This window comes from Cucumis melo, chromosome 8 (assembly GCF_025177605.1).
Source record: "Cucumis melo cultivar AY chromosome 8, USDA_Cmelo_AY_1.0, whole genome shotgun sequence".
Classification (NCBI taxonomy): domain Eukaryota; kingdom Viridiplantae; phylum Streptophyta; class Magnoliopsida; order Cucurbitales; family Cucurbitaceae; genus Cucumis; species Cucumis melo.
The window spans coordinates 25,409,828-25,478,494 of NC_066864.1; the positions used below are offsets into that span (position 1 = coordinate 25,409,828).

Genomic DNA, 68,667 nt, shown 5'->3' on the forward strand with positions numbered 1-68,667 from the left:
ACCGGATATATATTCAAATATGATTTAAATTCAAGAGAAATGAATATGGATTCATACTCGAGAGGTTAGAATTAGTCAAGACGGGAAAATTAGTAAGTCAACTAAGAAAAGTCAAAGTTTGACTTTAACTTAAGTTGGTCAAATGACCTAAAAACCCCTTTGACTAATTACTTTATTAATTAACATTAATGGGAAATGTGGCAGTTGAATATGAATTGAAGGTCACTAATTTCATTAAAGAGTTAATGAATTGATTAGGTGTTGATTAGATATGAAATAATTTACATGCAATTTGCATGTAAAATTCATATAAAAACTTCTCATTACCGAATGACAAAATGATGAGTTTTTGCTTTGGAAAACACCTAAACGATTGACTCTCATCTCTCTCCAAAATTCTCTTTGCGTAACCGAGTCCCACAACTCCGTTCTTGGTCCTGAGCATAGTAGGTCAACTTGGTGGTTGTCTTTGCTCGTGATTTTCAGGAAGAGAAGAAGTCTTGGACCGAAGAAGAAGTTGAGAACTACAAAGGTAAGTACATTGTTTACCTTCCTCTCTCTTCGTTTAGGTTCATCACATGGTAGATGTATGTTAACTTCTAAATCGTTCAGATGCATATAGAGTAAAGCATGATCCTTTAAATTCCACTGCTGCATGTCTCTGCTTTATTTTTCCATCATGTGGTATCAGAGCATGCTAACTTAGCTTCACTCATATGCATATGGTGGGTTCTTACAATTTATGTGATAAATTGTTATGGTTGAACTAAAATAGATTAGTTTTAGTTTTGGCTCTAAATTAAGTTGTTTATTTGCTTTAATGTTTGTAATAGCCCTGTTGGTGGCTTAATTTATTTTTGCAAAGAGTCTGTAATTTATTAGAGTCATTAGAGTTGAGATTAGGCTGTAATTCTTTCATGGGAGAAGAAGATGATGTTGTTTAAGAAGCTCAAAAGGAGATGAATCAAGCTTATTGCTCACCCTCTCAACGACCGCATATGGTATGCGTATCGCTTGGGCCAGTGAACATCGCGCTTACCAGCTAAACGATTGCGTATGGTATGCATATCGTTTTAAGATGACTCTATCGTTTATATGTTAAACGATCATGCAAGGTACGCGTATGGTACGCGTAAGGTACGTGTAGCGCTAAGCGCTTAAACGATCGTGTACATACTAAGCGATTGCGTATGGTACGCGTGTCGCTGGCACCTATAAACGATCGCATATGGGCTGCTAAGCAATCACGTATGCTTTGCTCAACGATCGCATATGGTATGCGAATTGCCTATGCCCGTGAATGTTGTCTGCCTATTCAACGATCGTGCATAGGTTGTTATGCGATTATTGTACTCCATCAAATTATTATTGTAATAATTTAGTTTTTACTTAATTTAGAGAGCCAAAAATCAATGTATTTTAGGGTGTTTTAATTAATCTTGCATGTGATGTATGGTTTAATTATTACCAAATTGGTATGTGCATATTGTATGACATATAGTTTTAAAAATCCCACCATAGGTTAACATGTACATGCATGTTGAGAAAATTAATATGGAAATTAATTAATATGATTAATTAATGGTTAAATTAATTTGATTAATTTAAAAGATAATTGAATTAATTTTATTAAATATGATTTAACAAAATTATTCAATTATTGAGTCATATTAATTTGTTTTTCTACATGAATGATTATAGGTTAGTCTAAGGGTTTTATAATTGTTATAAAATGAAATTAGACTTTAAAATCTATAATAAAGGTAAGATGCATGCTTACCTATGTTAATACCATATCTTCCAAAATTAGATTTAGGTCGATATCTTGTAAAATTAAGTTACAAGAGGCTCACCTGATTCGATCTTGTCAATAAGTCAGATAAGATGACTAAGGATTGGAGGTTTTTAAGTTGACGGTTTACGAAACACCTCCTACCTGCAGATTATAATCGGTTCTTGAGCCTAGTTAACCTAGTTTTATGAGCATGCTTGAGAGATATAAGGTAATAAAATTGGTTTATCACCTAGACATCGTAGGTTAAAATCCAGTATAAATGTTATACTTGGATGTTTTACCTAGATTTAGGATTTGTTTAAGTTAGCCTAAATTAAATCATGAATAATTTACCCGAATTTTTAGAACACTTCAGCTGGAGAAGAGTATTGTACTTTTAGCTTTAGCGTCCCCAAGAGTTCACACCGTGAGGTTCATACAGGGCTTTGGGCCGTGCATAGGAGCGGACTCCCTTCGGAGAGTGTTTGCATGAGCTATGAACAAGGTGAATAGGGGAAGTAGTTCATAGTAAGTGGGTGAGGGATTTATGACAATACATCCCACGGTCTCTTCCATTGGGTCACACTGTGAGATTCCTATAATGTGCCTGCTTGTCTGCCCTGGAGCGACGTTCTCTTCGAAGGGCTGTATTATAGGATTTGGAACACCGCGAACTCCATATATGGATAGGGTCTCTTAGATAAGTTTTCATATTGTCTTTCCATCTTCGGGAGCATAATGATTCTCATCTCTGAGGATCGAAAATGGAGGGTCACACTTACAAGAATTACTAAAATAGTTAGTATATTCTTGACCGAAATAAACGGTAACTAAATGCTAAGTAAATATAAGATATTTGTGAGTTAGCATTTGGTCAAGATTGTCTTGATTTAAAGGACAAGTAATCGACTACCCTTAGGTAGAGGTTATTTTGAACCTTTGAATTATCGTTGCAAAACATAATAAAAGGGTATATTATTTAAAGTTTTGCTAAAATGATTGGTTTATTCAGATTATAGTTTCTAAATAAAGTATGTTTGTTTTTCAGCATGAATAGCTCGATAGTTCAATTGTTAGCTTCCGAAAAACTTAACGGCAATAACTATGCGGCATGGAAATCAAATCTTAACACAATACTAGTTGTTGATGATTTAAGATTTGTCTTAATTGAGGAATGTCCTCAAACCCCAGCCTTAAATGCAAACTGAGCTAGTCGGAAAGCATATGATGGATGGATAAAAGCAAATGAGAAAGCCCGTGTCTACATTCTTGCTAGCATGTCAAGTGTTTTAGCAAAGAAACATGAATCCTTAGCCACGGCTAAAGAGATTATGGATTCATTAAAAGGAATGTTTGGGCAACCAGAATGGTCCCTAAGACATGAGGCAATCAAATACATTTACACTAAGCATATGAAGGAGGGGACCTCTGTTAGAGAACTTGTCCTGGATATGATGATGCACTTTAATATTGTTGAAGTAAATGGTGGTGCCATCGATGAGGCTAATCAAGTTAGTTTTATCTTAGAGTCTCTTTCGAAGAGCTTCATACCATTCCAAACGGATGTATCCCTGAATAAGATAGAATTTAACCTGACAACCCTTCTGAATGAGCTCCAGCGTTTCCAGAATCTTACCAAGGGTAAGGGAAAAGAAGTAGAAGCAAATGTTGCTACTACAAAAGGAAAATTCAAAAGAGGATCATCCTCTAAATCTAAATCTGGACCATCAAAACCCAATTGAAAGATTAAAAAGAAGAAAAAGTGGAAGACTCCCAAGCAGAACAAGGTAAAGAAGACTACAGAAAAAGGTAAATGTTACCACTGTGGTGAAAATGGACACCGGCTGAGAAACTGCCCAAAATACCTTGCTTAGAAAAAAACAGAGAAAGAAGCACAAGGTAAATATGATTTACTTGTACTTGAAACATGTTTAGTGGAAAATAAAAATTTCACTTGGATATTGGATTCATGAGCCACTAATCATATTTGTTTCTCACTTCAGGAAACTAGTTCTTGGAAAATGCTTTCTGAGGGCGAGTCACTCTCAAAGTTGGAACTGGAGAAATGGTCTCAGCCAAAGCAGTGAGAGATTTGAAGTTGTTTTTTAATGATAAATATATCTTACTCAAGAATGTCTTGTATGCACCTCAAATGAAGAGGAATTTGATATCTATCTCTTGTTTAATAGATATGTATAAAATATCTTTTGAAATTAATGAAGCGTTCATTTTAAGAAAAGATATTCACATTTGTTCTGCTATACTTGAAAACAACTTATATAAGTTAAGACCAACACAAGCAAATTTTGTCTTATATACTGAGATGTTTAGAACAACTGAAACTCAAAATAAAGACAAAAAGTTTCTTCTAATGCCTTCTTATGGAACTTAAGACTTGGTCACATAAATCTCAATATGATTGGGAGATTAGTTAAGAGTGGACTTTTAAATAAGTTAGAAGATAACTCTTTAGCTTCTTGTGATTCCTGTCTTGAAGGAAAGATGACCAAAAGATCTTTTACTGGAAAGGTCTTAGAGCCAAAACCTCTTTAGAGCTCGTACATTTGGACCTGGTGGACCAATGAATGTCAAGGCTCGAGGAGGATACAAGTATTTCATCAGCTTCATTGATGATTATTCTAGGTATGGTCATGTTTACCTAATTCAGAACAAGTCTGATTCTTTTGAAAAGTTCAAAGAATATAAGGTTGAAGTTGAAAATGAATCAGGTAAAATAATAAAGACACTTCGATTAAATCGAGGTGGAGAGTGTATGGATTTGTGATTCCAAGACTATTTGATAGAACATGGAATCCAATCACAACTCTTTACACCTAATATGCCCCAGCAAAACGGTGGATCAGAAAGAAGAAACCGAACTTTGTTAGACATGGTTCGCTCTATGATGAGTTTTGCTCAGTTGCCAGATTCTTTTTGGGAATATGCTTTAGAGACAGCTATCTATATTTTGAATAATGTTCCCTCTAAAAGTGTTTCTGAAACACCTTATGAGCTATGGAAAAGGCGTAAAGGAAGTTTACGTCACTTTAGGATTTAGGGATGTTCAACATATGTGTTGGTACAAAATCCTAAAAAATTGGAACATCGTTCAAAATTATGCCTATTTGTAGGTTATTCAAAAGAATCAAGAGGTGGTTTATTTTATGACCCTCAAGAAACCAAAGTATTTGTATCGAAAAATGCTACGTTCTTAGAGGAAGACCACATAAGAAATCATCAAACTCGCAGTAAACTAGTATTAGAAGAAATTTCCAAGAATGCTACAGATAGACCTAGTTCATCTACTAAAATAGTAGACAAAACTAGGAATATTGGTCAAACACATCCTTCTCAAGAGTTGAGAGAACCTCGTCGTAGTAGAAGGGTTGTACGACAGCCTGATCACTATTTGGGTTTAAGTAAAGCTCAAATCATCATACCTGATGATGGCATAGAGGATCCATTGACCTATAAACAGACAATGAATGATGTGGATTGTGACCAATGGATCAAAGCCATAGATCTCAAAATGGAATCTATGTATTCCAATTCTGTCTGGACTCTAGTAGATCAACTAAGTGAGGTAAGACCTATTGGTTGTAGATGGATCTACAAGAGAAAACGAGATCAAGCTGGTAAAGTACAAACTTTCAAAGCTCGACTTGTAGCAAAAGGTTATACACAAAATGAGGGAATAGATTATGAAGAAACTTTCTCTCCTGTTACCATGATAAAGTCTATTAGAATACTCTTATCCATCGCCACTTTTTATGATTATGAAATTTGGCATATGGATGTCAAGACAGCCTTTTTGAATGGTAATCTTGAAGAGAGTATTTATATGGTCCAATCAGAGGGGTTTATACAAAAGGGTCAAGAACAAAAGGTTTGTAAGCTTCAAAAGTCTATTTATGGATTAAAACAAGCTTCTAGATCTTGGAATATAAGATTTGATACTACGATCAAATCCTATGGTTTTGAACAGAATGTTGATGAACCTTGTGTTTACAAAAGGATCATCAATTCTAATGTAGCATTCTTAGTTCTATATGTAGATGACATTCTACTCATTGGGAATGACGTAGGTCATCTAACTGATATTAAAGAATGGCTAGCTACGCAATTCCAAATGAATGATTTGGAAAATGCACTATACGTTCCTGGTATCCAAATAGTTCGGAACCGAAAGAACAAAACTCTAGCCATATCTCAAACATCTTATATAGACAAAATGTTGTCAAGATATAAGATGCAGAATTCCAAAAAGGGTCTGCTGCCGTACAGATATGGAATTCATTTATCAAAAGAACAATGTCCAAAGACACCTCAAGAAGTTGAGGATATGAGTAACATTCCCTATGCTTCTGCTGTTGGGAGCCTGATGCATGCAATGTTATGTACTAGACCTGACATTTGCTATTCAGTGGAGATTGTTAGTAGATATCAGTCCAATCCTGGACGTGATCATTGGACAACCGTTAAGAATATTCTAAAATATCTTAGAAGAACAAAAGACTACATGCTTGTGTATGGTTCTAAGGATCTGATCCTTACTGGATACACTGACTCCAATTTTCAAACTGATAAAGATGCTAGAAAGTCTACATCAAGATCAGTTTTCACACTGAATGGAGGAGCAGTAGTATAGAGAAGCATAAAACAATCTTCTATTACCGACTCCACTATGGAAGCTGAATATATAGCTGCTTGTGAAGCAGCGAAATAAGCAGTATGGCTTAAAAAGTTCTTAACAGATTGGGAAGTTGTTCCAAATATGCATTTGCCAATCACCTTATACTCTGACAACAGTGGTGCAGTAGCAAACTCATGAGAACCTAGAAGTCATAAATGAGGAAAGCACATTGGACGAAAGTACCATCTAATCAGGGAAATCGTACATTAAGGAGATGTTATAGTAACAAAAATCTCCTCCAAGAAAAACATGGCTGATCCATTTACAAAAGCTCTCACGGTTAAAGTGTTTGAGAGCCACCTACATGGTTTAAGTCTACGTGGTTTGTAAACTAGGACAAGTGGGAGACTTATTGGGACTATGCCCTAGTTTATATATGTGTTTATTGTACTCATGTATATATACTTTTCTCTCATTATAAAATTCTAACTTACTTGGAGTTTTAGTCCAAGTGGGGGTTTGTTGGAATTTGTGTCCTAAAAACTCAGTCTTTGTTATTTGATTTAATAAAATTTATTATTGAATGCTATAATCTTAAAACCAATAAATTTAAGATCCCGAGGCTATTTACTAATTTGTCATATATACTTGAACTTTATGTAAAGACATAAACATGGATTAAGTTCAAGTTAATAGCCCAAATGGTCTATAGTGCATGAATAAGGTTGGGGGCCTTATTCTAGGTAAACACTAAGAATGCAGCCCGCTTCATAGTTAGTACAAATGATGTAAGCTGAATCGTTCATATGGAGACATGGGAGTGAGGGCATCCTATGTATATAGTTTGCATAAGACAGGAACCACGAAGTAGTCACTTTTAGTTATAACACCGTAAACTATAAACTGACTATTTCAATTATGATGGCCAAGGTAACTTGATCTTAATCCTGAGCTAACTATGAACTTCTGTTCATTCGGTAGTATCCTTAGATCTGCATAGGTGAGGGCAGCTCAACATCGCTGGCCCAATAAGCCTCCCATTTCAGGGGTAAGACCGAGTGGATAGCTAGGGACATAGGGTGCAAGATGGAATTTACTCCTACCCATATCTGGGATAGTAGATAGGTTGTTCCCTTAAGGACTGAATCCAAGTCTTGAACAAGGGGTCCCACCTTCTCATTGGCCCGAGAAGGATTCTGGTTTATAGGTTGGACCTTAAACCAATTGTTCAATAGTGGATCAGTGGGTCTTAAGGAGCAAGAAGTAATCTCGGGGGTAAAACGGTATTTTGACCCAACCAAGATTATGAACAACTTGTGAAGGATCGACTTACCCATTATGGTTATATCAGGTGGACAGAAATATATCTATAGTAAGGGGAGTGCAACTAAGAGTCTTTAGTGGAATGACTTTTTAGTTAACGAATGTTGATTAGCTTTGGTTTGGTCTAAAAGAGTTTAGCCAGTTAATCTCGGATCGTTGAAGCCCATGATCTATAGGTCCATTAGGTTCCCCTACTAGCTCATATGGATTCAACTAAGAACAAGTATGTTGAAGTAATTCAAAATTGTTCGAATAAAGATAAGATAGAGAAACCAAAAAATATATAAGATATAAGTCCGTAGAAATAAACTTTAAGCTTTATGTTTAAATATGATTTAAATAAATATGAATATAGATTCATATTTAAAAGCTTGAAAAGCTTAGAAAACGGTCAAAAAGTTAATATGTTGATTTAGAACTTTGACCGGATATATATTCAAATATGATTTAAATTCTAGATAAATGAATACAGATTCATACTCGGAAGGTTAGAATTAGTCAAGACGGAAAAATTAGTAAAAAATCAAAAAGTTGACTTTTAACTAAGAAAAGTCAAAGTTTGACTTTAACTTAAGTTGGTCAAATGACCTAAATATCCCTTTGAGCAATTACTTTATGAATTAACATTAATAGAAAATGTGGCAGTTGATTATGAATTGAAGGACACTAATTTCATTAAAGAGTTAATGAATTGATTAGGTGTTGATTAGATATGAAATAATTTACATGCAATTTGCATGTAAAATTCATATAAAAACTTCTCATTACCTGTAACGCCCCAAAATTTGAGGAATTTAATTTTTATTATCTTAAGTGTAAATTTGAAATTTTGGGTGTTATTTAAATGTTGAAGTATTTTACCTTATGGAGATTTGATCCTATTGGATATTTGAAAAATATCTAATTGTTTTAATGTTTGGAATTGATGATTGTTTTAGTTGGCTTTAGATTATTATGTGTTGGGTACTTAATTAATGGAGTTTAAGAATAAAATAATTATGTTATGAAGGTAATATAATTATTTAATATTTTTGAAAGGGTAAAGGTGATGTGATTTGAAGAGAGGGAGAGTATTTGAATTTAAAGGGAAGATTTGATGGGTTTAAATGAAGAAAGAGAATGAGTGGTTTTTCTAGAGTAAATTAGGGAAGAAGATAAAAGAAAATAATAATTATTATATTATTATTTTTATTATTAAAAGGCCATTGGAAAACGTGAAACACTATTCATCATCTTCCCCAAATTAAACCCTAATCCCAAACTCCTCAAACCCTAGCCGCCGCCGCCCTCCTCCAATCGTTGCCGTCGAGCGTCCGTCGCAGGTCAACCCGAACCGATAGCCCGAGCCAATAGCCACCCTTCCAGCCGTGCGTCAGAGAGCCGTCCGAGCCGTCGTTCTCCATCGTGCGTCGAGCGTCGCCGCAAGCAACCCGCGCTCGCGTCAGCCGCAAGTAACTCGCGCCAGCCGCAAGCAACTCGCGCTCGCGTCCTTTCCTTTGGCCCGCTTCGTTCCGCCGTCGACCACCGGTCAGCGTCGTGTCGTCAAAAGATCGAGCCCCCGTCTCAGCCGTCGCTCAAACCCAGAACCCGACCCGCGTCCCTGTCCACGTTCTGACCCGCGCTCGCTCGATCTGCACCGAGTCGTGCTCGCACAACCCACGTCACGTCGCGTCCGTGCATGCGTCATAGCTGAGCCACACTCACGCCGCACCTGTTCGAGCCGCCTTGCACGCGCGCGAGCCGTCTGTCTGAGTCGCCTTCTGCTTCCTAGCTGAGCCGCCTAGCCGTTTTACCTGTCTTTAAGCCGCCAGCCTACTTTCGGTCCTTTTCACCTAGTTTGGTAAGTTTTGATTGGGTTTTAGAATACCCAACTAAAAATTTGAATTTGTTGGATCTCAAATAATTTAATTTTGGGATTAAATTGAATTATTTCTCTTATGGAACATCTTGGACCAAGTGATTCTGCAGCGTGGGGTTTCTTCAATTGAGGGCTCAAGCGTTGCAACCTCGACCTAGGGTAAGTTATTTCAACTGAATTTTTGGGTCTTTGGTCGTTTGGGGATTAGTGACGAAAGTTGGCGTTTTCTAAACATTTAGGACCTCGCTGCTTGGAAAGCGTGACGTTTCGGTTAGAACTCGTTGAGCTAATCTCTAGGTAAGAGATTTTCCTACTAGCCCTTCGATTTATATTAAAGAGACCGCATGTTTGAATATATGGTTACGTATGAATGGTAGCTAAGTACCTAACTCAAGGTTGTTGAGAGAGAGAGATTGATATTGACATTGTGCTTGCTGATTTACTCTATGGTTAGCGTGAATAGTATGTCGATACTACCGTCTTCGTTCTAACGACATAGTTGTAGTTGAGAATGACTGATATGATATGTTAGGGTTGGTACGCTATGGTTTGTTATGTTATAGCATGAATTGACGTAATTGTGAAATGTATGATACGTTATGATGTGATTGATGCGATGTTGTGTACATGCTATGGGTAGGGGGTATGTTAGCTTCTTATTAGAGTCGTACCCACATGGGTGTCCTTCGGGATCACCACTATTATGACACAGACATGATAGAGAGACTCGACGGGGTCGCTCACACTTATGACTGCGTAATCTGACAGGATTACCAGTCTGACATTGACATTGACATAGACATGACGTGAGTGATCCGACGGGACCGCTCACAGCCCGATCGTCTTAAGTATTCCCTTGGGAATCACCAAAGACCAGCTTGTTGCTGCGAGGCACAGATTGCACGTGTTCGGGGACGTGCCAATTCAGGGGTACCACTTTAAAGACTCTAATAGAAAGTTAACAGACATCTAGTGGGACTAGTAGTGGGTCCCTTACTGAGTATTTTTATGCTCACTCTTTCCATTTCCATTTTCAGGTAGAGGCAGAGGTAAGAACAAGGGCAAGTTGGCGAGTGATCAGAAGTGATCGTGGCAGGCCATAGGGATACGTTTGCTTCCGCTTATGTCAAAATTTGGATTTTAGTATTGCATTTTTAGTTCTTTCTCTATTGGTTAATTTATTTCTTTAAAAGTAGGTAGAGCCCGAGTTAGGACTTTATTTTATACTTATTTCACATTTTTTTGTTTATTTTTTTTATTATTTGAAAATTTGAGGTTTTTGTCTTATTCTATTTTTAAAACTTTACAAACTTATATACCCTTTTTTAAATAGTAATGGCTTCGACTTAGTATAAGGAGTTGGGTCGTTACATTACCGAATGAGAAAATGATGAGTTTTTGCTCTGGAAAACACCTAAAAGATTGACTCCCATCTCTCTCCAAAATTCTCTTCGCATAACCAAGTCCCACAACTCCGTTCTTGGTTCTGAGCATAGTAGGTCAGCTTGGTGGTTTTCCTTGCTCGTGATTTTCAGGAAAAGAAGAAGTCTTGGACCGAAGAAGAAGTTGAGAACTACAAAGGTAAGTACATCGTTTACCTTCCTCTCTCTTCGTTTAGGTTCATCACATGGTAGATGTATGTTAACTTCTAAATCGTTCAGATGCATATAGAGTAAAGCATGATCCTTTAAATTCCGCTGCTGCATGTCTCTGCTTTGTTTTTCCATCATGTGGTATCAGAGCATGCTTAGCTTCACTCATATGCATATGGTAGGTTCTTACAATTTATGTGATAAATTGTTATGGTTGAACTAAAATAGATTGGTTTTGGTTTTGGCTCTAAATTAAGTTGTTTATTTGCTTTAATGTTTATAATAGCCCTGTTGGTGGCTTAATTTATTTTTGCAAAGAGTCTGTAATTTATTGGAGTCATTAGAGTTGAGATTAGGCTGTAATTCTTTCATGCGGGAAGAAGATGATGCTATTTAAGAAGCTCAGAAGAAGATGAATCAAGCTTATTGCTCACCCTCTCAACAATCGCATATGGTATGCGTATCGCTTGGGCCAGTGAACTTCTAAATCGCTTAGATGCATATAGAGTAAAGCATGATCCTTTAAATTCTGCTGCTGCATGTCTCTGATTTGTTTTTTCCATCTGACCTAAATCTGATAAATTTGAAACCACATAAAACTTAATTGGCCTAAATCTAACAAATTTAAAGCCACATTAATTAAAATCATTTCAACGAAAATAGCTCCAACAAAACAAATTTGACAAATACACAATAATCACCAAATTCATTGAAATTAATCAAAGTCAACATTCAAATGGGAAAGGAAAGAAAGGAAATTCATAAAAAAAATACCTTTGAAAACCAATTTGGGAGAAAATTTTCCTTAGTTGTTTTTCAACTCTCAACGTACCATTTTCAAAAAAAAAAATCTAAATGTATTCCCCTCCAAAAAAATCTCATTTTTACAGTAAAGAAAGGAAAATCTAACGTACCCCCTTCAAAAAAAATCTCTTCGTTTTTATAGAGTAGTGAGTTGGTAGTTTTTTCAGAGTGTTGAGAAGGCAGAGGATCGTGTTCTGAAAGTGGAGAAGGTGGGGAGAGTGGTGAAGAGAGAGAGGGAAAAAAATCGTGGAAGAAAATTGGGTGAGTTGTGGAGGGAGTGGTTGAAAGAAAATAAGGAGGAAAAACGTGAGATTCGTATACTTTTGTGTTTTTTTAAAAAAAGTTAAATTCAAATCCAACTTTCTTTTATTAAAATAAAATAAAAATAAAGAGTAAATAAATAAATACAATAAAATAGATAAAGTATTTGGCCAAACTTTTATTTTTTAAAGAGAAAAACAAAACTATCAAATGAGTAAGGATATCAACCTTAGCTCCAAGGCTAGGATTGATAAAGAAAGGACCTAATAGACAGACTTTGACCTCAGATTTAGATCGGGGCTCGATTTAACCAAATTTTAAAAGATATCAACCTTAGCTCTAGGATTAGGTTTGATAAACAAAGGACTTGATATACAAGCTTCGATCTCAGCTTTAGATTTGGACTCGATTTAACAAATTTAAAAGGGCATCAACCTTAGCTCCAAGGCTAGATTTGATAAATAAAGGACCTGATAGATAGGCTTCGACCTCAGCTTCAAATCTTGCTCGATTTAACCAAATTCGAAAAGACATCAACCTTAGCTCCAATGCTAAGTTTGTTAAATAAATGAGCTGATAGACAAGCTTCGACCTCAGCTTCAAATCTAGGTTTGATTTAACCAAATTTGCAAAGATATCAACCTTGGCTCCATGGCTAGATTTGATAAATAAAAGACCTGATAGAGAGACTTTGGCCTCGATTTCAAATTTAGGCTTGATTTAACCAAATTTGAAAAAACATCAACCTTAGCTCCAGGGCTAGGTCTAAAAAATAAAAGAACTAATAGACAGGCTTCGACCTCAGCTTCAGATTTGGGCTCAATTTAACCAAATTCGAATAGACATCAGCTTTAACTTAAGGCTAGGTTTGATGAAAAGTAAACTCGTCCTACTTTTGGACTGGGTAAAAATTTAATTTGAAAATAAAATATTGTGCTTTTCAAAGAAATAAATAGTTCACTGCTCCATTTTACCAATCCTATTAACAATTGATCAGCATGGTCACAGGATAGAAGAAGACACATGTATCATGAAAGCTTTTTAAGCTGCCTAATTTGCCACTCTTCGTATCAAACAAATGAATCAAAACTGTGAAAGATTGCACTATGTTGTAAAGACCACATTTGTTTTAGTCTTGGACTTCACAAAACGTGAATCTCTTTAGGATGTAGACTTCCAATCACAACAACTCACAATCGTAGCAAAATTTGTCTAAACTTGTAGACACCTACATTTCCTTAAGTCTTATCAAAAGAAAATCGTAGTTTTTACTTGGTTTGCAAATACAATAAGTTGTATTGGATCCTTATTAATTTACAACATATAGAATAATAGACTGATGGATCATGGATGTTTACTATAATTTGATAACATTTTAGAAATGATAAAAGAAAATATTGACAAATAAACATATGGTTTGATAAATATAATAAGAAACGAAAAAAAAAAAAAAAAGATGACAATGTTTTTTGGAATAGGAGTACAAAGAGAGGAGGTGAGAGAAAGTTTACACATCTAGACGTAACATTTTAAGAATTAAATGTAAGTTTCCTAGAAATACCTCTAACTTCTTTCAACACTACAAAACCTTCTAAGAAAAGGTCTCATGCATAATATCTTTGAACATAATCTGAATTCACAGGATTTTTTAACTCAACGTCATCCATATAGATTAAAAGCAAAGCTTCTCCTAAAAAAAGCTTTTTTTTTTTCATTACGAATGGACCTTCATAATTAGGAGTCCATTTTCCTCAATGATCCTTTTTAACATCAAATCTCCTTCTCGAAAGTTTTAAGGGTGCACTTTCTTATTATATGCTCGTATTAGTCTTCTTTGGTAAAGTTATCCATGACTTAATGCTACCAATCGTTTTTCTTCAATGAAATTCAACAGCTCATAACGACCTCGTATCCATTTAGCTTCATCTAACTTAGCTTCCATGAGAACTCTCAATGAAGGTATCTAATCAACTTCTAAAGGTAGGACAGCTTCCATACCATAAACCAAAGAAAATGGTGTTGTCCCTGTTGAAGTATAAACTGACGTGCGATATCCATGCAGCACAAATGATAGAATTTCATGCCAATCTTTGTATGTTGTTGTCATTTTCTCAATGATTCTTTTAATATTTTTGTTGGCTGCCTCAACTACCCCGTTCATCTTTGGGTGAGATGGAGTCGAATTTTCATGATTGATCTTGAACTGCTCACAAAGTTCATCCATCATTTTGTTATTAAGGTTTTAGAATTATTCGTAATAATACCCTCTAGGAGACCATAACGACATTGTACATTTAAGCAAAAGACAAGTTCTTATTCATTTCTAAGTTCAATTTAAATATACCATCAGTTCCATATCCTTTCCCCACAAATACATTGTTTTTAGTTAAGGTAAAGAGATTTGATCTTTAATTGTACCGACCATCGCAGCAATAAGCTCCTTCGAAGTGGAATGTTCGGTTGAGTCTGAGGTCATCATGTCACCTTTAATTGTAGCAGTTATCGCAACAAAGCAAACATCTTAAAATTGTTGTTGAACTTCGGTGGAACTAGGCGTTAGAGTAGGAAAACTTGCAAAATAGAAGCATGTTAACAAAATAGCTGAGTCGCAGATCTCGCTCCTTTAAGACGTTTCGCAACTCTGGTCAAATGTGCAAACAGATTTAAAGTCTCCTTGTAACGACCCAACTCTTTAAATTTTAGCTCCAATCTTTAATATACACACCCAAATAATTTAACAATAATAAAAACTTCTTAAAATTTTGGTATATTACATTTTTTTCCCCAATAATTATATTCCAATATATAATTATCAATTTTCCTTTTAAAAAAATCCAATTCCTTCTCTTTTCTTATTTACCCAATTATAACAACTTATTTCCAGAATCAATATTTATCTTTCTCCAAAATAATTAACTATCAAAATTTAAATCTTAAAAAATTAGTCAATTGAACCTTTAAAGAAATCCTAAATAGATCCAAAATTAAATTAATAAATTATTAATTTAATTTTATTAACTTACCAAGGTTACTCAAATGGAGGTTGAAAAATTCTCTTATCCTTGATGGGAAAAATTCATCACTTTAATTTTTCAGGCTTTGCCAAAGAGACCAGTCAAGGTTGAATTGGTTTCAACCCCAATTTTTATAAAGTTAATTAATTTGGGAGAATTTTGGATGTTAGCCAATTGCTAATTTCATTAATTAAGATACTAAAATTTCCTTTTATGATTAAGATCAAATTAATTGGAGAATTTTTACTGTCAACTATGGAGTACTTTGTTTGGCTAAAATCTCAAGGTAAAAGATTCTCCTACTAGACCTACGAATTGATGTCAGAGCTTGCATGTAACTTCTCCATTATGCACTGATGTAGCTAATATGCATATTGCGTTTATGTTTATGATGATTGCTTGTCATGACTAGAGTAGGTTATGATGACTGATAGATCCGACATAGTTATGTTTATGATGATGATATTTAATGTTGATGATGCTCGTGCATGAAGTATTAATCTCATGATTAAGAATGTTTCGATCAATACTCATGTCATGTTTATGATGATGCTATGTTATGCTGCATGCTATGGATAGGGTATACTGTTAGCTTTTTCTATTAGAGTCATACCTACATGGGTGTCCCTCAGGATCACCACCTTTTTATGACTGTGTAGTCCGACGGGATTACCAGTCCAGTATGAGATGATATGTTTACGAGTGGCTCGACAGGGTCACTCACAGCTCGATTGTCTTAGTGTTTCCTTAGAGATTCACTAAAGACCATTTTTTTGTCCTAGGTGTTCCTTTAGGTTCACCGAAGACCAGAGATGTTCCTACGAGATCACAGATTACACGTGTTCGGAACGTGCCAGTTAAGGGTACCACTTTACTGGATTCTAATAGGAAGTTAACAGCCACCTAGCGGAACTAGTAATAGGTTCTTTACTGAGTATATTTTTATACTCACTCTCTTATGTTTAATATTTCAGACGAAGGTAAAGGTAGAGGAAAGCTGGCAAGCGACAAAAAAGGATCTGTGACATGCCATATGTGGACTCAGGATTTCTTCCAGAATATTAATAATCTTAACTAAGTCATTAATTAACTATTTCTTCTTCGAGGATCTTTATCTTTGAGACTCATTTGTTTATCACGCTTTAAGTGTATAGTAGTGACAACTTGTTGCATTGGGGTATCATTCTTAGATGGTGTCTTTGTAACTATTATAACTTGGACACTTTCTTACAATCATAAATGTTCTATAATTGCATTTTGCATTTGTAATATTTTACAAATAAGTTATCTTTTGAATTTTAGTTCAAAGTAATTATATGATTATCAAAATGAGACAATACTTATGCATTTGATTCAATTTATTTTTCCAACTTTTCTTAATTTCTCCCTCTAATGTTGGAAATATTATCTCATTAATAAAATTGTATAGTAAATACATCATTCATTAGAGGTTCAAACTATTTATTAATTGATATGATATTAATTTCAACATAGAGTTTAATTGTTCCATAATTTTAAATATTGGTCTCATACAGGATATAGAAGTTTTGTTATTAGAACATAAGTTACATAATCTTCATCACATATCCTAATTAATAATCAATGTTTAGGATGCAAACTCACTAGCATTCTAAAAAAAAAAACTAATAGGTATATCTAAGACCATCAATAAGATGTGCCAACAAGAAAATTGTAGGAAATTTATGTCCTAAAACTCGTAGTTTTTAGTTAAAATTATATTCTATTCAATAAACTGATTATTGAGAACTTATTAGTGAAAATAGAATTCTATAATCTTGAATCCAGTAAACTAAAGTTTTGAGGTTGTCTAGTGTAGACTTGAACTTTATGTAGAGACTTAAACGTGGATCTAATTCAAGTATATAGCCCAAACAGTATATAGTGCATGGATAAGGTTGAGCGCCTTATTATGGGAACGTTATTGATGTGACCCACTCTGTCATTAGTACAAACGATGTGATCCTAAATCGTTCATGTAGAAACATGGGAGTAGGGCATCCTATGTAAAGAGTTTACATAAGACTAGAACAATGAAATAGTCACTTTTAAGTTATAACATCGTTGGCTATATAAACTGACTATTTTGATTATTATGACCTAGGTAACTTAATTTTAATCTTGAGCTAACTATGAACTTCTATTCACACGAAATTATTCTTAGATATGCATAGGTGAGGGCAGCTCAACAGCGCTGGCCCAACAAGCCTCCCATTTCAAGGATAGGATCGAGTGAATGACTAGGGACATAGGGTGCAAGATGGAAAATTCGCTCCTACCCGCTTTAGGGTTAGTAGATAGGTTCTTCCCTTAAGGACTGAATCCAAGTCCGAAACAAGGGGCTCCACCTTTTCATTGGTCCGAAAGGGATTCGATTTATAGGTTGGACCTTAAACCAATTATTCAATAGTGGACAAGTGGGACTTAAGGAACAAGATGTAGTCTTGGGGGTAAAACAATATTTAAACCCAACCGATGTTACGAACAACCTATGAAAGATTAACTTATTGATCATGATTATATCAGATGGACAGAAATATATCTATAGTGAGGGAAGCACAACTACGGGACTTTAGTGGAATGACCCGTTAGTTAACGAATATTGATTAGCTCGGTCTAAAAAGGTTTAGGTAGTTAATTTTAGATCGTTGGAGTCCATGATCTATAGATTCATTAGGTTCCTCTACTAGCTCATATAGAATTAACTTGGAAACCGATGAATATATGTGATATAGCCGTCGGTTATTAGGTTCAATGTCATGTTGACTTTTGACTTCAAAAATCAAAGTATGACTTTGACTAGAATGGTCAAATGACCATTTTGCCACTTGACTAAAGTTAGTGGGAAAATCAAACATTTTTTTTTATAATCTCACTAACTCTTAGTGGGTTAAGTGGAAGCTCATGGTGATGACTCCAAGCCTACTAAGAGAAATTGGAATGGTGATTAATTCCACTAATTGTAAGTGGAAAGTAAGGTGTCGAATTTGGGTGAACTAATCACATGCAATAGTTGCAAGTAATTAGGTTATTTAAAGCAATTTTTTCAAATATTGAAAGACTTTTGAAATTTTTGTATTTTTTATTTTTACAAAATTATGCCAAAATTTTCTCTCCTAAAATCTCAAACCAAAATCCCACCTCCTTTTTCCCATCTCTCATATTCCTTTACCAAATTGGGTCCCAAAATCCGATTCTAAGTCCAGAGAATAGTGGGTCAACGCTAGTAATGGTCCTCGATTCGAGTTCGTGAGGAGATAACAAAGAAAGAGTCTTCAAAGTTATGTTTTTCTTCAACCCTAATTTAGTTCAATTAGGGTTCTTAATGCATGTTAATCACTAATATAGTTAAGTTACAATTATGGTAAAATTTGTTTCTTTTTCCACTGCACATGTATTGATTTCCATCATGTGGTATCAGAGCATGATTTTACTCAATTCCATATGGTGGGTGTCAATTTATTTGATAAATTGTGTGGTTGAACTAAAATGGATATTATATGGTTTTGGTCCTAAATTAGGTGTTTTTATTTGTATTAACTACGGTTTGTGGCTTAAGTAATTTGTTTAAGGGTATGTAATTTTTATTAGTCTTTAGAGTCCAAAATAGGCTGTAATTACATAAATCAGGAAAGGAAAAAGGGTGAAAATTAGGTTAATTTGGAGGACAAACTTGTTTAGAAGGTACAGACCCGGTTCCTGACCCGAAAAACCAGTTTCGACCCGATTTTCCCCAAGTTTGAGCCGTGCACCCCATGCCAACTTCTCATGAGGCCTAGCCCACTCTCCATCGTGCGGCCCAACATCCAATTCGCCCAAGCGTGTGCCCGCGCGAGCCAGCCTGCCCTGCCTCGCAGCCCACAAACTTCCGGCCGTTTTGTTTGGCCCGTCATCTTCGTCCGAGCGCCCACCCAGATGTCGACCCGACCCGGTTCGCACCTGATGAGCCCGCGCACGACTGAAGCATTTCTGTATTGATTGGGTCGGTTCAACGGATTATTGGACCGACTCAAGGGTTTTTGGGCCGGTTCAAGCTTGATTTGATGGGTTTTCAGCCGGTTTGAAGCATTCAGAGCTCTAATATACTGCACCAACTTATTATTGTAATAATTTAGTATTTATCTTAATTTAGGAGCCAAAAACTAGTTCATTTTAGGGTGTTTTAATTAATTATGTATGTGACGTATGTTTTAATTAAAGTTTAAATTTTTCGTGCATATTGTATGTCATATAAATTTAAAATATCGCAAGGTTAACATGTTATGCATTATTGAAAGTATGTTATAATGGTTATAAAGGTTATAATAAATAGTATACATGTTAATTGAATTAATGTTGATTTAATATAATTAATTAATTAGTAATTTATTTAATTTAATTACAATTAAATTCATATTAATTAATTTCTTTATACAATGGTTATATATTGCTTGAATGTTATAGTATGACCTAGTTCTTTTATAAGTGTTATAAAATGAATTAGACATTTAAAATCTATAACAAAGATAAGTTGCATGATCACCTAGTTATAAGAGACTCACCTGATTCGATCTTGTGAACAAGTTGGATAAGATGACTAAGGTTAGAGGTTCTTAAGTTGGCAGTTTACGAAACACCTACTACCTGGAGATCGTAATCAGTTCTTGAGGTTAGTTAACCTAGTTTTATGAGCATGCGTAAGAGAGGTAAAAATTGGTTTATCACCTAGACATTGTAGGATAAAATCTGGTATAATGGTTATGCTAGGATGTTTCACCTATACTTAGGATATGTTTAACTTAGCCTAAATCTGATCCTATTTTTTTTAGCACCCTTTAAAAACCATCATAGGACACTTTAGCTAGAGAAAAGTAGTAAACTTTTAGCTCCAACATTCCAAAGAGTTCACACCGTGAGGTACATGCAAGACTTTAGGTCGTGCATAGGAGCGGACTCCCTTCGGAGAGTGTTTACATGGTTCGATATCAAGGTGAATAGGGGAAGTAGTTCATAGTAAGTGAGTGAGGGATATGTGACAACACATCCAACGGTCTCTTCCAATAAGTTGCACTGTAAGATTCCGAGAATGTGTTTGCTTGTCTATCCTAGAGCAACGTTTCCTTCGGAGAGCTGTATTATAGGATTCGAAATCCCGCGAACTCCTTATATGGATAAGGTCTCTTAAAAATATTTTGTATGCTTCTCAAAAGTTGAGGAATTTAATATTTATTTCTTGTGTATTTCAAAACAAATGTACATAATATATTTGAAATGAATTGTTCATTTTTTTTATGTGTATTCTGATTTTTTCTACTATACTTATTAACAACTTATATAAGTTAAGACCAATTGGAGCAAAATCTGTCTTTAATACTGAAATGTTTAACATAAAAGATGAAAAGGTTTCTTTTAATACCTATATGGTACTTAAGACTGTTCAGTCAGATAAATCTTAATTCGATTAGGAGATTGGTTAAGAGTATACTTCTAAATTAATTAAAAGATAACTATTTATCTTTATGTGAGTCTCGTCTTAAAAGGAATAATGACCAAGAGATCTTTTAATAGAAAAGATTTTTTTAGCCTAAGTATTTTCAAAGCTCGTACATTTGCACCTCTATGGAACAATGAATGTCAAAGTTTAAGGAGGGTATGAATATTTTATCAATTTTGTTGATTATTATTCATGGTTTGGTCATGTTTACCTACTGCATCAAAAGTCTGATTCTCTTGAAAAGTTCGGAGAATATAAAGCTAAAGTTGAGAATCAATAAGATAAAACTATAAAGACACTTCGATGAGATTGAGGGGGGGAGTATGTAGACTTAAGATTCCTAGGCTACTTGATAGAGCATAAAATCTAGTCACAACTTTTTGCATCTAGTTCGCCTAAGCAGAATAGTGTATCAAAAAGAAGAAAATGAACCTTGTTGGACATGATTTGCTCTACAATTAAATTTTCTCAATGATCCTCTAGAAAATAAAAAATTTGTATTAACAAATACCACATTCTTAGAGGAAAATCAAATTATGAATCATCAAACCACTTAGTAAATTAGTATTAAATAAGATTTCCAAAGACGTTATAGATAAACCTAGTTCATCCACTAAAGTAGTTGATAAAACAATGGAATTTGATTAGTCGCATTCTTCTCAAGAGTTTAGAGTACCTCAAAGTAGTGAAAGGGTTTTTCATCAACCTGATCGTTACTTGATTTTATCAAAAACCAGATCATCATATTTTATGATGGTTTAGAGGATCCATTGACTTAAAAAGGTAATGAATAATGTAGATTATCCATCTGACGTCAAAAAATGACTAGCTATGAACTTTCAAATAAAGATTTGAAAATGCACAATGTGTTCTCAAGATCCAAATTGTTTGGAACTACAAGAACAAAATACTAGCCAATCTCAAGCATCTTATATAGACAAAATGTTGTCTAGATATAACATGCAGAATTTTAAAAGGAATTAATTGTATTTAAGAAAATCCTAAATAGTTTAGGAAAATCAAAAGACTACGTACTTATGTATAGTACTAAGGATCTGATCCTTATTGGATACACTAATTCTGATTTATAAAGATGCTAGAAAGTCTACATCAGAATCAGTATTCACTCTATAGGGAGGAGCAGTAGTGTGAAGAAGCATAAAATAAAACTATACTACTTTATTCGGGTAAATGTGCATCATAGTGACGATGTAGTAACCTCGATACTAGTTGAGCAAAATCATGGTTGTTTGGTTTACAAAGTCCTTCATGGCTAAATTGTTTGAAGGTCACCTAAAGAGTTTAGGTCTACGAAGTTTGTGCACTAGGACAAGTGGGAGAATGTTTGAGTGTATATCCTAGTTTATTGTACTCATATGTTTATTGCACTCATATGAGTAATTCTCTCATGATTAAATTCTTCGTAGGTTGTTTTCGCATATTAGGAGTTTTCGTCCAAGTGGGAGTTTGTTGGAATTTATGTCCTAAAACTCGTAGTTTGTAATTAAGACTATTCTATTAAATAAAGTAGTTATTGATTACTTATTAGTGAAAATAGAATTCTATAATCTTGAATCCAATAAACTAAAGTTCTAAGGCTATCTAGTGTAGACCTGAACTTTATGTAGAGACATAAACGTGGATCAAGTTCGAGTATATAGCCTAGTCTATAGTGTTTGGATAAGGTTGGGCGCCTTATTTTGTGATCGCTATGGATGCGGCCCGTTCTATCATTAGTACAAACGATGTGATCCTGAATCGTTCATGTAGAGACATGAGAGTGGAGGCATCCTATGTAAAGAGTTTACATAAGACTAGAACCATCGTTGACCATATAAATTGATAATTTTGATTATGATGACCTAGGTAACTTAATTAGATTTGCATTGGTGAGAGCAGCTCAACAACGCTGACCCAACAAGCCTCCCATTTCAGGAGTAAGACTGGATGGACGGCTAGGAATATAGGGTAAAAGACAAAATTCACTCTTACCCCCTGTAGGGTTATTAGATAGGTTTTTCCCTTAAGGACTGAATTTAAGTCTTAAACAATGGGCCCTATCTTCTCATTGGACTGAGGAATTTGGTTTATAGGTTGGACTTTAAACCAATTGTTCAATAGTGGATGAGTGGGATTTAAAGAACAAGATGTAGTCTTAGGGGTAGAACGGTATTTTGACCCAGTTGAGGTTATGAACAACCTGTGAAGGATTAACAACGGATTTTAGTGGAATGACTATATCAGATGGACCTTACTGATCATGGTTATATCAGATGGACATAAATATATCTATAGTGAGGGGAGTGCAACTACGGATTTTAGTGGAATGACTCGTTAGTTAACGAATGTTAATTAGCTTGGTCTAAAAGGGTTTAGCTAGTTAATTTTAGATCTTTGGATCCTATAATCTATAGGTTCATTAGGTTACCCTGTTAGCTCATATGGAATTAACTTAGAACAATATGTTGGAATAATTCGAATTGTTTGATTTAAGTAAGAAAGAAACTGACGAATATATGTGATATAACCATCGGTTATAAGTTTGAGATAGAGCTTTATGTTTAAATGTGATATAAGTATCAAAATATGAATACAGATTCATACTCAGAAGCTCGAAAATGATGTAAATGGTCAAAGTTGTAAAAAGTCAAAATGTTGACTTTTGACTTTAAAAAATCGAACTTTAACCGACTTTATATTCAAAGGTGATTTGAATTTCAAAAAAAGTAATTCAGATTCATGCTTGGGAGGTCAGAATTAGTCAAACCGAACGAAATGGTAAAAAGTCAAAATGTTGACTTTTGACTTGAAAAATCAAAGTTTGACTTTGACTAGAATTGTCAAATGACCATTTTGCCCCTTAACTAAAGTTAGTGGAAAATCCAACATTTGTTGGATAATGCCACTAACTCTTAGTGGGCTAAGTGGAAGCTCATGACAATGACACTAAACCCACTAAGAGAAATTGGAATGAAGATTAATTCCACTAATTGTAAGTGGAAAGTGAGGTGTTGAATTTGGGTGAATTAATTACATGCAATAGTTGCATGTAATTAGGTTATTTAAATAGAAATTTTTATAAATATAACAAACTTCTAAAATATTTACAGCCCGTATAACAAAACCTATAAAATTAGTCATTTTTTAAATATTTCATGTTTGTCCTTCCATCTTTCTTCTCCTTTGCGATTTTTTTCTAACGTCTTTCTTTCCTTCCTCTTCTTTTTTTCTCTGCGATTTATTTTCATCGTCTTTCTTCTTTTCCTCTTCTTTTTTTTATGTCGTTTAGATTTGGGTTGTCTTTATTTTTTTTCTTCTTTTTTTTCGTTGCAATTTCTTCCATCGTCTTTCTTCTTTTCCCCCTCTTTTTTTACGTCGTTTACATTAGGGTAACCAAATCCAAAAGATCGTGTATAAAGAATCTTTAAAAATATCGTTTAGATTGAAGTAGCCAAATCTAAACGATCCGTATAAAAAAAATGATCGTGTACCAAAAGAATTAAAAAAAATCGTTTAGCCAAATCTAAACGACCGTGTACCAAAAAATCTTAAAAAAATAAACGATCCTGTAAACAAATCTAAACGATCATGTAACAAAAGAATGTTGAAAAATTTTTTTTAGCCAAGTCTAAACGATCGTGTATTAAATTTCCCAAATCTAAACGACCAAATCTAAAAGATCATGTAACCAAATTAAATAATATAATTGAAAAAATAAATCATTTAGATTTGGCTATCCAAATGAATATCATAAATTTTCCAAATCAAGTTCATGAGGAGATAACGAGGAATAAGAGTCTTCGAAGGTATATTTTTCTTCTACCCTAATTTAGTTCAATTAGGGTTTTTAATACATGTTAGTCACTAAATATATAGTTTAGTTGTAATTAAAGTACAATTTGGTTCTTTTTCCGTTGTGCATGTATTGATTCCCATAAAAAATAAACCACGAATCTCTTCTAAAAGAATGAAAGATTGAATTTAAATTTTCCCTAGTGTGATTTTGATAATTAATCTCTTGAAAGCAAGACACCTTGATAATTTATTACGTGAAAGAACCTTCTAGTTCTTCGATGGATGTCAATATATATTTTCAATGATTAATTTCACTCTTAATCCAAAATGACTCATCATGTCAAATAAAATTATGTTTTAATCAATGAACTTCAGGTTTATTGTTGCATATATTTTAATTACACGAATATGTGTTTAATATAATTTAGAAGTAAAAGTAGATAAATTTTCTATATGCACTTCCTATAGAAGATTAATTATATATATAGTATATGAATATCATATATTATTCTTATTATCAATCTCTAGATGATATGACATATCTTCCAAATTTACTAAATTTTTCTTACAAGATAATAAAGTATATCAATTGTTAATTTTCCAAATCGGGGCAAGATAATATTCTCTTCCAAAATTTTTAACCAAGACTATCAAGTCTTGAGAACTTAAGACTGGACTTAATTTTTCACTTTAAACATTTGAATTTTTGACGTATTATCTGCTTTTAAGTATAATATGGATAGATGTACTATATGCAAAACATAAAAATTAATTATTCTTATTTTCTTCGAAAAATTCAAATGAAATCCAAATATCTCATTCATATACAATTGGGTCAAAAAATAATTATCTCTTTAATAATGAACTTGTAACATCCAAATGTTATCATACACATAAGAGGCTAAAATGAAAGCTATAATCTCTTCGAGACATATAAATAATTTCTCAAAGTTTACTGTTATACACCTTTCTCCTTTTAATCACTAAGAATTTTAATTTTTTTTAAATAGACTCTTAATGTATGACAAGTACAAGATTATCGTATCTTTTGCGTCAAACATTTGGATAATAAAATTCTCGTATAAAAATGTGTGGTTCTAATATTATAAATACTTCTTCTTTATTAACATAATTTCGACCATAATTACTAAACATTGTTACATTCACTTTGGGAAATATTATTAAATTATTTTATTGAAATTTATCTTTTTTTTTTATAGAAACATATGCTCATATGCTCAATAAATACAATGTTTTAAACTTTGTCTCTCAAATGGTTATTGCAAAAGCAAATATGTTTTGATACATGTAAGTACAAGTATAAGACAAAAACAATGAGCACTAACTGATTTATGCAACTTTAGGTGCATTAAATTAAATTTGGGTTTAAGAAGTAATTAATTATTATACACAACTTTCATAAACTTTGACATAAAAATTTAATCAAATACATATAATCATTATATATAAAATTTTTAAAACACACAAAATTCACATGAGAATAATTTAAATATTCAACAATCAAATAAAATTAAAGATAATATTAAATACTTATTCTCATATTTGAAAAATAATATTAACATTATATAATCTTAATGTATAAAAGATAAATATTACCACATTCTTTATCAAGAAAAATGCAAACCAATTAAGAAAACAAATATCCTAATTTAATTTTTCATATATAACAAGTATATTCGAATGTATATAAAATATAAATTAATTAGAAAAACATCTCAATCAAATATTTCAAATATAAGATTAAATTTGAAAATATGATACAATAATTTGCAATTTATGATAGATTTTAATTAAAATGCATGACATTTTGTATGTAACAATTTTAAACATATACCACATACATATATAAATTGATAGTTCTAAGAGATGGAAAATTTAAATTACATCGAATAGAATTTAGATTTCAAACATTTATTATTATTATTATTTACTCAAACTTATATAGCAGCCTAAAAAAAATGTCTTCAACGAATACAAAAAATTGTCTATGGCATAAAGCAATAAACACGCATAATATACATATACTTCAAATAGAATGTAAGTTTGAACATATACTTACCTAACACATTTATGTCACGATTTACATATCTCATGCACCCAAAATTTAGCATCAAAAGTTTTGCCATGAAATGTACATTATATATAATATATAACTTGAAACCAAAAGATTGTTTCTTAGTAACATTGAACTAAATGCAATTGTATTTTTTTTTTTCTATTTAGTCATTCTACCAAAGTATGAGGATAGAGTGCATGCAACTTTTTGTCGAACATATGAGAATATGAGTAAAGTTTTTCAATTTCATCCAATCAAATTTAAAACTAATAACAAATATACCTTAACAAACAATTTCAAAATCTATGTATATTGTATACTTGGTTAATATAAAGTATTCAATTTCTTTGGACTTATATGGTTGAATTCTAAGAAAAATGAATGATGGTGGAGACAAAATCAATGATGAATACATCAAACATATACATATGACCAAATTATCATAACTAAAATACCTATCATATTTGAACAAAATTCTAAATATCTTAAAATTTGTGGAGAAAATTCTTGCAGGTCTTTAGCATGAATCAAAATCAATTTCTACAAAATCTTCAAAGTAGTAGAGGCTCGTGTTAATAATGTGTTATAAAATAAGAACAATATGAAGAATGACAGTAAAGTAAAACAAGAGAGAAAAGTAGAGGAAAGGAAAATAAATAATAACAATTGAAGTTAGTTGTGGTGTATCTTACAAAGGTACCACACACTTCTATTTATAGAACATGTCATGGTATATGTTATAATATGAAATTTAATAGAATGAATGTACCATTGAATTGAATGAGAGTTATATGATAATTGATAATCTATGTATATTATAGATGTCTATATTTATAATATATAATTATATTTACAATATCAATTAATATTTTGACCTATTTTAGACTTAAATACAACCTTAAATTTTGAGTTGAGCATTGAAATATTTGATGTTGTTGATGTGGAAACCCACACGCTTTCATCAATGTCGTGGCCTTTTGCAAAATTATTTACTTGTCTACTTCCTCTAATCTAATCTTGTTTTTCATGAGAGTTCCTCACACTGACCATACTACAAATTTGGGTTTCAACGACGCAAAATATATGTCATAAAGAGTTTCAACAACACAATTTTCGCGTCATTGAAGCCACTGTCAAGAAAGGCTCTTTAACAACACTTTGGAATTGAAGCAACGTCCAAATGGCGAAAAGAGGAAAATTTGATGGGAAGAAGAGAAATCGGAGAGATCAATATTCAACAAAACGAAATTGCAAGAGATGGCATTGCAACAAGGATTCGATGGCAGTGGCTAAGTTGGTGGGTTCGACGGTGTTTGCTTGATGTGGCGTCAATGACGGCAGTGGATGGAGCACCGAATCGACGGCAGTGGGTGGCAGAAAATTGGAAGGCAAGAGTTCAATCGTTTCTCTCTTGCACTGAATCGACGACGGCAGTGGTAGTGTTGGTGTTTTCATTCACCGTTGTTTTGCGCTTTTGGTAGAGAGAGAGAAAATATTCCCATTAAATTATTATCACGCAAAGAGGGAATTGAGAAATTTTGAATTTTGAGATTTTTTTATTTCAAAATTTATTTAATGACACAAAAAATGTATCGTTAATTAACGACACTTTAAATGTGTCAAGAAAAAATAAATTGTGACAATAGAATTATATCAAGAAATATTGTATCACTTCTACTTTTAACTAGGGGTGTAATTGGGTCGGGTCAAAACCGACCCGACCCGAAATGTACGGTTGATTCTAAAACCCGACCCGACCTGATCCACATTCGGGTTGTGCCGAATGGGTCGGGTCGGGGTTTTTTTTTTCTTCTTCTCCTTCTTAGCACTTATCTCCTCTGCAGTAATTAAAAAGTTCACATTGGATAATAATCTTCATTTGGCAAAAGCACTCAACATTTTCATTTCAATTTTAATAAGGAAATGACGTTATTTACTTATCTATCCATGTTTAGGGGCAAGCAAGTAACCAAATTGTTTCTGAAACCTTAAAATCTCAACTCTAAAGTCTAATTCTTGAGAGAGAAAGAGATCCTGCAATAGCTTTAAGGCACTAAATAGATATGCTGGAAATGAATTGAAAAGAGCTTACATATATGATTACATACTAAACTGCAATAGTTTAATGTTTAACATGTCACTAGCTTTAAGGCACTAAATAGATAAATGAAAATAATACTACAAAGTGCAAACAAAAATTCATTAAATCTCATTTGACTTGAGGGTTCAAAATAATCCTGCAACATTAGAATCAATCACAAAGATCCAACTATTATCTTAAAATGAACAGAGTTTACAATTGTGAAGGTATGAATTAATGAACATCTTCACGAGACCACCTTGTTCGTATAACCCAAAGTGCTTCCATCACTGAGCTTCAAGACTCTAAAAAAACAAGATTCGATATTTAACAAGTTAACAATTTTAAAAAAATGTAAATAAAGATTTAAGAGTAGGGATTTAAACCATAGAGTCATTATTCAAATTCTCAAATGCAGCTTCCATCTCCTTTCCTATGTTTATGAATTCTAGATCAAAATGACAAACAGTTAGCTTATATGGGATAATTAAAAATTTTAAATGCGTACTTCAAAAAGAATATTACCTTCATCAATTTCTTTAGCCCCGTCAATTTCTTCAGTCATGTCATCCAAAGGTTTAAACTGAATCCAATTCTGAGCACAAATGAGTGCCTCTGCAGTTTGAGGAGTTAAAGAACTTCGAAAAGAATCTAACACCCGTCCTCCAGTGCTAAAGGCGGACTCAGAAGGCACAGTTGATATAGGAATACTGTGGATGTCCCTAGCTACTTGGCTAATGATCTTAAATCGAGAGGAATTCACCTTCCACCAAGTTAGCAAATCTAAATATTCATCGCCCATACAATCTATACGAGCCTCATCCAGATAACGAGTCACCTCTGTTTTAGCATCATCTAGACATGTTTTGTTACTTTGTTTAAATCTATCATGAACAGTAGCACGTGCCTTATAAAATCCACTAGATGAGATAGAAGGTATTTCACTTTGACTTTGAAAGCCAAATCCTTCGATAGGTATACATGATTGTGTTTGTGAATATTTTTCTTTTGACATTCTCATATAATAATCATCACACAATCGACGAAATGCTTCTTCAACCTTATTCGTTCATATTTTTGCACAATATTTCTCCAAAAATTCATTAAAACAATAATTCACATAAGCTAGCTTGTACCTAGGGTCAAGAACTACAGAAACATACAATAATAAATTGGTCTTCTCACTTGTAATTATACCCCAATACTTGTTGAATTTTGTCTGCATGCTTAATGTCATTTGACTCAATAATGCATTCTCATACGATGAGTATTCACGAATTATTTCTTGGATCAAACAAAGTTCATGAAAAAATATGTTTGAAGTCACAGACATAGATACAGAAAACTTCATTGTTACCTCTGAAAAAGTCTTTAGGAACTTTACAAACACTTTTTCATTATCCCAATCTTCAGTAGTAGGAATATCATCCTTTGGCAAATAACTAGGGTCATGCTCCTCCAATCTTTCAAAAGTCTTTTGACACTTAATTGCTCCATCCAACATAGTAAAAGTAGAATTCCATCGTGTTGGAACATCCATTGTAAGACAATTTTTTGTTGACATCTTATCTTCTTTAGCAAAATCTTTAAATATTTGCAATCTAGCAGGAGATGACCTAACATACTTCACAGCATTTCTGATTCGAATGATAGACACATGCAAATCTTTTAAGGCATCACTAACAATTAAATTAAGAATATGGGCACAACATCTAATGTGAATAAATTCACCATCCAGCACCAACCCATTTCTGCCTTTAAACTTTTTAACCAAGTACGCAATGGTTACATCATTTGAACTCGCATTATCAACCGTTATAGTAAAGAGCCTATCAATACCCCAACCTTCTAAGCACTTTTCAATGGCTCTACCTAGGGTATCTCCTTTATGATTAGCTACTTGACAAAAGTTCAAAATTCTTTTGTGCAAGTTCCAATAATCATCAATGAAATGAGCCGTTATAACCATATAATTAATATTTTGCACAGAAGTCCACGTATCCGTTGTTAAACAAACTCTTTGGCCACTTCGAGTTAATGCATTTTTTAACTTTTTTTTCTCCTTCATATACATTTGAAAACAATCTTTTGCAACGGTTACTCTTGATGGAATCACAAACTTTGGATTTAATGCCCGACAAAATTGGTGAAACCCTTCACTTTCTACGAACTTAAATGGCAATTCATCCAAGATAACCATCCTAGCAAGCATTTTTCTACAATTTTCTTGAGTGAATGATGCAGCCATCAAACTACTTTCAGAATCTCCCTCTCCTTCAACATTATCTTCCAATGGATTTACATACATCTTACATTTCTCTAAATGTCTTTTTAAATTAGTAGTACCATTTCTTTTGGAATCACAAGCATATGAAGTCCCACAATGTTTACAAGCAGCCCTAGGATATTTAGGATCACATCCTTCTACTTTTATAAAATGTTCTCATACCGATGATGGTGGTTTAACCGGTTTTCTTTTTCCTAACACTAGACTAGAACAACTCTGATTTGAAGTCTCATCTACCGAGAATGAAGTCATCCTAATAATCATCAAACAAAACACATAGGAAATAACAACACTCAAATCAATAATTGATTCACACAGAAGCTCATGCATTTTAAACAATGAATAAGGTAAATTATTTACCATTTTAAACAATGAATAAGGTTTGGAGGTCAACACTTGCAGGTTTGAAGTTGGGAATAAAATTGTTGTTAATAACACAGTTTGGCAAGTACTTGGAAGACTTCATTTATTATTTTAGCTTCTTAAACTCTTTGAGTGTATTTTCAATTAACTATTTTAGCTCAATAAACTCTTTTGAGGTGTATTTTCAGTAGGTATAACCAAGCTAGCTATATCTTAATTCATAAGAGTGAAAACTGAAAAAGCCAGAAAGTGACCATGAAGAAGTGGACTTTTGAAATCCAACAAAGTTTGATCTTTGAATGGACATTATTTTCAATTCTAAAATGGTTCACAATTTTATAGTATTTCACAATGAAGTATTTCACAATTCATCTAAAATGGTTCTGGAAATATTTTCAAAATTTACTCTAAACAGTTTTTTTCTCAATAATTGATTTTTTACATTGGCACTTATTCACATTAGCTTAATTAGATATTTTTTTTAGTTAAGAAACTTGTTTTTGAATAACCCAATACTAGAATAAGGAAGATGATAGACTTTACAGCCACCGTAGAAATGAAGGTAATTTGGAAAATTTCTTCAGTCATTAATTTTGGGCTACTTCTTAGTTCTTACGACCAGAAAAAGACCCAAAAATGATACCAAATTGATAGAACCCAAATATGATCAACAGTAATGGAATTACAAGATAAACCAAGAGTACAAGGTACTTAACAATCCCAATCTTGATATTCTCGAGCCTCAATTCATTTAAAAAATATTGTCAATATTCTTTCTTCCCTTCTCATTGTATTCATAACCAAACTTCCCCAACAAACTCCTTAACTAGTTGTTAGTATCCTTAATACTCTAACTCATTTCTAATACCATTCATATCAGATTCTTGATTTGCACATGAAAAATTTTAAACTCAATTACTAACAGGCAGCGATAGAAAATTGAAACCATGAAACCCTCCAAACAGCAAAGATCAAACCAAGAACAGAGAACAGAACAGAGACAGAAAGAAAAACTCGAGGGATTAAACCAAGAAAGAAAAACCCATCACAGAACAGAGACATCTACCGATTATATAGGCAATAACACCAAATAAACAGAAAAAAAAACCCAAAAATACCTGAGAATCTGAAGATCTTGAAGGTTACAAGAAATCTTAAGGAAGATGTAATCAGAGGATGAATACGATGGAGTGGCGAAGAGATGAAGATGAAGAGTTGATGTCGACGTCGATGCAGACGAAGAGAAGATGCCGACGGAGTCTGCAGACGAAGAGGTGAAGAAGATGCCGACGGAGAGGTGAAGAAGTGTCGACGAAGAGGAGAGGAAATGAAATCGCAGGCAAAGAAAAATTTTAACCTATCGGTTAATTTTAAACCCGATCCGACCCGAATCAAATTGGTTCGGTTCGGTTCGGTTCGGACGCTTTTGTTACTAACCGGTCCAACCTAAACCGAATCGGATCGGGTCGGTTTTTTTCACCCCTACTTTTAACAACACATTTTACTCCCACCCACCCCTTTTTTATTTTTAATGACACAATGTTTTGATTAGTAGTGTCGTTAAAATCCAAATTTGTACTAATGTTACATGGTATCGAGTCTATTAAACATTAAGATGTCTTAAGTTATTACATAAAGTGTATAGTTCGAGCACATAAAAGTAAAGTTAGGGCTTTCCTTAAAAAATTACTTACTCATTTCATATGTGAGGTTGTCGAATGGGGCTATTTATAAATCCTTTCCTCTAACACATGTTTGTGGTTATGTATAACTCCTATGATGCTAGGGTAGTTTTGGCGCTCAAGGTTTCAAGGTTCCAGATCAAACTCGAGATGAATTTCTTTCCAAATTGGTAAATGCTCACTCGTTCAGCTAATTGACTAAAAGACGAAAGCTTTGTCTTTTTCTCTTTGGGGGCATGCATTTATGTCTTTTCTCTTTGAGTTTAGGCCCACTCAGGTTCTTTTGACCTTGCCTGGGGAAATCCTCAACACATGTCAATTTCGATATCAAATTTTATAGGTATATATATGGATGGGGAGAGGTATATCAACATATATTTATGTAAATAAACAAATTATAAAAAATATTTAAATAATAACTAAGTTGTTTTTACATTCAAACTAAGTGATAGATTTGATGATTAATGTTTATTTCCATACTGAGATTAATAGATGCTATTTTGTACGATTTATATGCACATATTAAAAATATTTGATATACTTATTAAACTTTAATATTGAAGTTGAACCAATTAATTTATGGATACTATCAACAAATATATCAATATATTTTTATCATATTTTCTTAGGAAAAAGAACAAAAGCAATCGATAAACTTACACATGACACCTCTTCATGTAGAGAGAGGAAACAATCTAGAAAAGCATCTTTTCAAAACAAAGAGCAACATCAAGAAGATACCAAAGACCCTAAAGCTAGCGTGAGTGACTTTGTTCTCCTCTTGAAGAACATGGATAGAAACAAATAATATTAACAATGTTCTTTACGGTCAAATGTCTTCAATGAGTATCTTGATTCTACTTTAAACTTAGTCTTCAATGAGTATGATCTTAGATCCTACTTTAAACTTAGTAGAACCGTAGATCTAGAAGCTTGACATTTTCTCACTTGTCCATTACAATAAAATAACATTATGTGTGTCAATTTAGTTATATAAATGGGCCTAAAGTTGTCCTTGCTCAACCTTTTGGTCTCCTTCGGAAAAGTTTTTGTTTCATAGGAGTAAGTATAGGATCCTCATATTGGAACATTCAAGGCCACATGTCTAACTTCATTGATTAGTTGGATATAGTGGGAGTAGGTGCAAAAATGAGTTTCCCTATCGTGAACTTGCTCCTTTTGTTGTCTTCTCGTTATCCAATTACATACAAATACATCAAGACAATGTATTTCAATCAAATCCCATCCATAGAAAAAGAAATCATTTTCTCTCTCTTATCTTTCTACTTTCTAGGCATGATCCTTACATTTTTTTTCAAATTTAGATCCAATTTTAGGTCAAGTTTACCCCTTTTGCCTTCTGCATAAGATTTATTTTCTTTTGCACACTATTTGTGTTCTCTTAAGAACAGTTTAGGGTCCTAAGTTGAGTTTTAGAGTTTTACGTTAACAATAGAAGTTAGGGAGTATATGTTTTAGGATGCATAGTTGTTTGATCTTGAGTTAGAAAACATTAGATAAAGGGAGAGAGAAAAAGGAAAATATGAAAGTTTTTCAATAAATGTATAAATTTCAATAGTGAACATTACTAAAATGTATAGAGTTGAGTTATTTACCACTAAGTTATAATATCCTTAGACCAACTATTTTTTCTATTTTTTTAATACTATTTTGGTTTTTATATTTTGGATTCCATTTAAAAGGATAAGAGATTTTTGCATTGGATATGTTAATTGGAAGGACAGTAAAAAAGGTAGGCCAGAGGGGTAAACTCTAATTTGACGGGTTTACTATAAGAAAGAGTTAAAAATTAAGGATAAGATATTTATTGGTTTTATGTTTACGAGGTTCACAATTATATCTTTAAGCATTTACTTTTAAACTTAAACTCTCAGACTTACATGGTATTAAAATGGGGTCAAATTGAATTTCAAACAATTTGATTTTGTAATTTTTTGTTACAATTATTATGAGCTTAAGGGTTCAAATTTAATTCTAGTGAAAGTTGATGAACCTAATTTTTTAACATGGAAAGTTTTCTGAAGTAACAGCAGTTTTTATAATTTGTCATTTATTTTATTACTATTGTTGTAAAGATATTTGGTGGTTTTAAATCATATATATTGTGTTTTATACGTTGGTTTTAGCATAATTTACATGAATATAAAGAAACTCAAAAATATTTACGGCTCGTGTAACAAAAAACAAAAGTTCATGAAGCCGGTAAAATATTTTTATAATTTTCAAATTTGTCCTTGAATATTGTGGAAGATTTGTCACTTCTCTTTTTTCTCTTCTTTGCGATTTATTCATTTTCGCTTCCAGATTTCTTCATCTCTTCTTCCAGATTTCCTTTCTTATATTTTTGAACAATTTATTTTTTTGTTTAAATCTCCTATTTCATCTTCACCATTTCTGGCAAGATTCTTTAAAGTTACCTCATCTTCCTCATATTCGAGAATATCAATATCGTTTAAATATCCTTTTGACATGATCTAAATGATCGCTTACCATTGTCAATACGATTGTTTAAATTTGAAGTCCTTTTTTTATCGTTTAAAAAGAACTACACGATCATGTTGATATGATCTAAATAATTGATTACCATAGTTAACACGGTCGTTTAGCATGGACAATGATCGTTAGATTTAAAGTTTTTAATGATCATTTACATTGGATTACATGATCGCTTACCATAATGAACTCGATTGTTTTCCATTATCGATATGATCATTTGTCATGATCAACGTTCAGAAGAAGGTTACTCGTGCACATGTGTGGCCGATTAATCGCGTGTTAACTGAGGCATTTTTTATATTTTCCATTGTGGGCCTGTGGGCTTTTTTCGTTTACAGAATTGTTTTATACGGTGTAAATATTTTACCATTTTGTTATATTTTTTAAAAAACCCTTTTATTTTATACTAAAGATATAATTGTAAATTCAATTGAGAATCTAGTGTAAACTATCAAAGAGTTTTTTGTATGAATAGTATATTACCTCACAATAAGAGTGAAGGGCTTCATTTATAAGGAAGATTTAATACAAAGAAGTTGGTTACTAAGTAAATACCTAAACCATCTTTAACTACGTACAGGAACTAACAATCAATGTTTAACTATAGTAACTAAACAATACGACTTTGTTTACACCATAATCCATCTCCCTAAAACTAGGCTCGACCTCAAGCTGGGTCAACAAGTTTGAATACGTTTAGGGCGTGACATTTCTTTAAGTCAACCACATTAAAAACAGGGTTGATATTCAGTTCTTTCAGTAGTTCAATTTTATTGGCATTAGGATCATATTTTGCTATCACTTTGCATAGGTCATTCTATTTATCCTTTAGCTTTCCATAAGTTCTTGATGGGAATCTTCTTTTTCTCAAGTATGCCATAACAAGATCTCCTACTAGAAAGTAAACATCTATTCACTTCTTATCTTTCTCTTATTTTTATGATGTTTTTTTTATTAAGTGGTCATGTACTTCTTTATGAAGCTTTTGTATGTGATCTGCCATTTCTTCTGCTTTTATTTTGTATATCCACTCTAGTAGGTAAGTTAGCTATATCAAAAGTGGTTTAGGAGCTTTAGTGTAGACAACGTCAATGGGGCATTTTCCGGTGGTTCTGTTCTTCATATTATTGAAGGCAAATACAACTTGGGCAAGGGCCATATCCCATTGTTTTGGTTGTGTTCCACTCGAGAATCAAATTAAGTTTTCCAAGGATCTAGTAGTAACTTCAGTCTGGTTGTTAGTTTAAGGGTCTGAGGTGGTGCTAAACTTGAGTGTAATGTCAAATTTTTTCCAAAGAGATCTCCAAAAATGGCTTAGAAACTTAACATCCCTATCAGAAACAATAGCCTTACGAATTTTTTGAAGTCTCACAACCTCTCTAAAGAAAAGAGTAGCAACATAAAAAGCATCATTGGTCTTTTTGCAAGCTAGAAGATGGGTCATTTTGTTGAATCGTCCACTACTACAATTAAAACATCGAATCCCCTTTGTTTTTTGGGTGTGAGGTCCTGATTGCATTCTACACTACGTGATGAGATTACACACAACAAGAATTGACTATGCAATGAAGCTGCCATACGACAAAAGTTGGTGATTGGAAAGATTGCAAGGTAACTTGTGTTTTGCGTTCTAAGCTACGCGATGAGTTGTTATGCAATTTAAGTTCCTTCACCAAGAAGTAGTGACGTCATCCTAGTGTAAGAAAGTGGCGATTGATTTGACCTTATCGTCCAATTGAATTCAAGATAAGAAAGTGAGGCGATTTGTATTGGGTAATTCTCAACGCTGAGTATAGGTAATCATCCCTGCATGCGAAGTTTCACATTGTAATTCTTAAAGAAAGAATTGAGAGAATTTCAGGATTTTTTAAAGATTCATCAAGAGAGTGAATCCAGGCAGGGAAGTATAAGGAAATTCTTGGCTAAGGAATTAAGCGAAGAAGCTAGTTGATTGTGAGTGGTTTCTTCTTAAAATGTTTTCAAACCAAAAGGATTTCCATTGCAATTGAATCCTCAAATGTATTTTCACTTAATTCTAAGTTATATGATATCCTAAATTATATGATTTCTTTTATGTTTTCTAATTCTTATAGTGCATTTGATTTATGAATAGATTGAATTTGAAATGAACTAAAATGTGATGATAAAATGACATTTGGTACCTTATGCTATAAGATGTCTCACACTTGTTGTGTGTTCTGGTGTGAGATGTCTTATCATTGCTGTGTGATCTAGGATAAATGCATTCTTGCTATGTGATCTGGAATAGGATGCCTCATACTTGTTGTATGATCTGATATGGGATGTCATTTGCTTGCTGTGTGACTTGGTATTTTATGCGTGATGGAATTGATAGTGAATGCTACTGCATTGAGATTACTCTGCAAAGTTGAAATCAAGAAAAGAGTGTGTTAAATGTTTAAGATGAGGAAAGAGTACAAAGATGTAAATGAATGTGCAGAATGATTCAGCGATACAATCTATGTAATGCATTGTACGAGAGACATGATAGGGCGATAAGAACTTTATTATGACTATTTTGAAAAGAACTATTTTCCATATGTTTTATAAATGATTGTGAATGAGATTTGAGTTGTAGAAATCTCCTAAAGTATTGAGATGATTTGATTTGAACTCAAAACTTTATTCTTGTACCGTGTTATGACAATTATTCATTTATTAAAGGTGTTGGTGTAAAACCCCACTCACTAGACATTTTTGTCTAATCTTTCAAACATTTTGTTTTATCTCCCTCTGAAGGACGACCAGCATTTGACTTGTTGTCTTGATTGCCTATTGTGTCATACTCAAATCGCATCATCTTGGTAGTGCACACTGTCATCTCGTCTTGCATATAGAGTTAGGCGAGTAGAGTCAAGTTCTTGTTTTAAGACTTGTGTATATATTTTCATTGAAGGAACTCTTGTAATTGTTAAGTATACTTTTGATCAATTATCAATGAAATCATTGGTATTCTAATTGAGTTCTCATTTGACATTAAGTGTTCATTTCGCTTACTAGGTGTTCTGCTTGCTATCTCATGAAGAGGTTTGCGTGGAATGTTTAGGCGGTCATGTCTCCACTTGGTCGCATATAGTGACTTTTCGAGTAGGACGAACAAGTTGGTATCATAGCATAAGTTTTTGGAAAAAAAAATTTAATAGAGTCGCATGCATGTAGATAGTCACATAATAGAGTTATGAAAGTTTGTATTGATGTGTTATAGGGAGTTATGGCACCATGAGGAAGATCGAGGCGAGGCAGACAAGTGGCAACTAGTGTGCCAACTACAAGAAGCACTAATAGAGCACAAATATCTAATGAGATGTCTAGTAACCTACATAACACTGTTGTGCCAAATATGGAGAAAAGCATGTTTGACTGCTTTGCCAAAAGATTAGCTGATCATTTTATGCCTACGCACTCCACTATGGACAAGTGGTTTGGAATTGAGAGACTAAAGGTGTTGGGAGCAATGACCTTTGAAGGAACCACTAATCTAGCTGTAGCAAAGAAGTGGTTGAGTTTGATTGAAAGTGTTTTAGGGTGATGGAGTGCCACAAAGAAAAAAAGGTGAAATTTGCAATATTTCTATTAAAAGGTAGTGTTGAAGATTGGTGACTCTTCATGCAACGAGAGCAAGCAAAATGGATTATGTGTCATGGGAAGAGTTCAGAAAAGTGTTTCAAAATAAGCTTTATCCTCGTTTCTTCTATGATGCAAAGAAGAATGAATTTATGAGTCTGGTTCAAGGCAACATGACTGTCGTGGAATATAAGAAAAAGTTTACTAAATTGGCTAAGTATGTTTTAGCCTTTATGACTGATGAGGTAGACAAATATAAGCATTTCAAAGATGGTTAAAGACAAAAATTAGAGCACTTGTGACGACCTGCGAGGACTGGTCCGACTTTTCTAAGTTAGTTAAAGCTGTCATAAGAGTTGAGAGATGCTTAGGGGATGAAAAGAAAAACAAGAATATGAAGGAAGACCTATGTGGCCAAAGTACTAGTGGCATGCAGGGTGGTATGCAACGCGAAAAACACAGGCGTTTATTAGAGAGAATTTAAAATCTCATTTTCATGTCTCGTCTAGATCTAGAACAAGTTATGGTAAGAATTTCATAGGCAAAAAAAGATCCAAAGTAAAGGAAATATTCCAGTATGGGTAGAGAAAACCTCTCAAGGAAGACATATGGTTGGATTAAACTTGAATCATAGAGGAAAACTTCGTTTCCCAAATGTTTGCTTTAACTGTGGCTAACCCGGGTATTTTGTGAAATATTATCCTAACTTGGGGGTTCATAATATCCAAGGAGTTATGCCACAATTAATAAATCTACCTTATCATTCAAGTGGAGCTGAAGAAGGGCCAAGGGGAGTCAAAGGACCTAGGAGACCTAAGTCTCAAGAGTGATCCAAGGTGAGGCGAGGAACAACCTGCATGTGACTACAGGTTTGTTACTAATTTGTAATTCTTTTACTCTTGTGTTGATTTATTTTGGAGTTACACACTCATTCATTTTTGTATCGCATGTTAAGTCTTTAAACCATAAGATAGAACCTTTAGAGAATGGAATGTTGATTAGTACGCCTTGAGGCAAGGTGTTCATGGTAGAATCACTATGTAAGGATTGCGTGCTAAGACTTTAGAATGTCACTTTCCCAATAGATTTAATTCTATTTAAACTTGATGAGTTAGATATGATCTTGGGAATGGATTTTCTCACCAAGTATCATGCAATGTTGGATTGCTCTAAAAAGGAGGTAGTATTGAAAGCACTAGGAGGATTTGAAGTTAAATTTGTAGGTGGCAAGAAAGTGGAGTTAGAAAGTATAATATCAATGTTTTAAGGCAAGAAAATTTATAAAGAAGGGGCATATTGTTATTTGAAAAAGAAGAAGGATGGTTCAATGAGGCTATGTATTGATTACTAACAGTTGAACAAAATGAAAATTAAGAACAAGTATCCTTTGTCACGAATAGATGATCTCTCTGATTAACTAAAAGGAGCCTCAGTATTTTCAAAGATAGACTTACGTTCAAGCTACCATCTACTAAGGATCAAAGAGTTAGACGTACCTAAGACAACCTGCAGAACGCGTTATGGGCATTATGAGTTCTTAATAATGCCTTTTGGTTTGACCGACGATCCAACTGCTTCCATAGATTTGATGAATAGAGTATTTCATCGCTACTTGGATCAATTTTTCATTGTTTTCATTGATGACATTTTAATTTACTCACCAGATGCAGTAAGACATGCAAAACACTTAAGGATTGTGTTACGAACTCTACAAGAAAAACAAATTGTTTGTGAAGTTTAGTAAGTGCAAGTTTTGGTTGAATCAAGTAGTGTTCCTTGGACATATTATGTCTTCAAAGGGATTGAAAGTTGACTTGCAAAAGGTTGAGGCAATAGAGAGTTGGGGACGTCCTAAGACAATTTCTAAAGTTTAAAGTTTCCTTGGTTTGGCGGGTTATTATAGGTGTTTTGTTGAAGGATTTTCAAATTTAGCTCTTTCTTTTACAACACTCACAAAGAAAGCGAGGAGATTTGAGTGGACACATGAATGCGAGAAGAGTTTCCAATAGTTAAAATGCAAACTTACTACTGTTGGCTTTTTAACCCTTAATCTCAAATTAATTAATTAATGTCTTGATGATAACAAATCTAAATCTTTTTATTGACAATTTTATTAATTTAAATAGTCCATAACGTAGAGCTCAAAACAATGATTCTAACGCCTCATGAATCACCCAAATCGAAATTCAAACGAAGAAAATATTGCTGAAAGAAGCTTAAACGAAAAAATACCCGAGATTGTGACATGGCGGCTAAATAATCAATTTGATCCAATTAGAAGAGCCACTTGGAGCAATGGAGAAGTAACACATGTGACTTTTGTTTTTATTCTTGCTTTTGTTTCTTTTATTGGCTTTTAAAAAAAGAAATGAATTTTTTAAAAAAAATTAATTTAATATTATTATTTATCTTTGTGTCTAACGGATAGTTTTTTCTAAAGAAAAAAAGATTGTAAAATTGTTTTATTGGGCTTTAAATATATTATTTTAAAAAGGATATATTATTACATTATTATTCATCTTTGTGTCTAACGGCTACTTTTTAAAACATATTGTGAACTTGTTTTATTGAGCTTTAAACAAATTGTTTTGAAAAGATATATTATTATATTATTATTTATGTTGTGTCTAATGGCTAATTGAGTTTAAATCTCAATCATTCATTTTCTTTTACTTACATCCAATGACCCAAAATGATTTTGAATTTCAATCTTTCCCTTCTTTTTAAATACTCCATTTTCCCCCAAAAAGTTTTAAGAACTTTGTTTATCTTTACAATCTTCAGAAGTTGCAAAAAGCCACCATTGTTATTCTCACTAAAGCTTCTAATGTTCATTCTTTTCATTTTGTCCTTGAGAGAATTTTTTATTGTATTGTAAGGATTAATTATTGTGAGCATAAAATTGTATATTCACTCTTTTAGAGAGTTTTTCTTTTGTGTAATTTAAAACTTCAACTTATTGTGACAGTTCAATCCTAACCCGTGGAAAGGATTGGGTTTTCTCTTGAACCCAAAAAAGGAGTAAGTAGCAGTTCGACTCTAATCCGTGGAAAGAGTCAAAAGAAGGTTTTCAATCAAAATACCAAGAGGTGCTTGGGAAAGTGGATGTAGGTCGAGTTTGACCGTACCACTATAAAATTATGGTGTCTTCTTCTTTAACTCTTTTCTAATTATTTTTAAATTAATTTTAGTTACATATTCTTGTTGGTTGAGTTAATTTGATTGCATACTCTACATGCTTTTTATCCATCTTGTTATTTAACTTATTTTAGCTAATTTTCTTTGTTTAATTTAAAATTTATCTAATTAGTTTAATCTAGGCTTATTTGTTAAAAAGTTTAGTTAAACCCTATTCACCCTCTCTAGGGTTGCCATATCGATCAAACAACTACTGCACCCGTCCTCGTATTACCTACACTAGGGAAAGAGTTAGAAAGTCTTCTATGACCCATCGCATCAAGATCTAGGATGCGTTTTGATACAAGAGGCTGGAAAGGTAATAGCCTATGCATCGAGACAGTTGAAGTTGCATGAACGCAATTACCCTACACATGATTTGGAATTGGTAGCCATTGTCTATGCGTTAAAGATTAGGAGACACTACCTCTTAGGAGAAAAGTGTAGCATTTCACTTTTCACAAGAGCCTAAAGTACATATTTAATCAGAAAGAGTTAAATTTGAGGCATATGCGTTGAAAGAGACTCATTAAGGATTATGATTGCACTATCGCATCTCACCCTGGGAAAGGCTAATATCATAGCTGACGCATTAAGTGCAAAAAGCTCAAGTAAAGAGAATAAAGGGAGGATAACCTTACTAAGCGAATTGAGAGGTTGTAAGGCAATCCTAATGCAAGGTCAATCGAAAATTTGATAGCTCAATTTCAAGTTAGACCCACATTAGAAGAAGAGGTTGTTAAATGAGAAGACCCCGTAGCTAAAGAATTTAAGTGCAAAAGAAAGATAGACTATGCGTTTAGAAATGATGGCACATTACTAAAGGAAAGAAGAATATGTGTTCCACATAGTAAAGCGTTAAAGGAAAGTATCTTAGAAGAAGCTCATAGTTCAGCTTATGCGATGCATCCTGAATGTACTAAGATGTACATAACCTTGAAAGCTTATTATTGGTGGCCAAGTATGAGATGAGAGATAGTTGAGTTTGTAGTCAAGTGTTTAATTTGTCAACAAGTCAAACTACAATGCCAAAAGACTGGAGTATTGTTGTGTCCTTTGCCTAATCTAAAGTAGAAGTGGGAACATATCACCATGGATTTCTTGTTTGGTTTGCTCAGAACACCTAGTGGTTCTAATGGAGTTTGAGTTATTGTGGAACGATTTACTAACACGACATGCATGATTTATCCCTATTAAGAAAACTTTTCCATTGAATTGGACAAATTGACTAAAAGTTGTATGTTGATAAGATTATAATCCAACATGGAACTCAAGTGTCCACAGTTTCAAACAGAGACTCGCACTTTACCTCTAAGTTCTGGCCAAAATTGCAAAAAGCTTTTAGAACCAAGTTGCATTTTAGCATTGCATTCCATCCATAAATAGACGGTCAATCTGAGGGAACTATTCAGACCTTGGAAGAATGTTGAGAGCTTGTGTTCTGCAATTCAGAGGAAGCTAGGACAAATGTTTGGCATTGATCGAATTTTCTTACAACTATAGTTACAATTCTAGCATTAGAATGTCTCCTTATGAATCATTGTATGAGAGGCATTGTAAAACGCCAGTTTGTTAGAAAGAAGTAAACGAGAGAAAGCTATATCGACCAGAATTAGTCCAGAAACGACGGAAAGCATCAAGACAATTAGAGAAATTTTAAAAATTGCCCGCGATAAGCAAAAGAGTTATGCAGATAATTGTCGCAGCGTGTTGGAATTAGGAGTTGGAGACAATGTTTCCCTTAAATTGTTACCAAAGAAAGGGCATAATCAAATTTGGAAGGAAAGGAAAACTAAGTCCACAATTTATAGGACCTTATGAGATTCTAGCACTCATGAGACTAGTGGCTTATAAGTTAAGGTTACCCACGGAGTTGTCTTGGATTCATAATGTCTTTCATGTTTCTATGCTGAAAAGTATGTTCTAGATTCCTCGCATATACTTCAAGAACATCCCTAGACGTGAAAGAAAACTTCACCTATGAAGAAAGACTCTTAAGAGTGTTAGACAGAAAGGAAGAAGTGATGAGAACAAAGGTAATCTCTATGATCAAAGTTTTGTGGAATAATCATGGCGTTAAGGAAGCCACTTGGAAAAGTGAAGATCTCATGAAAACTAAGTATCCACAACTTTTCACATAAGGTCACTGAATTTCGAGGACGAAATTCCAATAAGGAGGTAGTAGTTGTAAGCCTTGATCACGTTCTACACTACACAATGAGATTACACGTGACAAGAATTGACTATGCAATGAAGCTTCCATGCGGCGAAAGTTGGTGATTGGAAAGATTGTAAGGTAACTTGCATTTCGTGTTCTAAACTATTCGATGAGAAAGGCTACGTGGTGAGTTGTTATGTGATTTGAGCTTCCTTCACCAGGAAGTAGTGACGTCATCCTAGTGTAAGAAAGTCGTCGTTTGATTTGACCTCCTCACCAATTTGAATTCAAGGTAAGGAAGTGACCATGACACGTGGTGATCTGGTATTGGGTAATTCTCACCATTGAGCAAAGGTAATCATTCCTGAATGAAAAGTTTCACTGGAGAGACTTATAAATAGGTAAAGTTCGGTCATTTTAAAGTTGCTTTACCTTGTAATCACTAAAGAAAGAACATAGGGATTTTCAGAATTTTCAAAGATTCATCACGAGCATGAATCTAAGCAGGGAAGTGCAAGGAAGTTCTTGGCTAAAAAATTAGGTGAATAAGCTAGTTAATTATAAGTGGTTTCTTCTTAAAATGTTTTCAAACCAAAAGGATTTCTATTACAATTGAATCCACAAATGTATTTCCACTTAATTCTTGAAGTTATATGATATCCTAAATTATATGATTTCTCTTATGTTTTCCATTTCTTAGAATGCATTTGATTTATGAATAGATTGAATTTGAAATGAACTAAAATATGAATATAAAATGACCTTTTGTGCCCAATGCGTTGAGATGCTTTACACTTGTTATGTGTTTTGGTGTGAGATGTCTTATCCTTGCTATGTGATCTAAGATAAGATGACTTATTCTTGTTGTATGATCTTGAATAGGATGCCTTATACTTGCTATACGATCTGATATGGGATGCTCTTGGCTTGTTGTGTGATCTGACATTAGAAGACGTGTTATGCACGATGGAATTGATGGTGAATACTGCTACATTGAGATCACTCTGCATAGCCGCAACGCAGCAAAAGAGTGTGGTAAACGTTTGAGCTGAGGAAAGAGTACAAAGATGTAATTGAATGTGTAGAATGATTCTTCGATACAATCTATGTAATGCATTGTACGAGAGACATGATAATGCGATAAGAACTTATTATGAATGGTTTGAAAAGAACTGCTTTCCATATGTTTTATAAATGATTGTGAAAGAGATTTAAGTTGTAGAAATCACCTAAAGTATTGAGATGATTTGACTTGAACTCAAAAATTTATTCTTGCAACGCGTTATGAAAATTATTCATTTTATTAAAGGTGGTGGTATAAAACTCTACTCACTAGATGTTTTTGTCTAATCTTTCAAACGTTTTGTTTTATCCCCTCTAAAGCTAGTGAAGGACAACTAGTGTTTGACTTGTCGTCTTGATCACCTATTGTGCGATGCTCAAATTGCATCATCTTGGTAGTGGCCAATGTCATCTGACCTTGCATGTAGAGTTAGGCAAGCAGGGTCAAGTTATTGTTTTAAGACTTATATATTTTTTCATTGAAGAAATTCTTGTAATTGTTAAGTATAGTTTTGATCAATTATCAATGAAATCTTTGTTATTCTATTTGAGTTCTCATTTCGCTTACTAGGCGCTCTGCGTGTTATCTCGCGGAAAGGTTTGTGTGGAATGTCACGTCTTTATTTGGTCACATAGAGTGACTTTTGGGGTGAGGTGTGACATTAAGCAAGCCAACAAAAAAAACTACTGAAAAGTCTTCCAGATACTTATAGAAATTGGTAGAGGAGAATAAAAGTCGACATTAGTTAAAGACCTCTTTAGCTCTTTGGCACACAACACATCTTTTTACAAAATTATTAGTACCTCTTCTTGCTTACGACTAAAAGAATCTTTAACTGGTTATGTGGAAAGTTTTATCATGACCAAAGTGGCCAGCTAAGTCTCAGCATGAGCTTCTTTGATTAAAGCTCCCTTTGGAGATGTAAGAGGAATGCAAAGTTAATCATCTTTGAAGAGGAATCTTTCAATAATGTGGAAGTTTTCCATATGGAGATGGTTAGTGCAGTCACGCCATATTTTCCCAAAGTCTTCATCATCTTCGGTACAATTCTAGGAGATGATTAAATGCAATGATCTTGATCGAGAGAATGGTTAACAAGGTTGTCTTTTCTACTCAAAGCATCAACTACCATATTCTTTTTCTCGGCTTGGTGCTTGATGGAAAACTCAAAGTGTTGGATTAAAGATATCTAGCGGGCATGCATTCTGTTAATATTTTTTTGGGCTTGCAAGTATTTCAAGGAGAAGTCGTTTGTAAGAAAGACAAATGCTTTGGATAAAAGGTAGTGCTTCCATTACTTCAAAGCCCTTGCTAGAGTATATAATTCATGCTCATAGGTACTCCAAGTCTGTCTAAGAATTCTTCGTTTTTCACTAAAGAACTCTACTAGATGGCCTCTTTGAGACAAAATTCTATTCCAGCTCCATAAGTATCCACTATAACTTCAAAGGAATTATCAAATTCGAACAACTTCAAGACTCGAAGACTGCTGAGTTTCAGTTTAATGACATCAAAGTTGTCTTGCTAGCAACTTTCCCATAAAAACCCTCCTTTCTTCAAGCAATCTGTTATGGGAGTTGTTATGGAACTAAAATGAATTTTTTGTAGAAGGATGTCAATCCTACAAGGGCTTGCACTTCTTTTATTGACTTTGGAATTGGCCAATTAGTAATAGCTTCAACTTTTGCTTCATCCATCTTTACTTTACTATTGCTAATGATAAAGCCTAGGAATGATATCTCTTTAGTACAAAATGTACATTTCTTCATGTTGATGTATAGCTCATTCTCCTCCAAAGCTTTGAATATATACTAGCTTTAGGTGCTGATAATGATATTTCTTGTTTCTACTATACACCAAAATATCGTCAAAATAAACAACTATAAAATTGTTTAATAAAGAGTGGAGTACTTGGTGCATTAGACACATAAAGGTGCTTGAAGCATTAAAGAGACCAAAATGCATCATATTCAAACAACCCTTCATTTTTCTTAAAGACGACTCCATTCGTCCTTTGGCCGAATATAGATTTGGTGGTAGCTACACTTCAAATCCACCTTTGGAAAGATAAGAGTTTCTCCCAATTGGAACTACATAGGCGCTCATACTCGGCTGTACATGTCCTTTGTAAGGACTCAACTCTTTATACTAAGCTGAGATCATTACTACTTAAAGGATAATAAAAAAAAAACTTTCTTAAAACAAAATGAAAAAAATAAAACAAATTTTCATAATCAAAACCTCAAGTACTCATTAAAATCATAAATAAACAAATGTATGTAGTAATAGATCTCTAAAATAAAGTCCTAGCTCAGGCCCTATCTAGTTTTAAAAGAGTAATAATGAAAATACAAAAAAAATACTGAAATCAAACTGATAACATAATGGCGAAAGAAAAACGTTTCCCTATGGCATGCCATGATCACTTCTTATCAGTCGTCAGCTTTTCTCTACCTCTACCTTTACCTGAAAAAATTAAACATTTAGAGTCCTATAAAGTAGTACCCCTAAACTGGCGCATTCCCGAACACGCAAAATCTGTGATCCCGTAGGAACATCTCTAGTATTCAATGAACCTAAAGGAACACTTAAGACAAAACTGATCTTTAGTGAACTCGAAAGAAACATTAAGACAATCGAGTTGTGAGTGACCCCATCAAGTCACTTATATACATATCATCTCATACTTGACTGATGATCTCATCGGACTACACAGTCATAAAAAGGTGATGATTCTAAGGGACATCCATGTGGGTATGACTTTAATAGATAAAGGTACAGAACATCCTATCCATAGCATGTAGCATAGCATAACATCATAAGCATGGTATGAATATTAATCATAGCATTCTTAATCATGAGATTAATATTTCATGCACTAACATTAACATCATCAATCATCATCATCAACAACATAACTCAGTCATAACTATCAGTCATCATCAACATCAATACATTACGCATTTTAGCTACGTCAATGCATAGTAGAAAAAATTACATGCAAGCTCTTAACTGCAGTTCGAAGGTCTAGTAGGAGAATCTCTTACCTGGAGATTAGCTTAATCCAAAAATATTCCTAACAGTCACAGTCAGCTTTCCAAGGATAAATCCTAAAACAGTAAGGGCAAAATAACTAAGATAATAAATTTAATGGTTGCTTAAAGATCCAAAAATCCATTTAATTCAACTTACCCAAAGTTGAGGTCGAATCCAATTTATCCTTGGTTGGAAAAATTTCACAGCTCAAAACTTCCAGCTGAATCTAACCAAATTAATCCAAAGTTAAATATTTTTGGTCCAATAATTAATATCTCATGGGTATTAACCAAAATCCATTAAAACTCACCAAAACTTACCAAAAATAGGGGAAATACCAAAAATTAAACTTAGCAGCTTGGCGGCTTAGCTAGGATGAAGGCAGACGTGTGCGACTCGACTGAAGGAGGAAATCGGCTCAGAAGGTGGCTTAGAGAGGCACACGGCTCAAGTTACTAATGGTAGAGGGTGGCTCGGCTTGGATGTGACTGAAAAAGGAAAAACAGCTCGCTTCCACGCATACGACTTGGGCGAAACGTGAAAGCTTAGCTACGAGCTTGCGGCTTGCAATGATCGACGATCAATGAGAGCGGTCGGGACTTCAAACGGTGACGACGCAACGCGAACGCAGTTCGTGGCGGAGGGTTCAACGCACAATCGACGATAACCTTCTTACGACGGAGAGCTTCAAAAAAGCACGTGTTTCAGGCGGAGCTTCATGGTGGCCGACGATGGAGAGAAGCCGACAAGTGGACAGCAAACCATGCGGCGGCGGCTCTTGATTGCTAGGGTTTTGTGAGACAAAAGATGGATAAGCTAGGGTTTGACAATAAAGGAGAAGGTGAATAGTAATGCACGCATTATGAGACCTTATTTAAACAAAAATAATAATATAATTAATATTATTTCCTTTTCTTTTTCCTTTTCCATTTCCTTTTCCAAATAAACCAACCCATTCTCTTTCTTCATTTAAAACCAACCAAATCTCATTTTTAAACTCAATTAATCTCTCTCTTCGATAACTCTTCCCATCAAATCATCACTTTTATCTTCATTTTCTCTTCTCCTCAAACAATATCAAATTTCCTTAATTAATTATATAATTCCCATAATATAATTATTCTTATCTTTACTAATCAAATTAATTATATACCCACATATATAATTAATTCAAAATTCTCCAAACTTCAACCATATAAATCAACCAACAACAATCACTTAAATCAAATCTTTCCACCAAGAGTTCCAGATTTCAAATAAGTAATTAAATATTTTCCCAAAAATATCTAATTAATTCTAGTTTCTACCAAAATCAAATTATTTCAACAATTAATTCAAATAACACCCAAAATAATTTCAACATGGTAAAAATTAAACTTAAGATAACTAAAATTAAAATTACCTTATTTTGGGGTGTTACATCCTTTCTTCAAGAGCTCTTCAATATGTTGGTGTAAGATGGCATATTCATTTGGAGTGAGGAAGATGAGAAAGTGAGGATCTACAAACAAGATCGATCAATGTTTTGTTATATGTCATGTAAAAGAACGAGCTTGGAAGGTTCGTCTTTGATTATTGGATATTGATCCAATCGATCTTGAATTTTTGAAGGAATGTTTCTCGAGGATTCTTTTGAAGCATGGCCTGAAATTACAAGACTTAAAATATCAGTTTCTCTCTTTATCAATTTGCTTTCCACTTACAGTGATAAAGAAATGGTTGCCCGAATAAAGAAATGGTTGCCCGAATGCTTTGTCTTGATGCCATCTTCATTTTTCTTATTTACAGGCAGTAAAACTATCTTCTTGTTCATCCACTGGAACTCATATATATTATCCCTTCCTTTATGGATTGAATAAGTGTCATATTGCCAAGGTCTTCCAAGTAAAATGTGGTAGACATCCATATCAAGTACATCGCACACAATTTAATACTTCTAGCTTCCTCCAATTGATAATGGAACCGAGCAAATTTCATTCACTTGTGTGTCTTCTCCGTTCTTGATCTAGCCAATCTTATAAGAGTTCATATGAGGTTATATTTTAAGGTTAAATGCAGAAATTAGCTTCTTGGCTAGAAAATTCTCACTACTTTCACTATTGATAAGCACATTACAAACCTTATTCTCAACAGTGCATCTGGTTTTAAATAAGCTATATCTTTGTTGGTGAAAAGTATTTCCTTTCGGCACTATCAAGACTCCTTGAAAAACACAAGAAATTCTCTCCCCGTCATCTAGTTCTAGGATCTCTTATTCTTGCTCAAGAACACCTTCTTGATCATGTTCGAATCATCCCCTTCATTCAAGAATGATATAGTTCTTCGTTGAGGACAAGAATTGGAGAAATGTCTTGTTTGCCCACACTAAAAACACTTGCTTAAGTTGAGCCATTGATGGGGATTCTCCCTTTGCTTCTTGGAGTTACTTTCTACCTTCTTTCCATTTAGATCAAGAGTTTTCTCCTCTTGTTCTTTCTCATTTTGTGGATGAGAAGCATCACTATTTGATGTCATGGATCTTCTACCATTCTAGTTGTCCCATGGATTTTTACTTAGTAGGTTTCTTTGAACTGGCTTCAATCAATTCTTCAACAGATTATGCATACATAATGGCTTCGGATAAAGTAAAAAATGGTTGGAGCTTAATCTTCTCCTTAATGTGAAAACGTAGTCTACCAATAAAACAGGCAATCAAATTCTGCTTGTTCTCCATTAGATTTATATGCGCTCCCAAACATCGGTGGAATTCTTCAATATATTCAGTCATAGTTCGACCTACCTCCATGTCGACAACTTTGATATTGATTATAAAGTGTTTGCTCATAGTTAGAGGGATAAATCTTGTCTTTATAAGTTTCTTCATTTTCTCTCACGCAATGATAGGTCTTTTACCATTTCTTCTTCTATTCACCTCAACTTGCTCCCACCGTGCTGAAGCGCTAGTCTTTAGTTTTAGTGCTGCTAAGTGGACCTTATTTCTTTCGAGCATATTCATATAATTGGAGAAGTTATCGGTATTCTTTAGCCAATGCAGAAAAATCTCAATGTTTCTCTTGCCATCGTAGCTAGGTAAATCAATCTTTATCTTATATTTGGTTGGTCTTCCTCTCCTTTCTTCATAATGAGCTCGAAATCTCCTCTCATGGCCATCGTTCTCTCTTTCTTGCTCCTCATCATCCAAAGAACTCCAATCTTGAAATTCTTGGTTGCATTCTTGAAATCTTGAAGGAGATTCTTAAAAATCTTGATCGGGACTTCTTCGATCTTGAACTCCATATCTTCCTTCTTATTGGATTTGTCCCAATCTTTATCGTTCAACTTCACAAAAGCCATGTTGTCCTCACTATTGAACCATCTCTGGTTGTTCTTTGCAAACTTCTTGAGAAGGAGCTATTACATCTTGTCTTTGTAGGACTTCTTGAAGTGCTCTTTCAATTCTCTCCATCAAAACTTCTACAGACAGCAAGTGTCTCGAGGTGATTTTTTTAAAGAGAGAGCGTGGGTTATAGTCCACCTCTTAGTTTTGAGTAGGTTGCTCAAGTGCCACTACAAGGATTCTATGTCGGGTAGCCATAGGTCTCAAGACCATAAATGCTCAAGAACCAATTTGGTATAAACTACGAAAGGAATTTTTGTATGAATAGTATTCTACCCCTCAAGGAGAGAGAAGAGCTTTATTTATAAGAAAGGTTTAATACAAAGAATTTAGTTATTAAGTAACTAACTAAACAAACTTTAACTACAGAGACTATCAATCAATCTTTAAAAACAATACAACTTACTTTTCACCAAGCTTGAATAAAAAATATGGGGTAGTGTGTATAAAGCTTTTAAATTATTTAATATAAGATATGTTCATTAAATAAAATCCAAAAGGTAAATATAAAAGAGAAAGCCAAATTAGTAGAAATTTTATAGTTGAAACTTAAATAATATATGTATATAATAAGATTAATCAAAATATTTATAAATATAACAATATTTTATTGTCTATTAATGATAGACATTAATGTACACTGATAGATACTAATAATGAAATAGTTCTCTTGAAGTATATCATAGGTAGATTGTGACATTTTGTTGTAAATGTAAATATTTTTAACAGTTTTATCATTTAAAACAATTTTTTCTATATATAATTGAATTGTAACACTTTTATTTATATACCGTGCATTTTTTTAACAATAATAAAATAACAAACTATTTACATTTCACATAATAATCACTAAAAGATAAAAATACATTATATAAAATACATTACAGACATACCATTAACTACTTATTTTGTTCATTTTACTATTTTCGACAATTTTTCTTATAATATTTATTTTATTTGACAAGTTCTTTTAACTATTTGAGCAATTTTTAAGTTGAGCTAATTTCAGACATACCATTAACTTTTGAGACTTTTAACTATTTTACACATCTAAACACAAACGTTTATTATAACACATGAGAGAATCTTTTGTTTTGGTCAATAATCTACACTTGTCGTGGATGTTATTTGTATATCATTATCACCCTACATCCATTCTATCCAAAATTCTCATCAACCATAATAGAGGCCAAAAGGAACATAAGGATCTCATTTCATTCCAACTCAAATAAGTAATTATAGTGAAATCATCTTACTTTTAGAATGACAATTATTGATATCTTATCTACGAGACTATGTCTTAATTTACATCTAAGAAAAAAATCCACATTATTATAAAAATATAGTGAACTAACTCATTGAGATGCTTAAATATGTGTACTTGTTCACAGTAGGGTCATAATTTTGCACACTTTTATATATACTTTGTTTTTTCAATCATTTGAAGGACCATCTTCCATTTTCATTTTTATGCTTTGTACCTTCAGGTTTCAAGAGTTTCTCTTCTCTCGTAGTTATACTTTCCTTTTAAAAGATTTGGGTCAAAATTACATCTAATACCAAAGATAAATGACAATTTTTACATTACTCATACGTACCGACGCACATGTGTATTGACTTGAGGTAAATTTCTAAAACTTATGAAGATAAAATAAAGGTCAATTCAACTATCACTAAGCAGATAGGACATTTGCTACTTTTCAAAATTCAATAGTGCAATATGCACTTCTATAATTAGTTAACTAATAAAAAAAATCAATTAAAAAAACCAACCAAAATACTCATTTTATTTTCTTTAACTGAAAATGCAATTATAAAGAACAATTGTGATAGGACAAGATTGTTGTGTTTAGTACACTGTGAGAGACTAAAATTTACTTGTTTTGATTTTGAGAACAATATGTTCTATATTTGTACTAACACATGAAACTCACATCTAAATCCATAAACAAAAATCGCAATCTAATTAACGAGCAAAGGATAATCAATCTAATTGCTTACAAAATCACGCCTTCTCATTATCGTTTGGATTTGAGTTTCGGTTACACAATTCAATCATATTTACTATTGTAACTCATTAAGATAGATCTATGAATGAAATTTAATTACAATTACACTAATTTCCATTACTAATCGATAAACATGACCCAAAATAATCTATGCAAAATTCAATCCCCATCTTTATATTTTCAAATACATAAATAATATTGCTTTTTTTAGTTTGACGTGAATACAAAATATATAGAATATAAATTTAGCCATAAGGATATGTCACTTATAACTTTTAAAACTGAATCTAAATTTTGTTCAATCAAGGATAACATACTGCACATTAACATTATCATTACAACATGTGAAGGTGAGAATTGGCTTTTAACCGATATAATATCTTAACCCACTAGAGTATGGTAAAGTTAGGGTTACATATTTTTTTAAAGTTGATCCACTCACAAACTCAAGTAAACAAAAAGAATTTGAGAGCAAAAAGAGAATTATTTAAAAGGCAAAGATAATTTGGTATACAATGGACATGAGAAAAAGGCTATAATCATAACAAGAATATCAAACTCAAAAGCTTGACATTATGATTGGTGGGGAAGGCCATAAAAGAAAGGGAAAATTAATAACACAAAAGATGATGATATTATCAAAATAGAAAAAACAACACTATATAGATTTTTTTTATAAAAAAAAATAATCATAAGGAAAAAGAAAGAACCTCAGTAACGGGGAATATGGTTGTTGGTGACCGCCACCGCCGCCGCCGCATGATGATGAAACGGCGGCTTCCAAGCCGACGCCGTGAGCAAACAAAGATCCTTCCACCCAAGTTTCAAAGTACCATTGTCTTCTACAAGCGTATACCCATCGGAAGGGAACATTCCGAGGAGGAGAGTGGCCTGAGTTGCAGCATTTCCGGCGAGGGAAATCCCCTTAAACCCAGATTGCTGCAGCTTTTCTCTCCAGTTTTGGAACTTCACTTCGCCGCTCCTCGACGGCCCTCCGACAGCCAACACGTTTCTGATTTCCCTCGATAATAGTTGCTGCTCCACTAAATGTCTTTCTTCACTCTCTTCGCCATAGCTCACACCTAATGAGTCAAACAGTGCTGAATAGTAATGAATGGCTTCAACGAATCTCCCCAAGAAAGAGCCTGTGTGGCTCAGATCTTGTTCCACCACCGTCACAACTTTTGGAGCCAATCTGATAAACCAGATTCACAAACAGATATAGCAACGTCTGAATATGTACTTTGTAAGCAACATGTAAAGAAATCACTGAAATGAATCAATTATTCAGTCAAAAGACAAGTTTTGAAAAACTGCAACTTTTTCCTGTGGATTTCAGAGATAACAATGAAATTAACGTAACCCACATACCAAAGTTCCAAACCCACATGAAAGATTTGACGAAGATGAAAAAAGGGAAAGCTGTCTTTCTAAGCAACTTTATACTTGTTTTATAGACTTATACAGTGTGCCGAACAACTATTCATCATTTTGAACAAGCGACAAGGTAAGATTAAGAGTAAGAATCAGTATTCATGCATAAATACTTACGATGAAGTAATTTAATTAATGGTGAAACCCCAAGAAATATGTGAAAGTTGAATTATCAATTACCTTTGCAAAAGCCATAGCGTGTTGGAATCGGAACCAGTAACTTCATAAAGAGAATGCTGCATCCAATGAACAGCAACGGCTTCTCTTTTGCTCACGTTGAGCCTTTCCAAGTCTAGATTGCCAATTTTATCAGCCACGGGAAAGAAATCAAACGGAAGGCCAAGCTTCTCAGCAAATTCAGTTAGGCGTTTGCCGGTGGCTTCAAGAACTTCCTGAGAGGTCCCCAGCCCTGTAAGGCGGACGTACGGCGGCCCACCGGGTCTAGACGCCAAAATGTGGAACAGGCCAGGCCATTGAAGCCCTTGCATGATGTCTAGATCTATGATGTGAACTCTCTCCTCTCTTTCAAAAGCCTCTTGTATGGCTTGATTGGCTGTGAAATGTGAAAATTTGACAAATGGGCTTATGCCATTGAAGATTTGGAAGGCTGAGGCTATTTTCTGGCTGTGTGTATGGGGCACCAACGACGGCGGCAGAGCTGCATATATGCCCAAACAAGAGCTCACAAGCCTCGCCGACATTGCTTCGGAGAAATACGCCGCCACCCTCTGCGCCGATGTGCCGAACGGTGTCGATAGCTCAGAGATTTCCAAGAGCATCTTGTTGGCTTCTTCTAAATTATCAGCTGAAACGGCTTCTGCGCATTGAAGAAGCAAAGTCAAGAGATGTAGCCCTTCTTCGTCTCTCTTCTGCTGCCTCATCTCCTCTTTTATCTCTCTAATCAGCAAAGCAGTCGCTGAGGGGTTATTGCTCGTTGATGGTGGTGCTGGAGCTGGCTGTGCAGCCGCCGCCGCCTTAGTACTAGAGTTCTGCTGTTCTGATTGTGGCTTAGAAGGGACATGATTTAAAGGAACAAGCGACGATGGTGTAACGGACGATAGATTAAGTTGATGATGACCAGGGAGGCGCTGTAAGGCATCCTCGCCGGCGGCTGCGGCGGAGGGAGTGGGAACAGGCGGAGGGGTTGCCCCCCATTGAAGATACGGCTCATGAAACGGCGGCTGAGAGGGAAAATTAGAAAGATTATGCAGAGAAGTAGAATCGAGATTTAGCTTTAATCCAGAACAATCATGTTCTTGTTCATGCTGCTCTTGGTTAAACTGCCTCTGCTGCAACCCCAGTCCAGCAACCGGCGCCGGCAACGGCAAAGGGGACTTTCTCACTCGATGATCCTCAGTAGCGAAGTTAGGAACACTAGGGTCCGTCAAAGTACGAAGACGAAACTCAAGAAGATTCGCAAGATTTGGGTTACATGGGTAGATAATCTCACGAACGTTCTGAATGAGCTGAGGAATGGATATGGCAGTGGAGCTATGGATTAAGTCCTTAATGATACCGTCGATCCAAGCAGTGGCGGAGGAATCATCCATGGGAGAAGAAGCGGCGGCGATAATGGAGGTAGTAGCAGTAGTAGGAGGATTATGAAGAAGAACCTGAGATGGATTAGGAAGAGGAAAAGGGTTATTACGAGTATTTAACTTATTATGGTGGTGATTTGATTCCGGTGGAAACAAAGGCAAGCCAGAAAAACCACAGACTGCAGGATTCTGCAAATGGTGATGGTGGGGTTGAGGACGAAGAACAGGAAGAGTACTATCAAGAAGATTGTTGTTGGAAGTAGTGGAAGAGACCGTAGCATCAGAACCAGAAGGAGGATTTGATAAATTTGACCCTTCGATTACAACTGACGTCAGAGCGGTTAAATTATGCACAACAGTGGAGTGGTTGCCGCCATGGCTAGGGTTTGAAGAAGAAGAACAATAATTCATATTCGTCTTATTTTCTCCAAAAGGACGATCAGAAGCTAGACTCCTTCGGCAAAACCGTGGATGAACAGCAGCAGCACCTCCACCGCCGCCGCCGCCGCCGCCGCCGCCGCCGCTGTCGAGTCCTTCAATCTCCATCTCCGAGGCGATTCTCTTCCTCACCATTTTTCCAACCGGCAATCTTGGTTGAGGAACCTGAACTATCTGCTGATGATTAAGTTCGTCACTACCGTTGCTATTAGTGGAAGCACTAGTCAAAGGACTATCATCAAAACCGCCATTAACACCACGGGGGGTGGAATCGTTGAGCAAAGCGTAAGCAGCCATTGAAGGAAAGAAGGAAGTAAAATGTAAGAGTGAGAGGTATGGCAATGGCAGTGAATGTTGCTCTTCATAAAGAATGAAGAAGAAGGAGTAATGGGTAAGAGTAACACCATTAACGCGGATTTTGAAGAGTGTTATTGAAGATCCAAACAGAAAACGGCACGAAGATTGGGACAGCAAATTGAGGATTCTTCTCTCTCTCTCTCCGATGGAGGGCAAGAACACGAGACCCTATGAGGGCTTGATGCTTTTTAATAATGCAAAGTACGCGGAAGCCATGGATTTTGGATGCATCTGATTGAGAGATTTGAGAGAGCTTTTTGAAATTGGGGAAAAAGGAGAGAAAAATTATTAAACAATATCGAGAAGAGGGGACTGAAAAAGAAATAGTATTAAAATGAAAGATGAGAAATTTTCAGATTCTTTTTATTTCTTTCTTCTTCTTAGGGCTACAGTTTAAAGCAAGAGGTTCTTCAATGTCGTATCCATGGCGGAAATGGAGAAACAGAACCGACCCACCATCGTTGCAGCTTGAAAATTATTTCCAAAATATCTATTTGAAAATCACTACTCAACCTCCCACTTCCCCCAAATATTTGATTTTTAGTTTTTCTTTTATTTTTAACGCTAATATTGTTTTATTCATTCAATTCAAAACGGTTGATCAATTTTGGTTTGAGAAAATTTTCAGCAACTTTTTCTAAGAATAGAAAAAATTAACAAATTATTTGCATTTCTTTTAAAGCTATCTTATAGTTCAATAAAGTATTGGTTCATATACTTATCTTAAAGTTTTTAAATATTCGACTAAGTCGTATTATTAAACTTATGTTTAATTTACATAAATATAGGACGTAAGATACTAACATTCACCTTGTTCGAATAAAGTAGACAAAAATGTATAATCTTATAGAATTTATTATTTATAAAATCTAAAATTACATTATGTTTTATAAATATTTTAGTAGTTTTATTATTTATAATAATTTTTCTTTATATTTTTAAAGAAACAATACAGTGGAATCGATCAAAATGGTTAGAATAAGCCTAACCTTTTTTAAATATAAAGTAGTGACGGTAGATTTGAATCACTTCTTAATGTTAATTGATTTGAGTTCTTATTTTCAAGTTGAGTTAAACTCTATTAATTGGGTATTGGTTTTTGTCCCTTGATTTAATATGAATTTGGTTAATATTAGTTCAATAGTAGGTTAGGTATTCTAGGAAGTTGGTCTTAATATTTACCCATGTGCTCCAATTATACTTTTATTCATTATTTCTTTTAACATTTTCTAGGTTACTTTTGGTAATAACATCAAATATTGGAATTAAAAATAAATAAATGTTATATATATATATATATATTATAAAAATTGTTTAAAATGAACTTTGAAAGTATTTTTAAATAATTGTGAATGATTATCATTCAAGTTCTTTTTAAACGATTTATCTTTAAAACTAAATACTTAGAAAAGTTAAAATAAATGTATTATAAGAAAATTTTCGAACTACAAATCTTTTATCGAAATTGTATAGCGAAAACTTCTAATCTTTTGATTTCACATCTAATACATATGTTTACAATTGTCATCGTTCATCTTCGAGATACAAATTTAAGGTTTGTATTAAGTAAAACATATATATATATATATATATATATATATATATATATATATATATATATATATATATATATATATATATATATATAAAACATATATGAAGTTGTTGAGATCCTTTTTGTTATTGTTGTGTTGTTTGTAACATGTAAAGTTTAGGATCAAACCTCAAATTTTAAGATTAGATAATACAAGTTGATGTCAATGGACCGATTTACACATGTTAGCATATATTTTTATATTGGTAAACTTCAAAATGTTTCGCTTTAACTTTTTTAATTTGCTTTGAAACACGTTTAGATGACTACTCAACCATCTAATTAGTACATAATTGAAAGATACATCTCGTTTTCATAATACAAGAAACGATATGTAAAGAATAATTATATTAATGAATATATATACTTTGATACCTTTCAAGTAAAAAGTGACAAAAATCTAATGCATAACTTAATTTTACTTTAAATTTTAGGGGTTTGGTAAGACATTAATTTCCAATGTTGGAGTTATAGAAAGGGAGGAAGATTTTTTTAGAGATATTTTTAAAAATAATACAAATTCCAAGATGTTTTGAGTGAAATATAATCAAGTAATTTAGGTGTGTGTTTGTACTTTAGTATAGTAATCTAACAAAATGTTAAGAATAAGTGATTATAATAAGATCTTTGGATGTTTATTCCTCGTTACTTCATTAATGAGATGTACTAAGTTTATTGTTTTTTTTAAAAAAGAAAACATAAATTCTCAATTTGACTTTTCAAAAAGAGAAAGTTAAAATTAAATTATATAAAGAAATATTTCAAAGTCCTTCCATAAAACGATATGATGATAGAGGTAGCAGACCACTTGGTCTAGTCAACTCTCCCCTTTTATTTACCCATAGTTTCTTTTAAATAATAATAATGGTAATTCATTTATCATTATTATTAGAAATATTTTAAAATAGAGAAAAATTATTTAAAATAAGGGATCTTTCCAAAAATATAAAAAATAAAATACAAAAAATGCATCGTCAACCACGTCGTCAATATCACGCGCGTAATATATTTTCGATTTATACGCGATCGTTTAGATATGGTTCAATATATACATGATGGTTTACATAGGGCTATAATTTATACGATCATTTAGATATGGTTCAATATATACGCGATTGCTTATGGTTCAATATATACGTGATCGTTTACATATGGTTCTATAATTTATATGCGTTTAGATATGGCTACAAGGCGATCGTTTAGATATCGTTACAATTTATCGTTTAGATTTGGGGACCCAAATCTAAATGATTTTTTTTTTAATTTGGTACACGATTTTTAATTCTTTTGCTACACGATCGTTTAGATTTCTTTACGGTTGTTTACTTTTTTCTACGATCGTTTACATTTGGCTAGTCCAATTCAAATGAATTTTTTTCATCGTTTACTAATTTTTTTCAAGATTTTTTATATACACGATCATTTATCTTTTTCAAACGATCATTTACATTTGGCTACTCTAATCTAAATGATTTTTTTTCAAGATTTTTATACATGATCTTTCTATTTTTTTTACACAGTCTTATACACATTAGATTTTGCTATTTTTTTTTACACGATCTTATACAAAGTCGTTTAGATTTGGTTACCCAAATGCAAAAGCGTAAAAAAAGAAAAGAAGAAAGACGATGGAAATAAATCGCAACGAAAAAAAATAGAAAAATAGAAAGACGATAGAAAGAAATCAAAGCGAAAAAAAGAAGAGGAAAAAAATAAAAACGATATAAAGATTAAACGACGTAAATAAAGAATTGAAAAATAAGAAAAATGATGGAAAGAAATCGCAGAAAAGAAAAAGAGGAAAGAAGAAAGACGAAATCGTAGGGGAAGAATGGAGAAGACGAAATAGAGGAGGAAGACCAATTGCGAGAAAGAAAGAAAGATGGAATGACAAATCTGAAATATTAAAAAATTGCTAACTTTATGAGATTTGTTACACAGACCGTAAATACTTTGGTGTTTTATTACGTAGTTTCCCTTTACAATACTTAATAAAATTTTGAATTCTATGGATGATGGACATTGTTAGATTTCTATATTGTTTATAACTATGACCGATAGAAAATATCAGTGTCTATCAACGTCTATCAGTAATAGAATTTGAAATTTTGCTATATGTTATAAATATTATGTTAAAATTTTCATTTTTAACAATTTTTCGGAGATCGATTGTAATATTTTGCTATATTTGTTGATGTTTTCGCATGTTTGTAGCGTAAAATAAGTTTTCTAACAATCATTAGGGTACTTTTCCAAACAAAAATTATATTCCATTGAAAAAACCATTAAAAGCAAAAAATTATTCCGACTATTTTTTGAATTTTTTTTTCTATGAAGAGTAGTCTATTTTGGTAGTTTTGATAATTTCCATTATTGTTGTTATTAAACCATAAATCTCTTATTTCTTTTATAATATCTCTAGAATTTTTCCCTTTAATTATGATTGTATTTTTCCTTTCTCTGATGTATAGGAAATATAAAGTGGTGCATTTAATGTAGATAGTATCGAGTTATACCATTTTTGAGAAAGTTAAGCTACATTTGCCGTATGTTCCTCAGTTCTTATTAACTAATGTTGTTATCCTTAATAACTAATTTAATGATTGTGCTAATAAAAATTATAATTTAATAAATGAAGACTCTTTACAAACTCCAAAGTCCAAATTGACATGGTCTTTATCAATTTTAAATAAATATATATATAGCAAAATTTATTATAGTATATCGATGATAGAAATTTTTCAATAAACCATATTGTAAATGTTTGTCTTATAAACCATATAAGTCTATTTGTTGATAGAATGTGCTATATTTACAATTTTTTAAACCATTGTTGTATACTAATCATTACCCCTAAAATTGCTACTAGTTATAATTAGCCTTCAAATAATCTATCTATTCCATCATTTGTGATTTGAATTGCTTTCATATAGTTGCAAACTCACTTTTGTATTAGTCTCTCTTCCATCAAACAATAAAAACCTTTAATAATACTTTTGAATTATTTGAAAAAAAGTATACTTTATTATTTGTTATAATTCAAAATGATATGCTTTATTTTTAATATGGTCTTCTGTTAGTTTATTATTATTTATAAATACTATTAGTTAGTTTTTTCCTATCAAGTTTTAAAAACATGCTTAAACGAAGTTTTCTTATCTAACTAAAATTTTAAACCAATTAAAACAATAAAGATGAAAATTATACATTTTAAAATATGTGCTTATATTCTATATATATATATATATATATATATATTATATGGGAAAGAAAAAGAATAGTAAATATAGATTAGAGGGATTGTAATGATACATCAATCACTATTCATAAAGAGGGTAATTTAAAATTTAGAAAGCAAATAGTGAAACTAATGAAGTTGGAAGAAGAGAAGTGACATTGAAAAGGGGAAACTAAGAAAAAGCAAAAGCGCATTGGTAAATCCCCATATAAGTTTGAAAAGGTTAAGCAAAAAGGGATAGGTAAAAAAGGTAGGATATAAAATAAATGAATTAAATAGTAATAATAGAAAAGTAAAGGTGGGGGCGATTGGAATGCGAGAAGATTGACATTATATATGTTACCCAATACTTTTTAGTTTTTTATATAAATATAATACTCAAAATCTAAACCCAGCGAGAAGAAGTCAAATATATGGGGAAATGGAAGCCAAAAGTATGTTGGAAAGAAATAAATAAATAAAATAAAAACACATTCAAATACTATTTCTTTTATATTTATAGTTTGTTGTAGGTATAATAACATTATTTTAGGGTGAATTGAAATTGACTACTTTAGTATGAGATGTAAATTAAATAAACTGACGATTAGAAATTAGTAAATACTGTAGGTAACGAAAATCTTCAAATATTTTTACTGACAAGTTTTATAATAATTAAAAACTAACTATGGTAATGAAATAAGCATTCAACCAAGAAAAAAGTTAAAAGGTATGATAAGTTGGATATATGGAAATTCAAATAGTAAATTATGAATTTATTAATACACTCAATGAGCTATGTTTGGTTCGACAATTATAACGTCTTTTAATAGTTTTGATATATTCTATTTTGATTTATGTAATATAAATTAATGACAATGAATTATTATTTTTTAATAAAGAATGTAGGACCAAAGACAATGATTAAAATATCAATGTCGATATTGATATAGAGATTTCAATTTACAAATATATAAATAAAATATTGATATGACAGTATATTTCTAAAAATCACGAAATTTATAACATTTATTTGGATAAACAATAAGTTGTATTCAGTTTAAAATTAAACTATTTTAAAGTATAAATTGAGAATAAAAAATTTGAATTTAGAAGTTCTTGAACAAAGCTATGAAAATCAAGATATGAAAATAGTTATTAGTATTGGTATTCCTAACTAAGCTAAATAAATGAGATATTATCTTTTACAAACAATTATAAAGGACGTTTGATAATATCTACGTATTCACATCATCAACAACGAATTAGATGTATATATATTAAAAAGAAAGAAAAGGGTATGTGAAGTGGAAAATGAGAAAATGAAAAACATTTAGAGGTGCGGAAGGGCAGAGGAGAGCAGCGCAGCGCAGAAGAAGGGGCGGCGGCATGATCGAGGAAGAAGGAGCTGTCAACATATTGAAAAATGTGCAAAAATTCAAAGCTTTGTGTTTGACATTTTGCATCCTTCTTCTCCTTATACTCTTTTCATTTTTCTTTTCACCATTTTCTTCTTGATCTTTTATGCATGTGACTTCATTCTACTCTTATTATTTTTATTTACCATTTTCAATTCCAAAAAAAAAAATCAAAAATCAAAAGTGAGTTAACTTTCCAACATGCCTTGCCAATGCTACCTAATGTCCTCAACTTTGCTTTTAATTGGTTCTACTCTACTCTATATGTTATATACACTTTTTTTTTTATTTTTACGCCATTTTTGTCATATTTTAAGCATTGTGTTGTCTTTAGATTAGTGAGTGTTCTAAATATGGTTAAATGCTATTTTTTATTATATTTATGTCATGGTTTAGAATTCTATCAAAAATGATAAATTTAATTATAGTTTACTAGTAATTAAAGTAGATTTTGAACACCATCTATCTTCGTGTATCTCTTCTTACTACTTACATACAAAAATATTAAAATATTATAAAAAAGAAAAAATAGTACAAAGTTATCAAACAATTTGGAGGGATACACAAAGATAGGTAATATTTGGAATGTACCAAGTATTTTTCATTACGTTATATAAGTTCTAAGTTAAAAGTTCAAATTCTCATTTGTTATACTTAGGGGTGTACATAAGCCGGGTTGAGCCAGGTTGGAGGAAAATTATGGACCAATAAAGTATTTGGGTTGACAAAAAATGAACCCTATCGATTCAATATGTAAGGGTCAACCCAATTCAACCCAACTCAAAAAATTCTGATGGGCCAGGTTGGGTTGGCGGGTTGTTTTTTTTTTTTCTTTTCATCTCCCTATAATTTATTTAGACAAATTTTCATATTATTTTTCGATATACAAGGTGAACAAATTGTTATTGAAGGTACAAGGTGACAAATATATGTGTGTTATACATTCAAATTCTAAGTATAGAATGTTCATTCAAAATGAGGTTTACTTTTAGGTTTTAGGTGTATATATATATATATATATATATATATATATATATATATATATATGTATGTATGTATATATATATATATATATGTATGTATATGTATATATATATATGTATGTATATGTATATCTATATATGTATATATAATCGGGTTGGATCGGGTCAACCCTACCCTTAACTTGCACAACCCGACAACTGCTCAACCTTTTTTTCTCCAATTTTCTAACCCAACCCAACATAAAATTTAACCCAACACAATCCTTACGGTTTGAAATGGGTAATCCGGATTGGTCTGGGTTACCCGTTTTGTGAACCCTAGTTATACTAAAAAACGTTACAATATAGAGAAGGGGATAATTAATTAAACTTTTGAAACTACTTTCAATCAAATTTGAATTTTCGGTCAAATTTGAATTTTCGGTCAAATTTGAATTAACGCAACATTTACCAATTCATAATGAAAATTAGTTTGATTGTAGGATTGTAATGAGCCATAATCTCTCACAAAATCACATTATTTTTTATCGTATTTATTTAGAACTATGAATTTGTCACATTTACTAAATAAATATTATCTTTAATTACAATTATGAAACACAGATAAACAACTACAAACATAATCAAATAAAATCGATCTACTTTTACCATTCAATTAATTTAATTTTTTTCTACTAGGCTAAAGGTGACCTAAGTTCTAAAAACATGGAATTACAATCTGGTCCCAATAACTAAAAAGAAAAAAAAAGTTTAAATGGTCCCTATAATTTAGTCAAATTTGATAGGTCAAACCTATAATCATGATATTAAATGTGCAACACATTATCGATTCACGTGACAATGAACTATGGCTACCATTTCAAGGCATAATCTAATCTAAAAAAAGGGTGAAACGTGTGCGTTTTAGGTTTAGGGTGTGTAGAAAAATATGTGCATGGTTTGTGAGGTTTAAGTAGGAGTACATTACAAGGATCAGTAAATTTTGTGTTTTTGCATGTACAATTTAGTGTAAATGATTGTTTGAGTTTTAAATTTTCATCAACATATTGTCATTTTCATACATCTTACGAGTAATTAGTGATTGGAAAGTTCGCTTTAGTCCTATTTAAATCGTGTTTGACAATCACTTTTGCTTATGAAACTCCTCCTTGTTTTATGATTGATCTAATCGATTTTTTCAGGCGAAAGATGAAAAGAGAATTGAACATTAGTTTGAAAATACTAATGTTGTGCAAAAACAAATATTTCTAGGCAAATATTTTCATCCTGTTATAAAAAATTGAAGTTTACATATCTAAATTAATAACGAAAGGTTGAACTTTAATTTTAAAATTTGATGAAATATTTTTTTTTTTATAAATTGAGATATCAACTGACATAAAGATCTGTTTAATATTTACCCATAGAATTCAACAATTAAAGGTAAGTTTGGGATTGAATTAGGACCAAATCCACTTTTTTCCGCACAGAAAGTCCTTTTTTTTTTTTTTCTTTTTTTCTTTTTTTCTTTTTCATAATTGATGTTCCAAACTCCAAAGGTTGAAATTGATCTTTTAAAAGAAATGGAAACTCAATTAGACTTGACTTTTCAACAAGCTGTTGGAATGTGATTTACTGAGATGGTTGACCAACAATTGTCCTAAATTTAGCCCCCATAAACTGAAATCTTGACATTTCTTTGATATGCATATTCTTTTATGAAAAAAACAATTATTTTTAACCATTAAGATTACTTCTATAAATAAAAATCACTTTCAAAAGCAAGTCATCACGTAATGGTATAAAGATAAATTTTACAAAACCAATTATATCTATATCTTTTTTTTTTTATATTCACGATTTGATTGAGCTAGCTTACACATATTTTGATTAATTTTTTTACCACTATGCCAATTCATAACGGTTCCTAAATCTCTTAAGGGGTTGTCTAGAGAGCTGAAATTTAATCAAAATTATTGCGAATCAAAAAACGGTTGGAGAACATGATTAATTGAAGATGCATGAAATAAAAATGAGATTGTAAAACCTAAAAATAGTAAAAAAAAATATAGTTAAATTGAAAAGTATAAGAATGAAATGAGTCGTGTATATTACAAATCAAACTTAAAACATTCCATTTAAAAGATGAATTTGAAATTACATAAAATATAAACTTATCCTATACTATTCACCAAAACACCCTCTTAGTTTAATACAATCATCATATCAAACCATCACTTTTTAAAACATACCCTCGAACCGTATTCAAAACACATTCATGTACATATTTAAGGTCATATCCTCATAGATTAAAGTATGAAGGAATGATTAGCGGATGGATGAAAGTACACGGGGACCAAATATATTTTTGAATTTATGTAATGATAACCCCTTTGAAAAAAAGAGGAGAATAGAAGAAGGAGAATGACAAATCAGAAGAAGCGTAGGAATAGAGATTTTGGTTTTGGCGTGAAAAAAGTGAAACCTTTTCTTTTTCTTTCTTTTTTTAAATGTCCAAACAGCAAACCTCTGACGCTGTCGCCGACGTTTCTATGAAAAACCCAACACGTGAGACTTGCGGATAGGGACCTCACATTTCTTTTCTTTGCAGATTGGCCCCTCCTCCATATCGTATCATTGTGTTTCTTTTTACTTTCTCGTCCCCTTCCTCATCTCTTTCAAAATTCACGTCTAAATAAAGATTTTTTTTTAAAAAAATTCTTTTATTTGTTAAGAATTCGAAAGTATAAGCTTTCATTTAAATATTCTACACTTTTACTAGTGAATTTACTGAAATGTCAAGTTCACGAGTTGGAGATAAGTGGACTCGAGCTGCTGACATCCACCACAGGGTAAACCACCATTTCTTAGGCCCTCGACTAATTCTACCATAGAAGCCAACAATAGACAATAACTTTCCTCCAAACACAGCTTACAACTTTCATCGTATTGTGCTCATATGACGTTTTAATGATTGGGATGTGGAGTCTCGTTGGATTTAAATAAATGTATTATATAAACTTTTATAACTCTAATGATATCTTTAAATTTGTGGTATGATATTTTCTCTTTAACAATAAGCAACTTTCTCTTTTAGTCTGTGATGAAGGAAACGATACGTTATTAGCGATGAATTTCTATGTTGATTCTCTATTATTTACAATTTTTTTCTTATTTATCTTTGATTGTTGATTTCCTAACATCGTTAGTGGCTTATAAATATTTTTCATTTGATTGTATCGGTTTAATATTGGCTCAAAATCATCAAGAAACAATTAAGTTTTTCTTTTTCTTGAAACCCACTAAGTTTTTTCTTTGTAAAATAGAAATTGTTGAAGATTTTGTCTAAAAGATTTTTGGGAATATCTTTAATTATATATCTTTGATTAATGAATTAATTAAAGGATGAGATATTCAAAGGATAAAAGATTTTCCATTATTTTAGGAATCTTGTTATTTATCTTCAAAAGAAAAGAAGATTTATACATATAATATATATGTATAAATAGGTTGTTATAGTGTGGTTTTGTGGGCGACGAAAAACTAAGAAACACAAGTTGAAGAAGATTGTTCACGTCAGAGGTCGTCTGCAGAAGCTACCGGATTCTAAAGGAATTATGATCTTATGTCTATGAGATCGACATGTTGATCTAAGTTGCAATAATTGATGAGTAACAGACGAGACAGTGACTTGTGTGATCACTGAGATCTTTAGAGGTATTTAAAGACGTTGTCAAAGATATTCACTTATGTG

General features: G+C 32.9%; 3 protein-coding genes and 1 pseudogene across 3 annotated transcripts; 1 reads left to right on the forward strand and 3 right to left on the reverse strand.

Moving 5' to 3' along the window:
• Positions 1-2,823: 2,823 nt before the first annotated feature.
• Positions 2,824-3,861, forward strand: LOC127150708 (uncharacterized; annotated as a pseudogene).
• Positions 3,862-28,898: 25,037 nt separating this feature from the next.
• Positions 28,899-29,765, reverse strand: LOC127150480 (zinc finger BED domain-containing protein RICESLEEPER 4-like). Its single transcript, XM_051088281.1, has 3 exons — positions 29,228-29,765; positions 29,089-29,150; positions 28,899-29,007 (listed from the first exon to the last, which is right to left on the reverse strand). Exons 1-3 carry the CDS (start codon positions 29,721-29,723, stop codon positions 28,990-28,992), a joined length of 576 nt encoding a protein of 191 aa, XP_050944238.1. The 5' UTR covers positions 29,724-29,765; the 3' UTR covers positions 28,899-28,989.
• Positions 29,766-29,771: 6 nt separating this feature from the next.
• LOC127150709 (zinc finger BED domain-containing protein RICESLEEPER 2-like) lies at positions 29,772-31,010 on the reverse strand. Its single transcript, XM_051089213.1, has 2 exons — positions 30,775-31,010; positions 29,772-30,621 (listed from the first exon to the last, which is right to left on the reverse strand). Exons 1-2 carry the CDS (start codon positions 31,008-31,010, stop codon positions 29,772-29,774), a joined length of 1,086 nt encoding a protein of 361 aa, XP_050945170.1.
• A 23,409-nt stretch (positions 31,011-54,419) lies between these two features.
• On the reverse strand, positions 54,420-58,308 carry LOC103501505 (protein SCARECROW 1). The gene is made up of 2 exons (XM_008465102.3): positions 55,570-58,308; positions 54,420-55,150 (listed from the first exon to the last, which is right to left on the reverse strand). Exons 1-2 carry the CDS (start codon positions 57,660-57,662, stop codon positions 54,667-54,669), a joined length of 2,577 nt encoding a protein of 858 aa, XP_008463324.2. The 5' UTR covers positions 57,663-58,308; the 3' UTR covers positions 54,420-54,666.
• Positions 58,309-68,667: the final 10,359 nt, after the last annotated feature.

Coding starts and splice junctions, on each gene's coding strand:
- LOC127150709 (XM_051089213.1), bottom strand. CDS start 31,010: ATGTATGTAAATCCATTGGAAGATAATGTTGAAGGAGAGGGAGATTCT. Junction 30,622..30,774: donor GCAAAAGATTGTTTTCAAAT/GTATATGAAGGA, acceptor CTTGCACAAAAG/AATTTTGAACTTTTGTCAAG.
- LOC127150480 (XM_051088281.1), bottom strand. CDS start 29,723: ATGAGAATGTCAAAAGAAAAATATTCACAAACACAATCATGTATACCT. Junction 29,151..29,227: donor GGCTAAAGAAATTGATGAAG/GTAATATTCTTT, acceptor ATTTTGATCTAG/AATTCATAAACATAGGAAAG.
- LOC103501505 (XM_008465102.3), bottom strand. CDS start 57,662: ATGGCTGCTTACGCTTTGCTCAACGATTCCACCCCCCGTGGTGTTAAT. Junction 55,151..55,569: donor ACGCTATGGCTTTTGCAAAG/GTAATTGATAAT, acceptor CTGGTTTATCAG/ATTGGCTCCAAAAGTTGTGA.